Below are 60,948 nucleotides of genomic sequence, written 5' to 3'. Positions count from 1 at the left end.
TAGCACAACAAGCTAGCGAAGCTCTGTAAACCGAACTGCATTCTTGCATAGTGGCCTTACATGGAAATACTCTCTAGAGACTGAAAACGTGATTTGTCGACAATTAGAAAATTACAGAAAATCACCGGCCATGTCCTTAAAGTCAGATATTCAGTCTTTTTTTTGGCTTGTTAGTCCACCAACTTCCAAGAAAAATATCTTTTGCTGTTAGATTTTTTTACTCTCTTCACCAGCTGGTCACTAATGCGTCTGTCTGCTGGGTTTGTGCTGGGCTGGTAGCATTTTGCTGAACTTAGCTGCTGCTGGAAACAAGGCTGATGAGAGCAGTGAAAATGAACCGAACAGTAACTTTGCCTTAAAACCAAAACAATTAGCTAAGAGAGGGTGAAAGAACTGCAGAGTTGGGTGATGATTCTCTGTGGCTTTGTCACTGTGAGTGACCCCCTTTCAAATTGTTTGTCATTGGTTTCCGCTGTTATTATAAAACATACTAGTTGATGCTGCTTTAAACATCACTTAAAAGCACAATCTGCAATTGGTGCTCAATACGTTTTCTTCTTTCAGTCACATTTCAGCCAATGCGGTGTACATACTGGACCTTGTATTGAAACGGGGGCACTAAATGAGGATTGGGCCTTTAATTACAGCCCTCAAATTAAAAAGTACCTTGTTCCTTTACACCTACCAGAGAGGATGAAACCGTTGTTCTCATTTAGGGTTTCAGGATCCATAAACGTTGCCTACAGAAAGCTGTGAGTCTTATCTACCAAGTTAATATCTGATTCTATGGGAATCTGTTTGAATTTATATCCATGATCTAGATGATTGATCTTGATTTGGAACATATCTCAGCGTGCTTTGGGAGCTCTATCATATTATCCTTGGTCAAGAAAACAGTTACTTCAATAAGTTCAACAAGTCCCGATTGAACTCAAATATTATTATTAGATTTTCGCCATCTGCTTTATCTGCTCCATCTGCGTCAGCATTTAAAAGTATGGAGTACTGAGTTCAGAGTAGACTTTTTGTTTTTCCTACAAATTGTTCTCATGTTCCATTTTCCATGTGAGTGGCTTGCATGAGCGAGCGTGCAGTAGAAGGGCAACAATGAAACAGTAGAGTCAAATCTACAGTACGTGGGCCAGGATGTGCGTGGAGTGGCGAAGCCCACACGCCTCTTCCACCACCTCTCAGCCTTTACCAAAGAGAGTTACAGAGCGAGATAAAAATGGTATCACAACAACAAAAACCCAGTTAAATACACTGTTAAGTAATGAATGCAGGAATATTCACCTTTCCTGTACATTTTGTTTACCTCATCCTCTCACTGTTAAATGCTTTGATTTATTCTTCTCAATAACAGGGCTCCAGTCTAAACAGCATTTAGATGTAACCTCTTCCTGTGCGTGTTTTCTTTCTTTCCCAACATATACTGTAGATGAATATCAGTTAGTTGTTAGTCTGAAAGTTTTCCGGCTAAAGGCCTTGGTTTTAACATTTAGAATTGATGTGCTCAAACACTGTGTGAAGGTAAATGTTGGCTGGGAAATTCAAATGTCTTTGCTGACGCAGAACATATCTCCTGGATCAGCCATTGTAAGCCTGCTATTGTGTATCTGAGAGTGACTGACTAAGTCAGTGGCATATGTGCAGTGCATGCTTGTCTCAGTGTGTGTACATAGTAAATCAATGTGTGTATATGAGCGCACACGTTGCACATTTTGCATGTCAGCAGCCTATATATGTGTCTACAAGTGCATATATGTATGCATGCTCTGTCTGCTGATGTGTTCCTGCAACTGTACTCTGTAGTGTGTGTGTGCGTGTGTGTGTGTGTGCATGTATAGGTGTGTGTGTGTGTCCCTTTCTCTCTGTTTGTGTGTATGCTCATGGTACATATGTGTACGTGTTTGCGGCTGCCACAATGGCATCATCACCCGCCCCTGACGCTTTGATTGTTTTCTCCGCCGCAGCAGAAATGCACCAATTAATATGCAGAGAGTGAGTGAGACAGAGACACACACACACACACACACACACACACACAAAACACAAAAAACAACAACAAAAAAAACAGCCGTGAGGGAGGGAGACGAAGAGGGAGGTGTGATGGAGAGAGGGAAAGAATAGGGGGAGATGAAATGAATGATGAGGGGAAAGTGTGTGTATGTGTGTGTGTGTGAGAGAGAGAGAAAGAAGGAGATGGAGTGAGATAAGGGGCGAGGGTGGAGGGGGGTGGGGGGGGCATAGATGGAGGGGATGAAATTTGATACATGTTTGAGTAAAAACAAGAGAAGGAGAGAAAGAGAAAGGAGTGAGGGATGAGGCGGGGTGAGGAGGAGGAGATCAATATGTACATATTCAGTGAGATATGGTGGGAAATCAATTGAAAGGAGGGGAGGAGGAATTGATTCGGGGGGAGGAGGTGGAGGAGGTGGGAGGGAGGAGGAGGGGGGGGTCACAAGGAGGAAAGGGGGGGGGGGGAGGAAGGAGACGAAGGAGGAGGAGGAGGAGTGCAGAGGTGGAGTGATATGTGGCTACGGCTGCTGTCCTTTTTGTCGCAGTGTCAGGGTATTGATACTGTAATACACTCCCCCTCCACCCCACACACACACACACACACACACACACCATCACCCTCACCCTCACCCACCACCCCCCCCACCCCCCCCTCACAATGCTGCCGTGACAACGGCTGTCGCGGCGACGCCTACTGGCACAATGCAGCCACAATACTGAGGGCACTGAAGCATCACACACACACTCAGAGAGAGAGAGACAGAGAGAGCATAGCAGGCCAGAGAGACAGAGAAAGAGGAAGGAGGGAATGAAAAAAAGAAGAAGGGGGAAAAAAAAGGAGGAGGAGAGATTAAGAGGGAGGGAGGAAGATGGATGGATAGAGAGAGAGAGAGAAAGAGAGAAAAGGATGGAGATGGGGATGGAGATGGAGGGAGAGGAAGGGGACGTGGATTGATGGAGAGACAGGAGCGAGGGGAGGAAGGAAGGAAGGAAGAAGGGGAGGTGGAGGAGAGATATGGCGGGATAATATTACATGTGTAAAAACGCCGGAGGGTGTGTGCCCATAGAAACATGTTTAATGGCTTTTATGATTGCAGGGAAGGTTGTGTGAGGTGCGTTTTTTTTTTTTTTTTTGAGTTATGTATGCACTGCATGTGTGCAAACAACAAGGTGTTTATGGTGTAATGTGAGTCCATGTTGGACGACAAATACAGCTTATAAACCTCATATGTTTATATTTATACATACCTGTGTCTAGACTTTGCGTATGAATATGTATACATGTGCCACCACGTATGTATACTGTATATACTATTATTCGGCTGGAATTTTTGAATAAATTATTGATCACGCTCACTCGCTCCTTATAATAGTATATTTGAGCAATTTTACATTATCCTTGTGATCACATCTGCTGTGTTGACACTTGATTACTCTCTTTATGAATCATATATGACAGTACATTATAAGCCTGCTGCTATTTTGGCCAAGTCACTCCTGTAAAAGAGATTTTTAATCTCAGGTCGGCACTTTCGTGGTTGAATAAAACGGGGGAAAAAAGCTCACGGATGAAGCTGATACAGTACTGTAACAATGCAAATAACGCTGCAACGGTTAGTCGATGGACAGAAAATGAATCGCCAACTGTTTTGATAATCAAGCCATCATTTCTGAGTCGTTTTTAAAAGATGAAATACAGAAATTCTCTGGTTGCGGCTTCTGAAATGTGGCTGTTTTCTGGTTTCTTTGGTCTTCAGTGACACTAAACTGAATATCTTTGCGCTGTGGACTGTTGGTCCGAGACATTTTAGGTTCCACCGTGAGATTTGGGGAAAGGTGATCGACATTTTTCACTATTTTCTGACATTTTATAAACCAAAACGACTAATCGATTTATCAAGGAGCCTTAAATGCGAAACAAAAGTGGCGCTTTAAATCTGAAATCAGCATTCAAAGGTTTTTTTTTAAGTGTTCATTGTGGTGGCGGTTTGTGTCATTGGTGTCAAACTTGTACTCAAAGCAGAAAAAAATAAAATAAAATAAAAAAAAACACACATCACTGCCTGCTTTGACCTCCCTTTGCCAAAATGTCTGCGCCGGCATATTACTGTATCTCCCCCCAACATGCACTCTCATTTACAAAAGAAACGCTTGGCTGGCTGCCTATAAGTCAGTTTATCCGCGTGAGATGACCAACGTCCCTCTTTTTCTTTCCCTTTTTTTCTCTCTCTCTCTCTCTCACTATCTCATACAGTGTGTGTGTGTGTGTGTATGATCTATAGTTCCCTCCCTCCATCACCCCCCCTTCATTCCTCCCTCCCTCCCTCACCCTAACCCTTCTTAATATGATGTAAAAAGCTAATCGCATGCAAATGTCTGTTGTCCCGGTAACCGGGCCTGAAAAATCCCTTTGATGTTTCCCCCGACTCATTCTCTTCACGTTCTCTTTGTTCGCCACAGTCTCGCTGCTTTGTCAACATCCCCCCTTTTACCCCGCTCTCTCTCTCTCCTTCATCCATTCTGCAGCTCTCTCGGCCCTCTCCTAGTTCTCTCCATTAGAAAAAAAAAAAAAAAAAAAAAAGTTCTAACTCTACTTTGTGTCTCCCTCTTTCTATAAGCCCCCCTCTCTATTCTTCCTCTCTCTTTTTTCCCCCTGCCTCCTCTCCCCCTCGTGCTCCTGCTCTCCCCTTGACTGTGCCTCTCTGTCTGTCTGCCCCTTCGCCCTCGCTCATTTCCCATCATTCCCACCTACTGTCTCCTGTCCTCCTCTGTCGCTCCCTTTCTCTCTCTCCCTCAGTTCTGCCCCTTCCTGTTGCTCCCCCCCCCCTCTCCCCCCTTCTCTCTCCCCCCCCATTTGCCCACCCTTTATCTCTCATTCCTCTCTCTATGTCCCTCACACTCGCATGCACAGATGGACACACACACTCTCAGACATGCCCTCCCTCCTTTCGAGAATTTGATCCCTGGAACTATTTGATATGGCGCTGCACTGTAGTTATCTAATCATTCTGGTTTTTGTGAGGCCCGGTGGAAGCAGCAGCACAGCTGGCTTTCAGAGACCACTCATTACAGCGAGTTTGGGGTTACAAGGCTACAGGCCTCATTTTGAGGTTAGACCTGCAACAAGGTTCAAGCACAACCTCCAACCCTCCCACCCACTTAAATCCCCTCCGGGAGGTTTGGAACTTCCATCCAGTTTTAATTCAACACAGAAATGTAAAAAAAACAGTCAATTTTCATCAAGTAAGCATAACATGCATTTCCAACATTCCTTCCAAAAAAAAAATGTAAACATCAGGCAAAAGTGTGTTGTAGAAAAGAGCAAGAGAAAAGTTTCCATACATTAATACTGCCTCGCAATGGCATACAAATGTGAGGGATTCTGAATATGACAATCTATACTGCAGCGAGAATGAAAGATGGTGTTCATTACGTTGCTTCCAATATAATGCAATGTACCAAACAGCTAAAGGCTATGAAGTGTACGGGCTTCTCCAAGCCAACAAATTACATATTGATTCAGAACACGGCTCAATAGCCATTTGCAATTTTTGAATTTGGATGCAGATATGAAACGTGCTAAATCTGATAACTGCTGCTGCCGTCTGCAGACACAAGCTTGACCTCCCGCTGCTGCTAGCTTTCGCTACCTGATGGTTTCATATTGTACCTTAACCGTGATATTGTTTGATACACACACTATCCAATCAAACTGGTGAGTGGATGTTGATTGCTTTTACTGACTGTATGCTTACGGTCATAAAATATGAACCACATCATCGACAAAATATTCAAACCTAGAGGATGCCTTTTTTTTTGTGGTTGCATTGGATGAAAAGTTCCAGATATCTTGTACATCATTTTCTACATGTTTCTTTATAATTCAGTATTAATACAATGTACAGTATATGGGAAGAGTCTGAATAAAACTCAGCAGTGTAACATGTATGTCTATTACTGGACCCACTAGTGAATCTTGTGGTGTAGCAGAGGTTAAACTGCTGTTCTGCAGAAGTGAAAGTTATTTTTATCTTTTGTTCCACTTGCTTTGAGACATGGCATCTCAATATTTAGGATAAAGCAATCCCCTGACATCTCAGTAGCACCATATCAAACATTTTAAGCAACTGAAACAAGACAGAGAGTCTACAGCAATGATAGTGGCTCTGTGCTTTAAGCTAAATGCTAGCATGCTCACAATGACAGTGCTAACATGCTTGATGTTTAGCAGATATAATGTTCACACCATCTTAGTTTAGCGTGTTAATATGCTAACATTTGCTAATTAGCACTGAACAAAAAGTACAGCTGAGGATGGGAATGTCAGTTTAGCATTTGGTCAAAACCAAAGTACAACAAACAAAAACTGCTAAATGAATGTCAGGGAATGACCAAAGTGATTACAGCTCAGTTTGACATGAACATATGAACCAAATTTCATGACAGTCCATCCAATAGTTTTTGGATGGCTGACATTTCACAAAAAACCCCCCCTCCAAATGTCAATCTCACGCTGGTGATAGAGGAAAAGTCACAAAAGTCAGTAGGGTTCATCTCCAGAGACCACGAATGTCTGTACAAAATTTCATGGCAATCCACCTGATAGCTGTTGAGATATTTCAGTCTAGACCAAAGCGGTGAACCAAACGCTAGCATGGCTGAAAAAAAATCTGATCCAAACAAGCTGAAAATAAGTATTAAGGGAAGTCTAGGTTCTTTGGGGGAAACCACTTTAAAGTCAGGTTTGATTAAGTTACCTCTTTAAGAATGATCAGATGTAGTTCATGTCTCCTGGCTGCAAGCACAAAACCAATAAAACCAGAATAAAGCATTTTTAACAGAACCTCCTTTCTCCATTTTATGGAGAGAGCATTTCAATCAGGAAAGCTTAGACTAAATGTTAAGACAATACCTCTTTGTACACATATCAACATTGCACAGACACCCATTTTATACATTTGGTATACAGAATATGGCATCTTATATCAAAAGGTATAGTATTAAATTCATTACCAGTACTTACAAGTATACCAAAGAACATTTTAAGGCACCAATAAGCTCATGTTGCTGACATAAGTTACACTTTAAAGAAGACTAAATACCATTTGCCCTTAAAAACAATACTATTAGCTTAAACATACACAGTAACAGAATGTATAGCAGTCAGATATGATTGGACGTCCTTTTCATCATCAAGGCAATGTTTACTGTACGTGTTCAGATGTAACCTTGCCTGTCGTTGATTTAGCCACTGTACCAGGCTCGAAAATGGCCACAGTGTGTGTGTGTGTGTGAGTGTGAGCATGTGAATGTGAACAGTGCTCCACTGTCTTATAACAATAAGAATGACTGCATGTGTTGAGCGACACTGTGTGTGCGAATGTTTGTGTGTGTGTGTCTGTGTGTGTGTGTGTGTGTGTGTGTGTGTGCATGCTCACACCACCCCTGCTTCATTTACATAGATGCTATCACACCTAGCCTATATCACGCATTTTTACACAGGCTGTGGGGAAAAAAAAAGCCTACAGTACTCCATTCAGCGTTATGAAAATGACAAAGTACACAATACATTCTAAATCTGCAATCCTACGGTGGATTTACGCCCCGCATATTACTTCCTGTTTATTATCAGATGCTGGGGCATGTGATGTGTACAGTCAGCCAGCCAGGCAGTCAGTGGTTCAGACCAAGTGGTTTGGCCTAGTGGGGAGCCGCGGGGCAGACAATGGCCGCACTGTGTGGCTGAAGTGCCTTTGGTGTCAATGACTCTGCCAGCAACTGAGACTGGCAGATCCAAAATGGCGGAGCGCAGAGAGCCCTGCTGGTGCTTGTCATGGTTTAAACAGGGCAGTGTTGATCCTTTTTGGATGCAGCTTTTTTTATTTTTTTTTTCCCGGGGATTCATATCAGATCTGCTGGCATGTTAGTTGTTTTAAGGAGATGAAGAGGGCAAGAGGAAGAGGGAAATCGGAGCAAACATGAAGGAGAAGTTCAGATAAAGTCCGAGGGTCTCCTCATGCTCCTTTAAGTCCAGTTTGACTCCCCCAGAGGTGAAATAGAGATGTTCCACGGTCCAGTTTCTGAGAGAAGAAGAAACCAAAAAATTCAAATATTCAATTCTTCTACATCTTGAATTTCATGTTCTTTACATAAGCATTTTCCAGAGTGCATATGTGATTTCTGTCATTAGAAAAAGAGTCGGTAAAAGGTGAAAAAAATCTCAAAGCGAGCAATGCAGGGATGCGGTGACATGAGCAGCGCATGTAAAGAGAGCAATAACAGAAGGAAGGGGGAAAAAAAGATGAAAGAAACATGTGATGAACACAGTAACTTACTCTTATTGAGATGACAGTTACACGGCTGTAGAGGGAGACTGACTCTGGAGAGAGAGAGAGAGAGAGAGAAAAAAACAGTCACAGTTTTTATTCTGGGCTAAAATGTGCGTTCATACCACAGCGTGCGTTTGTGCGGGCACAGGCGTCAATCCACCCTCTGTTGTTGAATATGTGCATATCGCTGTCTGTGTGTTTGCCCTATCTGTTTGGGCTGCGTGTGTCCGTCTGTCTGTCAATCTGTTCCCAGCGCAGTCTGTTTGCCAATCTGTCATATTCTGTTTGCTAGATAAGGAGACTGAGAGAATGTGTGTTTGTGTTTGTGTGTGTGTGTGTGTGTGTGTGTGTGTGTGTGTGTGTGTGCACAGAGCAAATTCATTTAAAAACTACCATCGAGATGGCTGGAAGGTATTGCTGTTTCTTACGGCTAAGCAGATGCATGCACATTGCCGACAGTTTACTGACATATAGAAAGCTTTGCTGTTTAAAAGGACACTTTTCATATAATTCACCACACTGAAACTGTATCATTCCTACTGTAGTGCGGCTCTAGTAGGTACAAAACCATTTTCATCCGGGGGACTCCCTACATTTTTGGTACATGTGGGCCTTTTTTGACCAAATAGTCCTGGGAACCATGGAGCCTCAGGAACTAAATTGATTTCTTTGTGAAATACTGTTTGCAGCTCCACAGCAGCTGGATGACAATCAAGATTTTTTTAGTACAAAATAAACACTTTATAAGATGTAACACATGAGAGAAAAAAACAAACAATCTTGTGCTGAAAAACCTATAAACCCAAATGGGCTTATGAATGCAGCTCAGCCAAAACATAATCATGCATGTTAGGCAAACTAACTGGGAACTTTTGTTGCCTGTCTTCCCTTCCCTTTCTCTCCCCTAATTTCTTGTCACCACCAACTCTATGTGCACGGGAGATTTCAAGTTTCCACGGCACACTTGTATAAGCTGCACAGTCGTGTCCAAACTAGTTGTGATGTCACAAATCCTGCTCATAGGTACACGCCTTTAACTTAAAGTGAGCTCAGAGAAGCTCGCCACTTTCAGCACGCGAATGCGAAAGCAGCCTTTAAGTGTCAAATTCTGCACATACATCATTCTGCACAATAAGCAAAACCCATTTTTGAGCGGAAGGGGACTTTTAAAGTAGAGCTTTAAAGTTGCTTGTTTTTCAGAAAAGTCAGCAAGCCGACTGTACAAAACTTGGTTTACACTTCATTAACATTACAAGAAACTCTCATCCCTTGTTCTAATATTGATACTCGTGACAGCGAGTTGCAATTTAAATGAATGTTGTACTCTCCATGGAGCAGTCTCAAGGCTGCTGGGCCATTTATATTTTCCTAAAAAACCCTCTGTGATGGACAAGCACCCATGGTTCCAACGGGAAAGAAAACCCCCCCCTTAACCTTCTGTTGTCACTTCACATTCCACACTTTTCAAATCTATTTTTAACCATGGTAAAGTTTTGAGTAATCTGTGCCAATAAAAAGAGTCTTTATCCACTTTTTGGGATCACTAGATTGTGTGTGTGTGTGTCCCTACGCTGTGAACCCACCTGTGAGTAACTTGTTGATCCAGAGTTTCTCTTGGGGTCCCTCCCAGACGCTGGGGATCCCCCCTCCTTCTGACTGCCGACAGAGGAGGAGTCTGAGCAGCTACTGTGGACTGAGATAGCAAATAGCATTAAAATACATCCAGTAGGTGTTGGACACATTTAAAATATGTATTTCTCTCACTGCAGTGCAGGTAATGGAAATTCAAATAATGATGCCATTCTATATTTAGACATCATTTGCATGAACTGGATGCTTGCCGCTCACATTTGCATTGTGTTTATGCACTTTTACAATGTAAAATATCAGTGTACTGTATCACAATGTTTTCTTGAAGTGAAAAAACTGAGGGACCCAGCACGGAAGAGACAAAGAGAGAGGAGTCAGAGTGAGAAGGCATTTTCTCATCCTGTTCAATGAATTTCTAACACCGTGTTCTGTCCCAGAGGACAATTCATGCATTGAAATCCTGAGCTGCTGCACTCAATGAGACACCTGGTGAGCAGTATGTGCATTACACCAAGCTATGAATGGGAAATGACTTTGGCTCTAGGGCAACTGCGGCCTTTAGAGACTGGATGGTGGGTCTGGAATCTGAGGAATTACAGTATATTTCAGATTGGGTGTTTTATTTTCTTTTTTTCTGTTTTTACCATGTGGATGGAACGCTCTTCTTAAAGGGAAACAAGATTTTATAGCATCAATCTGTAGTGTGTGTTCCAGGAATAATTTTTGTGACAAACAACTTTTTTTTTTTTTTTTTTTTTTTTTTAATCTGCCTGTCCTGGTTCTATTTAGCTATATTTTCCAGGTAGGATTAAGGCTATATTTCAGCACGGAAACTGTTGCGAACCTGTGAAACAGTATGTGTGGGTGGAGAAAGCCCTAATGTTAGTGATAGCATTAAGTATTATAGTAACACCAAGGATTTTTCAGTGACTTTAACTAAAAAATGTTATTGGCTGTATTTTTTTATGGATTTCAAAGTAAGTTTCTTTCAATTTTTATCACGGCCTGAACATTGACCAGATATTTACACTGTGATTTTAGGAACAGGTATAGACAATATGGTTAAAATCCTTATTAAAGCAGCACAAATCAATGTTCTTATATTAACAACAGATTAAATGACTGTGTTTATTGTGAAAGGTGTTGGTCATAGTGGCAAACCCACAGATAATTTTCACACAACTCTGCAGTTCCCTTCAGCTTTACTGTGCGTTTTAGCATCTTTTAGCTCATTGTTTTGGTTTTACTGTCTGTTTTGGTTCACTGCTCTCATCAATCTTGTCTCCAAAGACAGCGGGAAGCTCTTTTCAGCGAAAAAGCTCTAAAAAAAGCTACTGTATGCTACCTGCTCAGCACCAAAGAGCAGACAGACAAAGTTAGCAACTAGCTAGTGAACGAAGTCGAGCATTTAGCTGCTTAAGAGACAGAAATGTCCCTCAGGAGTTGGTGGAGACAAAAGTGCTATATGAAGAGTGAATATTGGACCTATATTTGTTAGGTGGACACAAACATGACTCAGAATCAATGCTAATGTTGCTTTGTGTCTGCGTTTTAGTATGGTAACATGTTAGCTGTATCTGCTTTATATAATGACAGTTGCTTCATATCATCATGCAATGATTCTGCTAAAAGTCAGTAGAGGAATCAGAAATATACAAGAAATGCAAGATAAATCGGCAATAGCTGTCTCTAGGATGGATGTTTCCTTTAATATTCTCTGTTTATGGATACAGTACAGGAAGCGGGATGAAGACACAGTGTGAATGTTGTGATGGGGTTTGATCATAGCAGAAGTAAAATGTCTTTCCAGAGCTGCATATTCTCTCCCGTCATGTCACAGCTCTTCAAAATTTCTCAGTGTGAGACAAATATCAAAAATTCATAGAGTAGCCTGGGGGCGCAAGATTGAAAACCACCCCCCCCCCCCCCCCACCCCCCAAAAAAAAAAACATGTACTGCGTTATTACCTTGTCACATGAGGAGATACACCCAAGAACCGTTTTGTTTCCTGTCTGTAATCTCAGGGCCAAATCACTTTCAGTTCAGAGAGCACATCTGAACAATCCAGTAATCCAATCTGATCACAACCAACTTCCCAAAGCCACAGTTCAGACTGAAACATGTTTTTTTTTTTAACGGGAAAATTTGTTTTCCCCAAAAAACTTTGATGCAAATACTTTCTTCCTGTGCAGTTCCCCTACGAACACAGCGCCTTTAGTATCTGCAGCATCCCACACATAGTGTCAAAGTGTTAAAGATGTAATCCTTCTTGAGAATACAATACCTCTGTCACTGAGACTGCAGATGGAGTCCAGCTCTGACGCTTGAGTTCCTGTTGCATCTAGCAGCAGCTTACTGGAAACTCCCATACAGAGTGACTCCTTCAGACACAACTCTGGGACAGCAGAGAGAAGAAATCATTGAATGAAAATGAAGAAAATGAACTTTATCATCTGAACTAACTGCCTAAAAATGTGTTAGTCCCTTTTTTATATACCAGCTGCAGTGCATCTTATCCTGTGTGATACCGTAATCTGAACCAACTACAGGAAGCGATCCTGAAATGCGAGGTTTTATGGATACGAGGAGATGGATGGGTGGTGACATTCGATAGCCAACATTACCCCGTGTTTGGAAAGCTGGGCTTAAACAAATGGACGACAATCAAATAACAGAGTTGACTGATGCTGATATTTCTTGTTTTGTCTTGTTTTGGCTCTTCTCTATCTCTAATCAGGCCACAGGGCACGCAACTTTTGAGTTAGTGGGGTTTTTTTTTCCCCAGTTTATTTTTTTTACAAGATAAATTTCAATAAAAAGATCAAGTGCACTGTCACTTTTCTTTACAAGATGAATTTTCTGTCTAAACTCAAAAAATAAACTACTGACTAAAAACTGTCACCACTGAGGTTCGGAGCAGATTTTCACACTTACTTTCCACATCACAACAACAACTTCAGCATACTACCATGCTCACAGTGATAATACAAACATGCTGATGTTTACCAGATATAATGTTCACGTTCATAAGATGTTTACCGTCTTAGCTTTAGTGTGTTAGCATGCTAACTTTTGCCAACAACAAAAACTACAACTGAGGCTGATGGCAAATTCTGGACAATTTGAACATTTGACCTGATAATGTGGTACATGAAAAGTCAGGAGATCACCAAAGTGACAATTACAATTAAATTTCAGGGGGACATGAGCGTCTGTAGCAAATTTCAACCGCATGGTGGCGCTAGAGGGAAAAAAAATCAGGGATCATCAAAAGTCATTAGGATTCATCCTTTGGGGACCATAAATGTTTGGTCAATCCATCCAGTAGTTGTTGAGATATTTCAGTCTATAACAAAGACTCTACAGAGCGACTGACAGACCGACAACACCGTCCTTAGAGCCACGCCACATGTGTGGCTAAAAAAATGGCAAAGTGACCCTACAATGAACTGTTCACCTGTCAGTGGTGTTGTCCTGCTTTATAAGGAGCGTATGGTGGGATCATGTGCATAAAATGAATGATACAAGATCAACAATATGGGAAAATTTCTTGACAATGCCGAACTTTGGACTTCATTCCAGTTTTGTGTGGATTATAGATTGATGAGGGTTTTCTAAAAGTGTCAGACAGAGTTTAAAGTTGAGGCCTCTGGGGTCAAAGGTCATACTGTACCTGTGTTGTTGATGGCGTGTGTCCATAGCAGATGGGCAATGTCTTGAGCCCAGGTCTTCCTGGATTCCCTGTCCTGAGCTTGCAGTGTGATGAAGTCTCTGGTCCTAGAAGCCTGTCGGACCCAGACTTCAAACTTCAGTCCCTCCTCGCCCACACTCTGAGTCAGACCCATCTCACCCGTCTGCGGGGAAAAGAGGATAGATTTGTTAAAATAAAGAAGAGGACTGAGGAAAAACTAAAGGAAATGTGAGAAAATAGTGAAGTCCAACTGAAAGTAAAATAAAGAAAAGTAAAAAAATCAGAAAAGTAAGCAGCTCAGACTCAGTTTGTCTTATTCTGCTTTCAATTTAATCAATACAGAAAGTGAATTTTCCTCTTCAAACACTGAACGTTTGGCAGAGAGCGAGATAATGAAAAGTGAAGAAGAAGAAGTGTGTGTGAAACAGAGAGAGGTAGAAGAGAAAAGACTGTGTGTGTGTGTGAGCTCTGTACCTTGATGCTGTGTTTGTAGCTGTAGGCGGTGCGTCCCGGGCCGGTGCTCTTCTGTTTGGTGAAGACGACGACATGCTGGTAGAGGAAAACGTTCCTCACGCCCGCCCGCTTCCTCCGAGCTCCCCCGCACACCGTCAGCTCGCCCTGCCTCACCAGCTCGCCGCGCTCTGCCACCGGGATCTAAAAATCACACATTACACACACGCATCACACATTAGGATGCGCTTATCTTGGCTTGAGGCCCGAGCCCAAGGCCTTACTCCGCAAGATACTATCTTAATTTTTTAATCTTAAGAGGCCATTTAGTCTTGAATCATGTTTTCTTTGCCAGAGGGTTGAAATAACTTCACTTGTTTCCAATCCACTTTCGTTTGGTTAATTAATTATCTTAAAACAAGTAACGTTATCTTGAAAAAATAGGCAGATTACTGCGCTGGAGAATCCATAACACACCAAAAAAAAAAAAAAAGGAAAAAAAAGGGCCAATCAGTACAATTTTTGCTGAAGAACAGTTATAAATTTGAGGGTTTTCATGGGGTTGTTGACACACTTACTACCTGACAGGAGCTGAGATGTGTTTTGTTTTGTTTTCGGAGCAAAAATCTCAAACCGTCCCCTCCTTCACCAACTCAAGTTGTCAGTTTCCAGGCGACTTGCGAGACATTGCAGCTACAAAGCTTTATTCTCAAGTCAATAAAAGAAAAAGTACAAAGCAGTATTATTACTACAGTGCCTCGCATGGTGACATATTCCCATCTTCACAAGACACTTCTTTCTATTGGATCTTTGCTCTAATTGGCCAGCTGACTCATGTCTTTTGTACAACTGTGACTTTATTGTTCATGTCAATTACAGGGTTGAGACTTCGCCATGCTGTCGCAGCTCCTACCAGAGACAGAAAGAGGTTGATAAAAATCAAATGTTATGTAATGCTCCTTTAGGATTCACTATTAGACTAGCTTACTTTCTATAGTCGCAAACAAACTCAAGCTTTAAAAAAAAAAACAAAAAAAAAAAACGCCACACCACGCTCTGACAATAAAATTTAAAAGGACTGGTAATCCAGCAGCGAGTGGTGACACAGAACTTTATTTTTAAACCTCTAGAGATGTGTCGGTCATGATATAAGTGATGCTTCATATGATTATGAAACATCCACATCCACACCCACCTAAACACACACACACACACACACACCTGCACTTACAGTAATTTCACCTGGAGAGCTTTTGCAGCGCGATTTGAAGTAGCTCAATGGGAGTGTTTGTGCTGCCGTAATGTCTCCCTTCGCTCAGGAGGGGGAGGAGAGGAGGTGTGTGTGTGTGTGTGTGTGTGTGTGTGTGTGTGTGTGGGAGTTAAACATTTGTCACAACCAGCTCTCATGGTTAACCTAAAGTGTATTTGCACTTTTCTATACTGCAAATAGACACTAATAAATTCATCTTTTTTTCAGAAGAATTAAAAAAAATGTAAGTAATGAGCCTTAGATAAAAGATACAAAAGTGATAACAACTCTGTGACCTCCACAAGATGAGTTCATGTCCCTCTAAGAAAAGAAAGTGGGACTTGATTCACAGTCGCACAGAGTCGTAAACTGGGACAGGCGTTCTCACCGGACATCCGACGATGAGGTCACTGGCCCGGAGGTCCTCGCCGTGGCGCTGGGCGTGTCTCAGGATGGAGAGTGCGGAGTCGGAGGCAGGGTTGATACCCCCGAGCTCCTCCAGGGCCTCGCAGTACTGCTCCAGTCTCTGAGTGGGAGCCTGAAGGCAGTGAGGGAAGGATAGAGGGGAGAGGGGGGATGCCGCAGGGAGTTTGGACTGGAGGAGAAAGGAGAGGGGGGGGGGGGGAGAAGAGATGTTAGACCTGGTGGACTCCTCTGGTGTCCCCATGTCACATCGAGCCTTATGAAGAAGTCAACTGTAAATCAAACCAGGGCTCTGTCTGAAATCATTCATTATATAGTACATTATAAAGTGTGTGTGTTGTCTGTTTAGTGAATATTATCATACTTTGTACAGTACTACACTACTGTATATGGATCAATATATAAAATTCCCTATATAGTGAGTAGTAAATAGTGAACAAATGACTTGTTTCAGATACAGCCTAGATGTACGTATGTTTTGAACAGGTATCAGTATTCAACTTCCAACATAAGAAGGTAATTTTCCGGGTGAAAGTGAGGAAATTGAGTGTGTTTCTATCATGTGACATCATGTCATTTTTCCATGTCAAATACATATTGTATTGTGTAATAGTGAAATTGTGAAAAATTGTGAAAAGTACTTTTTACTAGTTTCATGTATGTAAGTTCGACATGCAAAACCAAAATTAATCAGAAATATAAAAAATATAAGGAAACAAACATTCAAAATCACACTTTTTCATTACATATTATTATTATTATTATTATTATTATTATTATTATTATTATTATTATTATTATTATTATAATAACACCAGTTACAGATGCATAGCTTGTTAATTCACAACATAAATTATAACAATCACACATTACAATACATAAAATCCAAAAAAACATAAACCAAACAGTGGCACCAAACCAAAAACAAAACATCTGAACAACATGATATCAGAGAAAAACCTGTGAATTCACACGTATCTCTGTGAGGGGACTTGATTATTACTATTATTATTTTTACTGTGTATATTCGTGAGTGTTTTAAACAAATATTTGTTGAATATTCATGTTAAATTATCAAACCTTTTTAGATTAAGCTTATTATGGTCTCTTCAGAGATACTATAAACATGAACAAATAAATTATTTGATTATTCAATGACTACTACATGTGTATGTTGTTGCTTTTCAAAAATCTATTTCAGCTGAAGAGCTCTTTTGGTGAACTACAATTACTGCACCACTTGAAACGTATTTAATCAGGAAAATGATTGTTTTAGTCATTATTCTTCAAATTCACAGGGAGCCAAGCTTGATTTTACAGGCATTATTGGTTTAAAAAAAAAGTCTCAAACTCTATTTTTCATTTCCACTGATCACAGAAACCACGTGAAAGTAGCCGCCGCATGATCTCTTCATCACAATAACACTCATCGCCAAAATGATCACCATAATCATTTAGCCTCAACACCAGCTTCCCATCCATCACCATCACAATAACCATAAACCTTCTTGTAGCCCTGATCCTCAATGTGTTCAAGCTGTGTTTTTTATAGTTTATTTGATAGGAAAAGACACAATGTACAAAGACAAACTGAGAACAAGCTATGCAAGTATCACAGTGTTTATACCAGATGCTACAGACACTATGATATGCTAATGGATGCTAATTTAAAGCTACTGCAAGACGTGACATGAGCTCACGCTGCCTCCCTGTGGTGGTTTGGTAGAAATGCTCCTTTATGGGACACTTCACAACTTGAATGTAGCCTCAGAGATCTTAAGCGCTGTGATCTCTCCTTGTAAAGTCATCTTAGTAATCTCATGATGCTGTAGATGTATTAGTTTTAGTTAATTGTAGCTTGCGAGCTCAAATTACTTTCCCTATAATCCGCCTTTAATTGTCTTTTCTAGTGTACATTAAACATGTAATTAGCTTTACTGTATACAGCTCATTTTTAATTGCTGCCACAGTTGGATAAAGCAACTTTAATTGGTTTGTGCTTGTGATGTGTTCCAAAATTACTTATAATGATCTTTCAACACTGTGATTTGAGGGATTTTCTGAAAAGAAAATATGCAAATAAAAAATCTTACGACCCTGACACCCGTATTATCTTTATAGATTCAGGAATGTGTGATCATCAAGAGAAAACTTGGCACTTTTCTCTTGATTGAGACTGTAATTATTTCTTCAGTGAAATGACAGCGGAAAAAGCAGGGAGACACAGTAGGTAATACTGGTCATACTCTTCAGATCAGATGTTTCTCCAATAACTCTCTGATGTTTAAGATTATGAAAGAGTTCAGTTTAATCTGAGAGAAGCAAGGAGAGAGTTCTTACCTTAAAGAAGTCAGCAGCCTGTGTTACCAGTGGAGAGTCCAGTTCTGGTTTAGTCCTGATGTAGTGGGAATACTGCAGAAACTGCTCCCGCTGCATGCAAGAACGAGACATGAAAAAAATAAATATGAATAAGAGAATTAAAAGTTGATGTTTCATAAATCTGATCATTTCCACAATAATTGAGTTAGAGAAAAAAACGATTATTTATTCTTTCCTTAATTTGTAACTACTGTTTTGAGTGTTAACTGAATACAATTTACTTATCTGATCTTTTATTTGTGCAATTTCAGTAAATCATAAATCTAAATCTGTAACATTTTTATATAAATAATGTCTGATACTGTACTCCATATTACACATTTATGTAACATAAAAATAACTCAACCAGTTCTAAATCATCTGATGCGCATGATGTGACTCATCAAAATTCTTCCCTGCTTTCTAAAGAAAGCATTGACTGCCAAATTAACATGAATTCTTGAGATATTTGACTCAAAACACATCTGTATCCTAGAGTCTCCAAACAAGTGTGAATAAACCTTTTCTAGCCCTGCAAGCTGTTGCACCAGCTATGTTTAAATTCAAACATAGTTTAGTAGGAACAGATTACACCCTATAGTTAAAATTTACACCTTTCCTAAAGTAAGTAAGTTATTCTTCATCAATTGTTGTCACAGAGGAAGGAAAAGATGGAAGAGACTAATGATAGAAGGCTAGAGGACTTTTTTTGTTGGTGACATATTACAATATTTTACAGTTATGATGACACTAACAGGCACTCTCGGTGTTGTGTAAAGTTACTGTTACTTGGATCATCTAATCTTTCATTACTTGCCTCCAAATGTCAGACAATTAAATTCTGTCATCAAAGATGTCTTCAATAAACTACAGTGACATTCACAAGGAGGTCTCTGGTAAATCTTTATGAATAAAAACATTATTTTTTTTAACAACTTAGGTCTCATTTTTGTGGTTTCAGTCCTCCTTCCAAGGTCATTTTTATGTACAGTCAAAAGTCAAGCAAAAGACGATCATAACATTTAAAAAACTCTATTTCCATTTCACAGTTTTGTGCATTTTTACTTTAACTCTAACAAGAATAAAGTTTAGTTCCTCCTGAACTTACATATTTACTGAAACAGTCCTGCTGCAACAAACTTTGCAAAAGAGCCCCCTCCATGGCAGGTAAGAGGTACTGCGAGTGAAAGGTGCTCAGGCTGGCCCAGATGGGGAAGAGGGTGTCAGCCTTCCCCCTGATGGAGGCCGGGGTGTCTGAGAGCTCCAGTAAGGGGAGGTAGGTCTCCTCCACCCCCTTCAGGACAGTCACGTACTGCCTTTCAGAACTCAGCATCCTACACCAGAGCAGGTACAGCTTACTGCAGGGCAGAGAGGGGGGGCAGGACACGTCAAGAGGAGCAAGAGAACCGATGAGAACATTTGCAAAAGAGGAACAAATGTGGGTGTAAGAGCAGAAGCGGGAGGGAAGAGGAAGTAAAGATAAGCAAGTAAGATAGCGGTAAGCAATGTAGAGAGATCAAACAGTTAGTGATGATAAAATTATCTGAGATTGGATGTTGACTGATAAAATAGCTCTGAAACAGACTTCAGCTGTACTTAAATTATCCCAAGAAGGATGAATCACGTCTCCCTTTCATCTCAGCCCGGCCTGCTACTAATGTAATTTATAATGTTGGTCTTGTTTTGGAACTCTCAGCCAACTCAGACCTTCTCTCGCTCATTTTCTCACACACACAAGCTCCCACGCAGACATTTCAACAAAAGTAAAGAAGGGAGAAAATAAGCTAAATGAAGGAAAAAATGACACAAACACACACCTCTGAGCAGTGGATCCCGCCCTGTCTTGCCCTGTTTCCCTCTCAGTCCTGCCCAGCAGCACGTGTTGCCGTGGTGACCCCGTGTGGTCCACCACCTCCTTGCTGCTGACCTCAACCCCTCGGATCAACACCCCTCCTCCTCCTCCTCCTCCAGTGCTCCCTCCAGTGCTCCCTCCAGTGCCCCATCCAGGGATGGCTGCAGCCATGCTGGTAGTGATGACCGGGTCAGCTATCGCTCGTCGCCCCAGCCAGGACATGGGGGAGTTACGGCTCACCCCGCTCACTGGGGACTCCGCAGGTTTGGGGCTGGCTGTGCCTCTGCGGGGGGCCAGGAGAGCCTGGAGGTCGAAACTTGGGTGTCGCTTCCTGGGCGGCTTGGGAGGGAGCGGCGCATCTGGGGACTGTGAAGTGACGGTTATAAGTATGACGTTAGCAATATGTTGCCTCTAGCCATGATATAATTTTGGAATTAAATTTATAAGACAAACAGACCAAAACTGGAATATTAAAAAGTCAACTCTTTTACACCAGACAAGGGCAGTTGCCAAAAAAGATATTAAAGTTCATAATAGTGGTTTTAGACCATTAACTTCACTATTTCTTGTATTAAGTTCTTCCAGGCAGTCTGCGGTTTCCTTTTATTTCAGTACATTATGAAAATCAACCTCCAGAAACCTGTTTGAGATAGTTGACAAAACAGTCTCAACTCCACTTACTCACTTGTTCCTGACCTTTTGATCATATTACATGGTGTTTGTCAGCAGATGGAGTTAGCTTGGCTGTCGGGGAACTGTAGATTTTCAAAGTTTCCATTATTCCGAGCATTTTCAGGACTTTCCTCTTCTTCTGCTGATGACGACCAGACTCCAGAACAAGTGAGTAAGTAGACTTTGAGTGTTTTGTCAACCTCTGTTTCCAAGGTAAAGAATGAGCTGTAATACTACACATTTTGGTACCTTTGTTTCTAACTATAGTTATGTGGTTATGTCAGGATAATGCAGATGTTAGCGAGGAGTGTTTTGAAAAAACTCTCCAAGTTGATGCATTCAAGGACACTCTGACATTTGATCGTAGGTTGCACGGCAAATGGAAAATATTGCTGATGGAAAAGTCTGAGATGGTACCAGACATCCTATCAAAAGGACAAGCTGACCTATGAGCCGGTAGCCAAATAAAGACTGAATACTCCTCTGCAACCCCCCTGAGACAATTTCTTTAATAGCCCCATGTTAATTTTAAACACTCTTTCATAAGATTTTCCACTGACTTCTGTCTTCTTTTTCTAATTCAATTGGTCAAATTTAAAACCACTGAATAACAACATGAAGTGTCAATTGGCAGCTACAGTCTGAAAGCAGTGGTACTGTACATGAGTCAAACCCTGCTGCAAATGTATTAAAAAGTCATTTCTTTTGGTAAAGGTCAAACATCCCTCTTTTTACAATGCTGTAAAATAAAATAGAACAGACAATATGGCAAGTAACACAGACATGATATATTCCATAGCAATGCGATGCACCAACTCACGCTCTTCTTTGCTGGATTCAGAAGGTTCTGCAGGAACTTCCCTCCTCCGGCTCCCCCTGCTCCTCCCCCTGCTCCTTCTTTCTTATTCCCTTTGTCCTCTCCTATCTTCAGTGTGGAGCAGGTCTGAGGTCTGAACAGTGATGCCAAGGATCCCCAAGACTGCAGACCCCCTTCTCCTCCTCCAGCTCCCAGCCCCCAGTCTCCCTCTCCCTCTGGGCCCATCAGGTCCCACAGGCTGCTGGCAGACGGCGTCTTGGGCTTCCCCTGGCCTTGATTCTGGGCCCGTTCCGTCTGGAGGAACCTGGGTTTCACTTGTGCTACGGTCCGCTGGTAGCGCTCTACCGTCTGGGTCCAGAGATCCAGGAGCGCCCCGCCGCCCAGCTCCATTGCTAACGACCGTGCATCCTGGAAACGGGACGGGGGAATGGGAGGGAGGGAGGCAAGGGGGCAGGTGGAAGAAGAGGAAGAGGGGGAGGAGGAGGTGGAGGACACTGCATCGCACCACTGGGTGGCCTGCACAGGAGATGGGAAAGAAAAAATGACTGTTGTTTGCCCTTAGGAACATTTTAAACTACTCATGTGTGTTCATAACTTCCTGCACACTTAACAGATGACTTCCTGTGCTGCAGTACCTCAGTCAGTGTGGACAGCAGCCTCTGTGTGTTGTCCAGGGTGGTCCAGCAGTCAGACAGACAGTGAGACATGTCCCTCAGCTTCTCCCTGACTGGAGGAAGTCGGATCTGGACATCGTTCAGGCCTGTCCAGTCCAGCTCGCACCAACCCTCCAAATCGCTGAGCACTGACAGAGTCTCACTGTGCAGCTCCTAAAAAATTCAGGAAGATCCACTGTGATGTCTTTGGCCAGAAAAACCCTGACATATGAACTGTACACGCTTGACAAGATATACTTGGGAAATCATGAATGGAATAAACATAACTGTTCTGCTGGGAAAACAGCACATTAGCCTGTATCCACAACAATAAAAGGAATATCCCACTGGACAGCAAAGTGGGTTTAAAATACATCTGTTTACATTTTAAGGTTTAGTTATTGACTCCTCAAGTCTTTCAGTGAGTAATTCAGAGTGACATGTGTACTAAAGGCTCTTGGAGGGCTAATATGATTCATAATCTTTGAGTTGAGATGACAAGAGACATATTGTTTTAGTGGAAGACATTTAGGCCTTTTCCATACACATGTGCTGGCTTGGCTTGACTCGGTTTGACTTGGCGCATCAGCCCAGCGCGGCAGGGATTTGCATCTCCATTATAACAGGGCTACCCGCTTGAAGGTGTGTCTTTAACTGATGACGCACTTATATTGAGTCAAAAGCAGCGGGTTGTATACATCACGGCTGTGACTGGTGGTCGGTCACGGCTGTAACGCGGTGCATAAACATTCATTTCCTATAAATTCTTTGCAATAAAAGCCTTCCGTTAAGTTTGTCAGCGGAAAGCTTTTAATATGAAGCAGCAGCGGCAGGAAATGTTTTTATCAGCAGTAACTTAACATGGCTTCGATACAGATGAAAGCGATCAGGAAACGGTTCAATAAAGCAGATATCTGAAAGTACAAACAGAAACACAGGAGAGAAACTAAACTTCAAACCACAGAGATTCAGTTAGACACAGAGACTTTTTAAAACAGCTTTCTCTTTGGTCTCCAGCACAGACATTAGTGCAGACTCGCAACACACACTTGTTTGAGGAGGAGAAGACGGGGGGAAGGGGGGTCGTCATGGGTCGGCTGCGGTCGGTGAGACGTCACCGCAACATGCTTAGAAGCAGGTTGGGTGCGCTTTGATGGTCCATCTTAGGCGTGACTTGACGCAGTAAAACTGGTAATGGAAACGCAAATCAATGCGGTATGGTATGAATTGGCGTGGCCAGCCTCCACTGTGGTTATGAGTGAGAATTATTGGATAATGGTAAATATATAAATGTAGTGTAACAGTGGCAGAAGAGTAAACAAGTCTGTGAATTGAAGCAGTAATTCACCAATATCTATCTAAAATTAGCTAACATTAGCTACCGTAAGCTACTGGTCATACCAGACCAAATAAGGATGTATAAGCAAAAGCCCTGAATGTACTGAACTGAGCAGTGGTACATTCGATTACTTTAAATTTTACTTTTCATTTGAAACAGGAAGAAGATGTTATTTTATATTTTGAAAGCTACATACTTTGACTTTAAAGACACTATGTGTAGGAATTGTGCAGTATGTGATTACAAAATCTCCAGATTTTAACCCTAAGTTTTTGTTAATAGAAAAAGTAGTCATTTCCGTTGATAATCATTCTTGATACTAACACTGGATGGCGCCAAAGTAAGGAATGTTCAATTTCCACACACGCTTTAATTTTAAGAATCCACCATGATAGTGAGTGCATTGAAATTGTATGTTTTAACATGAAAATAACACAAACAATATTAAAAAATTACAGCAAAGCAGCATTTTTCATGTATAGAAGCAATTCAATATGTGTAAAAAAAAAAGCCACGCATTAAAAACCGAGCACTCACATTAGCCGTTTCTCTGAACGTCTTGAACTTCTGTTGTTTGAGTGAGAGTCTGCTGAGAGAGAGAGGGGGTTCCTTGTAGTCATCCAGCTGTGACTGGACTTGCTCAATCTCCTTATCGCACTGGGAAATAAAAACAAGGAGAGAGAACGCGGGGTGAGAGGAGGACACAAGTCCGTATTTGACTGCATACTGTACTGCGACGGATGCTTGTTGCACTATGTGGACAAGTTGAGGGAGTAGAGTCATTATGATTCTAAAATGAAACATATTTTGCAGAAAACACATCATTCACAGAGGCAGCACTAAATAACAGCAAATCAGGGCGTTTCCATCTGGCGCCTGCTGGGAACAGAGAAGGGTGAGTCAGAGCAGTCAAAACTCCTTTTAGACAGTGCAATGCAGGACACCGACGTGTTGCCTAAAAACAGCCAGTCAATTAACATCCCTAAGGCTGTCTATGGTCTTACAGCTGGATAAACAGAGTGTCATGATCAGTAGGTTTGTCTTTGCTCAACAAATTTCCTCTGAAATTCGACAATATCTGAGGTGAAAAAAAAGCAATTACTTAACCTTTTATCTATCATGCATCAGCAGCTAGTTCATATGTTTGCGGTCAAGACTCAGGAAAGGCAGGAGAATGGAGAAATTCCAGCTGTGTGAAATCAGAATTAAATCACACCCGTCTTCTTCCTTCCTTACTCACCTTTTCCAGTTTGTCCACAAGCCTAGCTAGTCGTCCAAGTGCCTCCAGGTCGCGACCTCTCTGATTGGACACCCGGACGAGCCGGTGGAGGGCGTCGTCCACACTGTCGTAGAGTTTAGAGGTCGCAGTGAGAGCAGCCCTGAGGAGACAAAAGTCAATTAACCGTTGAACAGGTAATGACAGAAGAACAGGAGTGAGAAGCTGCTTTTTTCTGTTATTTTTTAAAATTCTCAGCCAAAAATCACCCATTTTGGCTTGTAGAAAAGATGTAATTATGAAAAACAAAAAGCCTCGCAGACCATCTGTCTAGTAAAAAAGGAAACACATCAGCCTATACTTGTATTTGGCCTCTTTCTCATATAGCCTGAGCCAAAACTCATTACTGGATAAGAGGAACAGCCACAAATACAACAATCTTTAGATCTATGCTGTAGTTGGGCACAAACAAACAAGCTGCATTGCTCTGTCCTCCATTTGATGTTACGTTCCCTTTCTCCTCCAGCTGGTTTTCATTTTTTGGGCTGAAAACAACTTTTTTAGGATGTGGAGTATTTTTAACCTGTAACTAACTCATCTTGACAAAATAATCCCACAATCATACATTATACAACACATGGGAAGGCTGAGGGCATGCAGATCCCTTCTTTCCCTTGGGACCAAGCTGCTTGTGTAAAGTGGTTTCTGCATGTGAGTATTTGCCCAATTAAAATTGTTGTGTATATCATGAGTTCTTTAAAATAGTCCAACTTCAATGGCCCTGACTGATTCAGATTTCTGCAGTGTGCAGTCTCATTAGCATCACAACAAGAGGAAGCCTATTATTATCCAAATATATGCAAATGCACAGTGCGACTCAACATAGCGAGTGAGATAGTTCTAAAAAAGCCTCTAGGATAATATTAATTAATATATCATACATAACAATACAGTGTATTATCTAAGAGTATTCCATCAATTTAGCATTGCACTCTAATAACAATGTTGGACTCACAATATACAGTTTAAAATCAATATATTGTTTTTTATTCCAAACATTCTTCTTCCTTGTCAAAACCTGGCGCCTACATTACCAACAACGCAACTCGACATGATTCGCACAAGTGTACAGATTCGGGTGTGTTATGCTAGTATCGGCTAACGTGGCCTCGAGCTGCTAGCCTTACGCAGAGATGAGGAGAGGGCTACGGAGGTCTCACTTCTTTCTGACTCTACAACCCCAGATTTTTTTCATTCTCAAACTTGTAGTCTTCAACCATAACCGACGCTGACTTATGTGACATCACTTGAGGCAATTTATCAGGCTTTGCGTGGCTCACGAGAGGCTTTATACAATTTTTTTCACATATGCAACAGTACTCCCCAAGACCTGTAAACAGAGTTTAATGTGTAAAAAAGAATGAAATTCCCCTTTAATACAATGGTGTGGGTATTTTAATAATAATAATACTGACCAATACCTTCCATGTACTGTTTAAACATTCATTGGTGGTAATTGTCAGTATTATGCTACATGAAGGAAGCTAATTCTGTGTGAAGTTAGCGGTGATGATGCATTCCTATGTTTGGTGCTATGTGGGAATTTATGATGTTGATTATCAGAAGAAAAAAGAATGAAATATGACAATAAAAGGGATCACAGGAACCCCAAACGTTCTAGCACAGCATAAAAATGAGGCCTGCGCTACCTGCAGTCCGGCGACTTCTGTGCCAGTCCAGTCGTGCTATTGGTTAACCCTGCCAGCCAGGCCCCACCCCTTTGCTGCAGCTCAGTTAAGCGTTGGTCGGCCAGGACGCTCGCCATGAGCTGTCTGTGTCTATCAATGCTCAGAGGAACAGCCTGAAGAAGAACAACATGCTTATTAATGTTTCTCTGGAGACATTTTAAAGCCAGCATACATAAATTACCAAACTGAACTTTGGCTTCCATCTGATACACTCATGACTGATACACTCACTCATCACTGATGCACTGATATAAAGAGGTTAAAATTCATATCTTCACCTTGATGTTGTCTGGCATTGGCTCAGTGTCCATTGACTGCAGTGTGTCTCCTAGGAGTGAGAGAGCACTCTCACAACGCTCTGTCAGACTCTCGAGGCTCTGGAGAGAAATAAATGGGGAGGTGGGGGAGGGAGTTGGAGAGGAATCAGTGATTTCGGGCTCGTCTTTCATCAAATTAATTCATAGTAACTAAAGAAAATTGCATGAAATCCTTTCTTTCTTATATGTTTTTCCAACATCCATGAGAGAGGTCAGAGAAAAGTCCGAGGACAGGAAAATGTTTTGATCTGTTTGGATAAAGTAATATAAACTGTCAGGGGAAAAAGCCATTAAGAGTCCTTGTTCTTGGACCATCTTTCCTTGATTTATCCTCCACACCCAGTTCATCATGAGTTTCTGAAATCACAGACCACCGCTGGACGACCGCTTATTCCGGCCAGCATCTTCTTATCTTTCCTCCCTTCTCTGTAAACTTCGCCTTCTCTCCAAACTCTCCTTCTTTCCTTTTTGTGGTTTACTGTTTACATCGAGGAACAACTAAATCCTCAATAAGAAACAAATCAAGAACTTACTGCTGATCTACCTGTTAGGCACCATGAACAGGAGTTGCTGTACTTTGCTGTGGTGTTATCTTTGTTGTGTTTACTCTGCACTCATTACACACTATTAGATTTAATTACCAAAACAAGAAATCAGTCATCATACTGAGAGACATGTGAAATTTCCTCCTTAACCTCAGCCTGTAATTAACATTTAGAATAAACTTTTGTCGATGTAAGTCAGTACAAGAACTACTAGTGCTACAGCTGAGAAATAAAACAGATGATGGATTTTCACACTGAAATTAATACTGGAATCAATTCTCCCGCTGTGACATATTGGTATCTACTCTTGAGACCGGTGTGTATATGCAATAACCAAACTGTTAACTCCTCTGTGAGAGAATGTAATTCATACAAGTGACATGAACCTGAATAATTCTGCAAAAAGCGTAGATATCACTTGATCTTAAATGCCTGAAGTGATCATTTCCTGCTCAATTTCCTCAAGACCAATCTAATTCACGCTTAGGTCAGGAAATCTGGCAACCTCAGTTCTGTAACTCTACCGCTGAATAGAAAATTTAGTTGGAATAAAAGAAAGAGGAAAAGAATGGAAAAAATGTTTATTTTCCAAAAAAAATACATGAGTTTCTCACCAGTCTAAAAGCCAGCCAGTCTGAATGACAGTGGGTGAAGTCTCCATCCATCTCTTTGGGCAGCTGTTGCTTGTCTACATACTGCTGAAGGACCACTGTTCCTCGCACCATGTGGACCTGGACAAGACAGGACAGGATTAAGGACACAATACGACAGAGTTAGGATCTATGTCAAAATGATGAGAGATTTTTAAAAAATAAGGCATAAACATAACATATGAAGAGTATAATGCCGTAGCCATGAGCATATTGTAGACTGTAGATACTGTAGACTTTAAAAAGTTAATAATATTTTGCAATGACAGCTACAAATATGAATTTTTGCTCCTTGACATATTTTTTTGAGGTCAAAAAAAAGCTAAAGCATGTCCTCCTATTAAACTCAGATCACCTACATTACTTAACTAATCAACAGGAATACAAACAGTTACTGTACTACTAAACTACAAAATGATCCCAAGAATGCAAGATGCAGAGCCAACAGCTGTTTTTTTTTCTGACAGTGTTAACATCTTTTGGGCGGGACTTCCCTTTAACATGGATGGTTTTAACACTGCCAGGTCGAAATACAAACCACATGGCAAGAAGAATTTTCTCATGCGCGTGTGAAAGAAAGAACTTGCTAATCAATGCAAAGCAATGAGCTGAATTACCAGAAAAATTGAGAGGTATTTGCAAACTCAAGATCAGCCAAATGCATGGAAATCAGACTTATTTATATTCAAGCACCGTGCAAATATGCACTACAGCTAAGAGCATCTGACATTCATCAAATTTCAGCAAGGAACAGAAACAAAGCATGGTTTATAAAATGTTATTTCCTCTTGTATTTCCTCATTTTGCATTTTATATATGAGAGCAGTCATCCCTGTTGTTATGATAATAGGAAAAAGGAGTTTCAGGGACTTTCATTTTGCTAATGTTTCCCCCCACAATTGGTTTGTGTTCCATGTAGGTTTTCTACCTGTGTTTTAACATTTACATTTGCAAATAAAAGACATAAAACTAATTGAACTAAAAGGAATAACTGAATGAAAAATGTTGTATGTGTTTTTGTTGGTCCATAAATTGTAAACATAATTTATGAGCTCACCTCTGCTCCTTCCAGATTATGAGAAGGGGGCTCCTGTTGCTCCTCCACCAAAACCAGAACAGATCCAAGACTGCCAGGAACCAGCACCTGGAACACACAAAAAAACGCACACATAAAAACACATGTGCTTGAGCTACTTGATCACATCTGCAGGCAAATTAAATCACACAAGCAAACATTTAGCACATTTGGCTAAACAACGCTTTATTTTTCTGTCTCACCTGGAACAATTTAAGTGCAGAGAGGCAGAGAGCGGAGGGTGGAGAGCGTCTGCTGTCCATTAACACCGTGAGACCTTTTTCTTTGGCTGCAGGCCTGATGAGGAGAGAAGTGGATGTAGGGTTAAAACAGGGGCAAACAGAAGTTAGAAGAGTTGTACTCTGAAATGAGACTTCTGTGATATGAAAAATAACTGTGTATGCCTACTCTTCCAAAATTATATATTTAGTTTAAAACCATTTATAGTACTTTTTAAAGGATGGTTACAGTAGTGTGTCTTCATATAATTTCTTCCCAAACCTGTTGTGGAAGTTTTGTTTTAACTTGCTGTGAGTGTGAGGTAAACTGGAAATCTTAGATATGTTTCTTAAGGTGACTTTGACTGAGTTTGTTATGGTTTTCTCAGCTTTTTGGCACATTTTCTGTTTGTGTAGCCCCACCTTTTGCTATATTTGGCAAAGTCAGCAAAAAGCAAGTCAAGTCAAATACAATAATGCAGCACGTTTGACTAAACAAGTTTCTAAAACAGCAGTGTAACGAGAAAAAAAAAAAGACTCAAGTCGAAGTAGACGTGCAGCTGAAAGGAGTGCATGAGCAGATGGTGAATCAAAGACAACAGGGATTTTATGTTATTAAAGGGGGTGGTGTGCAATGAAATATTATCCTAAAGCAATGACCAAAGCTATTAAAACCACTGAAATGTATCTCTGAATTAATTTTCTGACTGGAAGCAAATGCAGCCTTACCGAGTGATCCTGTAATAGCTGGCCAGGACCCGGGCCATCTCCTCCTCACAGAAACCTTCTTCTGATCCATCTGTCTCTGTTACAATCAGAGCACGTCCCAACCTGTCCACTGTACCTGGGGTCGGTAGGCATTAAGCATTGAGAGATAAGGCCAAGATAAAGTTGCTGCATGCTGAGACTGATTAGACATTACACTGGTTTATTTGTGTTTTATAATGGTATCATCCACTTTGATTTGGGATAGCAATTTTTAAAGCTTTGGAGCTACAAAAGGAGCATCTTTTTCCCTCATTTCTAAGAAGATTTATGGACATTTATCCACAATGGACATCAGATATATTGATATCTCTGGAGAATGTAAGTCACACTGAATCTAACAGTATGTGTACCATGTATGTGTGTTCAGATTTGACTGAGTTATGACTAAGACGATGAAGAAGAAAAAATGGGTGCGATTTTTGATTGGGTGCTAACGCCTGGGAAACAATGGATGCGTGAGCAGCGCCTGTGCACTGCAGAACCTCTTGCTTTTCATTTCGGCGCCCATGTTAACAGGTTAGAGCAGCCACACAGCCGTCTCACACGGGCTGCTATGTCGCGTCATCTAGAGATTTGAGGTCTTGCCTTTTTTCTCAGCGTGATGCGCACGGTTCTCAGCAGAAATAGACAGGGAACACGATAGAAAGATAGGGCTGCCAGTGGCAGAAGTGCCACAGCAGTTCAGTGACGCACATGCACTGCTGAGGTTCAGGCATCCAGTGTGTCCCAGGCGTAATGGTTAAAGCCCACATTAGCCCACTTATGTACATAGGTGTACAGGACAACAGCAACAAAGAGAACAACAAAGTCACACATCTACAAGACTAACTGCAAAGGCTCTCCATGTGCTGGATAGTTTTTATGCTGACTAGCATGACAAAAATACGTTAGACCTGTAAAATACTTGCCTGTCAACTTTAGCTTCCCTGACTGGAGAAGCTCGGTGTCCAGTTCCCTAAGCAGAGGAGGCTCTTTGGGTGTAACGCCATTTAGTTGGTCAGGACACGTCTCTGCTGTCCCTGCCTCCTCATTCGAGTGGTTAAATAAGGATGTGCCTGATTGACCATTACAGACAGGCAAAGATTCAGCTTTTGTCTCTGTCAAGAGATACAAAGGTTATAGAAAATATTCTAGTGGTATTTTAGAACCTAATGTTCATGCATTAAATTACAGTTTTCTTCACACCTGCACTGCTTTTCTTTGTGTTTTCTGTCCCCTCATCAGTTGATGTGCGCTCTCCATCGGGTTCGTGGGCCTGTTCTTTTGGCTCTGATTGGTTCTCTTCTGTGATTGGAAGTTGTGTTGAGGTAGAGCCAGTGGTGGGACTTGGTTGAGGAGTTTTACCCTGCAGTTTCGAGACCCTCTGGTGTGCACGGCCACCAGACCTAGCCCTCCCTTTGGCCCCCCTTCCCTTCCTCTTCCTCCTTAAGACAAAGCACAGGAAGGTTTTAATAAGGTACAAAAGAAAGTTAATAATTACATTGTTCAGACATAATGTTCTTCAGGATTTGTTTAAGATGTGTCTTTTGCATCATCGGCTTCAGGCCTATATGTGTGTAAGTTCGGACAACCTGTACCTTGTGCCCTGAGGTTTACACCTAAGTGTTTCTGATTTGTACTTTCATATGTAAGTGCGAAAAATCAAAACAAATAAGAAGAAAGAGCTTGGTGCCCCATAAGAGGTAAATCTGTACCTTGGAACTCTGAATCCTGCGGTTTTAACTTCCTTTCCTCTGGGACACACTCTGTTCTCATTTTTTCCGTCATCCCTTTCTTCTGTCACCTTTGCATTGGATGAACTCTTCATTTTAGTTCCACTGTTAGTGATCTCTCCGCCTGCTGAAACTCCAGTGAATGGTCTTTCTGGTGCATCTGATGTCGGGGTGGTGGCATCACTGTCTTCGCTCAGTGGTTTTTCTGTATCCTCAAAAACAGAGTCTGAATGAGATCCGTGATCTGAGTGGCCCTCTATAACATGCCCAACTTTGTGGTTCGTCATGTCAAGGATTTCATTTGTGACCAAACTATCGCCACTCTCAGAGTCTTTACTTCTATGGTCATCTCTGCTTGGCTGTGTGAGCCCATTAGTCTCTCTCTCCCTTCCCACGCCAGGCCTCCTCTCTTTGAACGGGCCATCAAAATAAAGCCGGTGGTTTTCCAGGCCCTCAGAGTCTCTACTTATTTTATCTCCTTCATCTGAGTCATGAACAGAAGAGGAGTAAGACCGCCTTCCTCTGCCTGGTTCAGTGACCCCTGTTGGAGGCCTAGGCGATAACACGTCACCTTTGGGGGTCACCCCATCTCTTTTGGCCCCAAAGGCAGCTCGAAAGCTGCCAAATCCTTCCATTCTCCCATAACCCCAAGCTTTTCCTTTCCGGAGTTTAATGGCCTTACCTCTCCTACACAGAGGCAAAGTCTTGGTCTTACAGATCCCGTGCATCTCCAGGTACCTCTGCCTTGGGTCAACCCCTCCGTCAGGACCACCTCTGGGCTCCAACAGCTCTACATAGTCCCCGTCAAGCTGAGGGTGTCTTGCTGTCCGCCCAAGCCCATCTTCACTGCGCCTTCGCCGGGGAGCAGCAGACTCGGAGTCCAAGCCATCTGGTAAATCATCATCTTCCTCCTCATCCCAGGACCAGGAGTCCAGTTCTCCAGAGGATGAGCCACCCCAGCCCCCAAGGGTGCTGCCCCCCTCACTGGGTAGGCGGTTGGATATGGAACCCTCGTGGTTGGACATCAGGCCCAGCTCCTCAGAGGGGTCGTGGATGAATTTCGGGTAGACAACCTCCTTCCATGGAAGGCGCACCACACCATCACATGTACTGACCAAGCAGGTGTCAAGACCCCCACCAACTGTGAAGCGACAAGAGAGGAGTAAGAGTAAATTAGAACATTGTGTGCTACTTAAGCCAAGTTTACCGTATGTCAAGTCACTCTACTTAAAATAAGAAGACACAAACATAAGCTGGGTGGAAAACAAATGTTTTCAGTTTTAAATTTTTGTTACGTCATTCTTTAGCTCTGTTGCTAGGTTTTTCTTACTGCCCACTGACACAATATATCACTCCTATCTCTTGTTGCCCTTCCAAATGCCATCCCTTGTTCGTAAATTTGTCTCCACTAGACATGCACACATCTGTTTTCCCTGTAGTCTTCTTCACAGTCAAAGCTGCAAAGGTTTAACTAATTTTCACCTAAAAACATGATAATAAACATAATCCTAGATTAGATTAACCTCATAGACTTTGTCCTGACTTTTAACCTTCTAAAAAAAGAAATCAGATCAGAAATTAATTTTAAAAAATATCTGTTTTATCCTGGTTGTTTGGGTAGAAATGCTTTCTCGTGTTTGATGTGAGAACAGAAAATTTAAACGTAAGTGAAGGGTATCCTTCCCTTACCTTCCCTCTTGTGGCCCCGTTCTTTGTTGACACTGTGTAGCCACTCAGTGGTGAACACAAGGGGGTGTTGGGACTCAGGTACCAAGATTTCCTGGACAGTGCGTCCCCCAGGGGCCAGACATTTTAGGGCCAGTCGAGGGCAGCGTGTAGAGAAGGGCACCACCTGCAGGTAGAAGTCATTACTGCGCAGGAGCCTCCAGTCTAATGTGGAGAGCTGGACGACCACTTTTTCACCCAGACACAGGGGCCAGCCAGAGTGAAGGAACAGGCAGCCCAGGTACTGAGACTGAAATGAAATGTAGAGAAATAGAAGAAGAAAAGGAGAGGCAGAATGTGTATTAGATGTATAATTAAAATTAGCAACTATCTGCATTAAAATTACATCTTACATGCATCTACAAGTCTTCTCTCTTTACCTCTTGTGTTGTGCAATCACTGCTCTTTTGAAATCTCATCTTTCAGAGCCCCCTCTTGCCAAAAATCGTATCTAATGCTCACACACAATCTGGCCCTACCATTCACAAAACACAACCCGCATGAGCCAGTTGGAGCCCTCCTGCATGTCTGTGTTTGGCTGAGGTACTCGGATGAGTCGAGTTTCTAGAACTGATACCACACCAGTCAACAGAATTCACAAGCTCAACTGGTCAAAAGCCAATTCCACATACAAATGTCCCGACATGTGACTCACACGGTGTTTTCTAAAGTGTAAAACTGCTTAGCTAGCATGACACAGTGAAAAGACTCTAAATAGCTGCCCAGAGTCAATGTGAGTCACACAGAAACATGCAGATAACCAGCTCTTCACAACAGCCAGCCACTGTTAAAGCAGTTCACTGTTTTATAAGCAGAAAACACATCAAGTAGCTCTGTAAAACTGAGAAAATCAATCTAAATCATGCACACTAAACAACATGGGTCTAAATATAGAAATTCCTACAAGGAATAGTAGAACTCATTTATTTAGGTAGAGGAGAGAAGGCCCCTAGTGTGAGCCTATGCACCATTAATCTACCGATCTATATAGAAAAATACACCTTCATCCAAATACTATTCCCACCTAAATCAATCTCGTGTCGTATCTAATATCCCCTCTCTCTCTCTCATAGTCTGATGTACAAAACTCACCCAGAACCTCTCTCTGCTGTTCCCAGTCACGTCTAATCGACTGACACAGGGCTGCTCCCTCCCCCTACATACCCTCCAGACTCACGAGACGTGATCGAATTATATTCCTGATTCGACCTCTCCTCCATCTTCTCTTTTCTCTCTCTCTGTCCCTTATTCAATTTCTTCCCTTATTGCCTCCCTCCTGTCTCTTTGCGTGTCTGTTCTCTTGCAAAGTGGTAAAGTTTCAGGGGAAACAAAATTGTGATATCTGTCAGGGTGGATATTTGCATTAAAAAGCATGTGTGACTTTTGCTCTTTTAAAAAGTTTGTCTGTTTTGAGTCAGTCCACATTCTGTAACTCTCTGTGTCTCCTCCAGTCCCCCCTCCCTCCTCCTCCTCCTACTTCTTCCTCAATGTACCCCAGTGTTTACTCCTTCTTCACCGCCTCCCATTTCTCAACCATTCCTCAATCAGCCTACTATAGTCTGCGACTTCCAGCATCTTCTCTTTTTTCGGACACACACACACACACGCGCACATGCAACCACGGTGAATGAAAGCCATGTTCATTCTCTCCTTCCACTCCCACCGCTTTTCTGTTACTCACTCTCGCTTTCTCTCACAGCAGTAACACACTCACATATGGAAGGAATTAACGTCATGACTCACAGTCTAACTCCCGTCCCAGGCAGCTCTACTCAGCGACAATGAAAACATAGTTTGCTCACAATGCATGTGCATGTGTGTGTGTAAGTCCAGGAAAACTGAAGAGGGAAATATGAGACAGTTCTCAGCCTGCCAGCTTGTGCTAAACAGTGTGTGCTGTTTATCTTTGCGTACGTGTGTATCGGAAAGTAAAATAAAAGGAACGCTGTTCAGTATAAACCTCCGAGCTTTGCTTTACGTACATGTTGCATCTTATTTGTTTGTGTGTGAGAAGCACAAAGTACGAGAGAGTTCACAATGTTTGCATAGTAGTGTATCCTGTGATACTATTTCCATACATTTGCTTTTGTGCTTAAGCTTAACAACCAGAAATCCTTTACTTATGCTTCATTTCACCATATTTCACGCGTCTCTGTCTATTCAGTAGAGCTTCCAAGGCAGGACACACCTACCTCTGCAGGTCACAGCGGCTGATAAATCTCAAATTTCACCAGCCACTTTAACTAATTTTCCTTCCAGCTAGTGTTTTAGAGCTGACTGGACCCTCCACAGTGTAGTTAGTAACCGGCGTAGGGTCACGCATGTGTCAAATTATGCATGCCTTGAACTCTCTCTTTGCACTGGGGTCTTCATGACACCAGATACTGTGACACTCATTAAATTCATAATGTGGTGCAGCACTGGAAAATGTTCAAATATAGTGTCATTTTAATGGTCAGCATTCATGGAAGTGAAGTCTTGTGACCTCACCTTTTCTTGTCCTTTAGGACTTGAGACTTGAATTATAACTTTGTTTCAACTGACTTGAGACTTGACAAGACTTGAGACTTGATTTGGAATTGCACTAAAACACTTGTGAAAATGTGAAACCTTAGTGAAGACTCATTAAGGTTTCTTACTTGTCCTGACTTGTCCTGACTTGTTCTGACTTGTTCTGACTTGTCCTTTGGAATTTGAGACTTGACTGAAGACTCTCAGTTGACTTGAAATCAAACCTCAGAATTGCTTTAACGACTCGTGAAATTTGGCTTGGACTTGTGAAGACATAAGACCTCACATGGCCTTGATGTTTAGGACTTGAGACTTCACTTTGACTTGTATCAATTGACTTGATCTTGCCCTAATAGGCTTAAAAATGTGAAGCCTTATAAAGACTTGTCCACCAGAACTAGAGGCTTGACTTAAGGCTTGTTTTGACTGACTTGGACTTGCCTCAAAAGGCTTAAAAACAAATTAAGCTTTAGGAAGACGTATTATGTGACTTTGACATGACTAAACACTTGCCTTGAATGTCTCAATTGACTCTGTCTTTCCCCAAAAGACTTAAAAACAAGAAAAACCTTATTAAGACTTGTAACTTTCCTTTAATCTCTTTTTGACTGACTTGAGACTTGACTTGGACTGCCACACAGACTTTCGTGCATTAATTTGAGTCAAAGAGCTAACAGCTGGTACATTTCTCACTCTACACTTCTCTCATTTGACAGATGATTGTGCTCTGATTATACAGCTTTGTGTGTGTTCTCATCTGCAGTGTTTGCAGTCTGGAACTCACACAGGCATGCTGCTGGAGTTTGTGCAGGAGGTGCTTGGCAGGAACGAAGTAGTCCAGGAGGTAGCGAAGACTGTCATGTTGATAGGTCGACTCCAGGACAGAGAAGACCTAGAAAAATATGTAGAAGGGGCAGATGATTAGCACAAAACAAAAAGCTGTAGACTTCACAAATCACTGCTTTCATTGTGAAATCCTTTCTTCTTCGAAACATCAACTTCTCATGAAGTAAGAACAGTCTTTGTTTCAGTTGCACTGCCATGCATTTGTGACTGTATCCAATGGATTTCGAAAGGGTTTCGTTTGCCCAAGAGTGGAAGAATTTCCTCGACTCAGACAGCATGTAATCAGAAATTCAAAACGTAAAAATCACAAAGGCTGCTTCACTTGATCCTTATTATTTCATCAGGCAGTTTTATTTTTCCATAGCAGCAAAGAATTATGAATGGGAGCTACATGGAAACTTGGAACAAACCAATTACAAAACTCTCATTATTTAACATACTGAGAATGGGTTGTTGCTGAAACAATGCTTGAAGGAAAATATGAGGATTACACATGACAACACATATGACTTTTGTGATGCTAAGCCGAAGATAAAAGAGCGTAAAGTTGCACCTGTAAGATATCGAATCACTTTTACCCAGCTGACCGCTCTTTCCTACAATGGAAGTTAAAACTTAAAATGAAAAGAGTTGAAGTGTTTGGCAGTACAGGTCATGTCAAGATCCTGGTTGGTGGAATAGAGTTTGACTATAATTGACCAGCTAGATAGATTTTGTTTGTGTTGGCTTCAAGCTGCAGTTTATATCCGGAGAAGGCCATTTTATCTGCACAGAACATCGCCTTCCCCACATACTCCAACACCCTTATCATTTAATTGAATCTGCATTATTTATATACCCATGTTTATTACTGCAAAGACTAGAATTAAGGTGTGTGTGCTTGTGAGATCTACCTGGGAGAGGAGGGGCGGCGCTGTGCTCTCAAAAGGAGGATAAAGAGACGAGAGCGCCCCCTGCACACAATCCTCCATTGCCTCCGAACCCTGAAAGAGAGAGAGAGACAAAGATGGTAAGAAAGGGTTAATCCATAAACGGACAGTGAGTCAACTCTAATGTCTGTGTTTGTGTTTAACAGCCGGCTTGTCTCGCCTTTTGTTGACACACATACACACACACACAGTGACAAATATACACACATACTCTACTTTCAACTTCCTGTTGTATGGTCTGGGGAGTGTCAAACATTTCCTTCGAGGCCCAGTGAATGTAAGTACCCCCAGAAACAAAAGAGTCAAACTACTCCCTAATACACACACACACACACACACACACACACATACACATAAGTACATACCGTACATGCATGTGCAGATGCATGTACATTAACATGCACACACACATACACGTGCACGCACACACACACACACACACATCATAACACTGGGCCGGCCAGTGAGGTGGAGGGTGACAGAGCAGAGCACGCAACACATACAGTGTTTATTTTTCTACATGGCCTGTTGGCATGGCAACCTGCAACTTTTTCTCTCTCTTTCCTAACCTCTCTCTTTCTCGCTCCCTCCCTCCACACTTCCTCTCAAACCTACCATCTGCTTCTCTTCTCAGTTTTTTTTTTATCCCCGTAGCTGCTCTTTCTTTCCTCATCTCTCTTTTTTTTTTTTATACCCAACTTTCTTTGTTTCACCTCCATCCGACTCTCTGAATATCATCTGACAACAATTATGTCGAGATTCTCTTCAACAGTCGGCATATTGTGCAGAATAACTACAACGACCGAGGGGATGGACAGAAAGCCATGGGAGAAAACCCAGAATGGGTAGAACAGAGTGTACGGAAAAAGAGAAGAGCGGCTAGCGAGGGAGGCCAGGAGGGAATGAGTTGGTGGTGGTGCGGGAGGTTTATGGAAGAAGATCTAGGTTCAACAGTATGTGAAAATTATTTTTGAGGTTTGTTTATATGTACAGAGGGGGTTTGGGGTTAGCCACAGAGAAGGATAGAATGAGTACCAAAAACAGGAAAGTATTTGTAGTTTTTCTGAGACTAACTTACGCAACTCAGTCTGAAATGTACTGGCAAAATTAATTAAAATGAAGGTTAAAACAAATGTCAAGAATTGTTATTTTACCAAAGCATGGAAGAAAGAAGGAGAAAATGGAAATTTAGGCTCTGAAGAGAACAAGCATTAAGGTGGAAAATGACTGGGGCCACTGGAGGTCAGTTTCTGAATGGAGGGTTGAGAACCAAAGAGGAAAGTCTGAGACTTATAAACAAGACAGAACACTTAAAAAACATCACATCCGACCTACAGTATAACTCTAGTTGGAGACCTGTTCTGCTGAGGTTGCTCAGGGTCATTCACAGGAGATGTTACGTCTTGTTTCCTTATCCACTCTCTTGGCTGCAGAGCAAATGTTTTCAACTGTGACTTCAGTCCTTATGGCATCAACAGCAGAGTGACACTGGGCTCAAAATCCTATTGATTTATTTTTACATAGTCACAGAAGAATTTTGGAAAACAAATGACAAATCTTGCATAAATGTTGCTGAACACGGCTCAGGTTTCCAGAAGCAGAGAAGCTCAAAGGTCATCTTAGTGTGCTGGGTTTCAGTGAACAAAACCACTAATTCTCCAGTAAGTTTTTTTTTTTGGCAGGCACACATACTGTAAAATGCTCATATTAAAAGGACATAAGAGTAATTATTTAATTCATCCTTTTTTATCTTAAAAAAGTAAAAAAATTCTGCCATTTCATAGAAGTTTCTGAGCAATTAACCTTTTTAGGAGTCATTACATTGAAACAAGGCAGAAAAAAAGCAGCGGTGCACTTCATTGCACCACTCCACACTGGAAACAAGTTAAATTAAGCCACCACATTTGAAGATATTCTCTTTCTTTACAAAAACAAGCAAGATTTTAAGACCAAGACTAGATTAAATAAGTTGTAAGAAGTAAAAACAGACAGTTAAAGCAGACATATGTTATTGTTTGATACTGTAATAGATTTGGAGATGTTTCTTACTCATGTATAAAAGTCTCCAACATTACCCTCTAACTTAAATGCAACACAAATCTTGCAATGTTTGAAAAAGGGGTTCAAGTTGGTTAAATTAAAGTCTGTGTAAAGACATACCGTACATCTTTTATACAGGAGAAGGTGTCTCAGTGTGTAGAAGATGGTAAACAACAGTCAGTCACAGAGCGTGCTGTAATAGGTGTAGTTGTAAAAGAGGTTCAAACTGCCTTCTGGCTCACTGACAGAACATATTTAGTCTAGTAAAAGCACAGCGGGGGGTTCAGGGGATTGCAAGGCAAGACAGCAGGAGCTTCCTCTTAGACTGAAACCTTTTTAAAGCATCCCACAAGACTTGAGTTAATTCAACATGATGGTGAATGAAAGTAAAAGCTAAAACATATTGCTGATCTGACAGTGGACACTTTCTGATGTCGTTTTAATGTCTGTTTTCTCAAATGCACGACACTTTTTTGTATGTGTCTACTGTAAGTATGTACTGTACTGTATTCTGCCTTTGCACAGCTTCCGTACATTCATCAGAATCAAGCTGAATGGGAACAACTGTAAAATTTGAGTTCATCTGGCTCAATAGAGCCTCTCAGTATCAAATATGAGGTTTGTGTTTGAGAGCAGCCGCACAACAATGTACCACTCATAGTGCTTCATTACTTAAGTGTTGGTACAAATGGGCCATTGAAGTTTGAAGAGCTTATCTAAAACCACTTTTTAAACTCATTAGCTACAATTTCATACCAACACTTTTGTTGATATTGTGACTGGCAGACAAGCTAAAATCAATGTAGCTTACTTAGTTTCAAGCTAGCTCGCCTGCAACAATATTTGGTTTGGATGTGTGATGAATAATTGTATGCCACCAGAGCCTTTTACACCATGTTCACTCAACATTGACTCTCTTTGTGTTTGCATGCCTGTATACACAGTTTTCGACAGGATACACCACTGATAATATCCAAAGAATGGAATTTCAGTCTGGCAGCACAATACAGACTGCTGTCTAATAGAGAAGAAAAGAGTGATGCTGCTTTTCTATCAACTCACAAAATCCTGTAAAATTAATACTGCTTATTTAATGTATTAGCAACACAGCTATGTCATATGTTTGGTCTGGGTAACAGGTCAAGATGATTTATTCAGCTATACTTCACTCCTGTTTAACCTAGCTTACAGTGCATCTGATGCAATTAGTTAGTCTTCCTTTCGTTCACAGAACCGTGCATACACATGAAACAAAGCCCTGATTAAATTTGTAAAATAGGTTACTTTTCAGAGTCCAAGACAGAAGGAAACTTTCATGAAAAACCTGGCGCCTCTTGAAGGGACTAAAGGTGTAATCCACTTACTCTTCAGTCGGATACTTGATGCTAATGCACTCACATGTCTTACTGTAAGTAAGTCACTTTGGACAAAAGCATCTGGAAATCGAGGCTTTGCATCTATCAGACATGTCCTTGCAAATGCTACCAGCATCATTTGCATTCTTTTTGAGAACTAGCTGTACACACATGCATTTCCAAAGACGACCAAACTAGAAAGACGATGAGGAACAAGTCTCAGCTAGGAGCTTGACAGGAAACATGTCGGATTATTTTAGAATTAAAGCCTCGACCACAGAAGTGCATGTGACTATTCATACTTAATAAACAGACTTGTTTCTAAGCAATGCCTTCCTAGTAAATGTCTTTCAAACACATGTCATCAGTCTGGAACAAATTGTGCAGCGGGGAAAGTACTGCTCAGACTCAATTGTATTCGCTAAATGTGTTAAGTGTAGTTAAAATAGTACAAACAAAATATTAGGGGTAATACGGAGAGTCATTGCAGTTTTTATAAAGTTTTTAATGAATTTACCAAATACATGGTAAAATTATGTATACATGTATTTTGTAAAGATACCCTCCATTGATGTATTAAGACATAAAAATCCTCTGTTTGGAATAATAAATTGTGTTTGATCTGAGTTTTATTCACAAAAAACTTCAATTACATTGTTAAATATCCTTTAAATTACTTCCACTTTCTCCCTGAAAAATCCTGAATCTATGAATATGCAAATATGTTCTATTTCAAAAGTTTACTTGATGACTCCTACTTAACTAAAAAGTCCATTGTCAGTGTATGTGCACTGGAGGCTTCAAGTTTCCACACCACATATGTATAAGTTGCATACTGGACCACTAATGGCTCCCAAACTAGTTGTGATGTCACAAATCATACCTCTGAGTACACGCCTTAAACTCAGATTTTTGGTGAGCGAAATGTTCCACTTGCAGCAGATGAATGTGAAAACAATCTTCTGGTGCCAAACTCATTCTGCACAATGAAGCTTAAACATCCAAATGAAGGAAGAAGAAGACAAACAGATATTTGGGTGGAGGGGAACTTGTTAAAAGTAATTGTGAAACTGGAATTCCATATTTCAGTTGCATGGTGACAGCTGAGAAAACTCCATCCACTGAGAAAAACTGTGAGATGTGGTTGAAAGTGCTGGTCAAAAAGTATTAAGTGAACCATGTTTTTCTTTCTTTTGTCAGGCTGTATGAATAATATAACAACTGACTCAGAGCTCCCATGAGACTCTGGGTTGTATCATGTTGTTTTTGCTTACTAATTTACAGATTGACAAACCGTCAGGATCAGTTTTTATCTGCTTACTGCTCTGGCACCAAAAAATATCAACATGGGTGGCATTTGCAAACGTCACACTCACTTTGTCCACTGTTATTTACGGTCAAAAGTGTGTGTGTATGTGTGGAAAAGTGTGTTCATGTAGCACCTGGTGTGTCAGTGAAGACAGCGTGCATGAGTGTGCATCCTCCTATTTGTGTGTTGAATACAGACACACTGTACGGAATCGGGGTTTGTCATTTTTGCGTCAGACTTCCTGTCTTTCTCCCATGTACGCAAGCTGAAACGGAAGAGGCAGCCATAGTCATCCAAACAGATGCTTGATGCAGAGAGAAAAATAGGAGAAGGACAAAGCAAGAAAGTGAAAACTCAAGTGGCTTTGTAATGTACTGTATATAACACTTGAAACGTCCTTCAAGCTGGTTTAACTTATTGATGCATGAGTGAATAGAGAAACTGATTGAAAGGGAGACAAAGTGACAGAGAGACATTGAGAGAACTATAGAGAGAGAGGGTTCAGACAGAAAGAGGAAAAGAGAAAAGACGGAGGAGGAGGAGGAGGAGGAGGCTGACCAGTGGGAGAGATCGATGGGAAACAAGAGCAGCACCAACTATGATAGAAACCAGATGTAGACCCCTACAGTACACGAAGGACAGAGAAAGAGAGGAAGGGAGATAGAGCAGAAAGGAGCTGGGAGAAAGGGGGGCTGACAGAAGATGACATGATTTGTATAAAAAAAAAAAATAGAAAGAATGCAACAGAGAAAGAGGGATCAGAAAAGTAGAAGAGGGGAGGCGTAGAGAGGAGACGGGGATAAAGAGGCAGACAGACAAAGGGAAAAAAAGAGGATGAGGAAAGAGGAGAGCCCCTGAAACTGATTTCCTTTCTTAAATCTTCCTGTATAATCTAACCTGACATACAGTAGGTCAAACAGCTTGCCGAGATCTTTTACGGATTTAAGTGCCACAGTCTGTTGCTGAGGCAAGTTTCACACAAGATGAGATTTCACACAACCCTTCATCCATTCATTGTCTCATATTCGAATAGTGCGTAAGGTACAAGTAGTGTATCATGAGAGATGAGAGATCGTGGCAGTTTGATACATTTGGTGGTGTTATTGGTCTTTTTGGCGGCTGAAATTTCCCAATATAACCTACAAAGTAGCTTTAAAGCAGCTATAGTCAATATTTATATGTTAACAATGGATCACAGTTATGAACTCGACTTTGAAAACTCTCCCCTCAGCTCTAGCTTAGTAGCATCTTTCAGCTGCCTGCCTGCAGCTTTACTGTTTTGGTTCACTTGCGTGGCTCTCATCAGCATTGTTTTCAGCCTCAGTAGGCAGCTGTTTTCAGCAATGAAGCTCTAAAAACTGACTTTACACTATATACCCAACACTAAACAGCAAACAGGCAAAGTTAGCGACTCGCTGGTGAACACAGTGGAGCATTTAGCAGCTTAAGAACCAGATATTTCCCTCAGGAGTTGGTGGAGACCAAAACAGAGCTAAAAGGAGAGTCAATATTGGACTTAAACACAACTTGAAATGCAGTGGTCAAATGACAATCAAATGACAAAAGGCAAGATCAAAGAGATCAAAACTACTTTATTTGGAAGTAAAACTGAAAGTAAGCACACCTGAATTGTCAGTAATAATCCTTCCCTGCACAGAAAAACTATGTGCGCACAACTACTGTAAGTTTAGTGGCTGAAAATTGAAAATCAGTAAGAGCCATAATATTGAATAATTCTACGCCATTCATGTATCTGGAGAGCCGACAGGAAGTCAACTGGCTCGATCAGATAAGGTTGGCATCTTTCCACATCTCAGCAATTAACTTGGTGAGTATGTTGTCCTTATTACTCATAGAAACAATGGCCAAAACTACAAAAATAAGTTAAACTGTAAAAAAAAAAAAAAAAAAAAAAAAAAAAAAAGCAAAAACTAGAATTATCCTTCAATTTCAAGATCACATTTTCTATGTATTCTGAATTTTTACAACAAAGTTAAGATGGAATTCATGCTGAAATGCAAATTAAAAATAAACAAACTGCTTGGATGTCCCATAAAGACACTGATTCGATGCCCACGAGCAACAGAGTTCAGCGTTGAAAAGTGACCATCCTTTTTCTGCCTGTACTGTATGTGTCAGAGAGTCTTGACAATCACAGGAAACTCAGTTAAAGATTCCTGTGATTGACAACATAGCTGACCCCGTCTGGAGAGTTTTAGTGCTGTTATCTCCACCCGCCTGGTACTCCAAGCAGATTAAAACAAACACAGAGAATCATTTGCTAACTTTCATCAGACTTTTTTTTTTTTTTTTTTTTTTAAATCTTGCCAAACTCCTCGAGGATTGTTACATCCCATTTGAGTTTCAAAATCAGAGCACGCCAGACAGAGGGAATGGAAATATCCTCTGTCACATATTCTTGGCAAAGGCGTTCAGTTTGTGTGTGTGACTGTATGACTTTGTGTGCGTGCATAGCTCCTTGCTGATGCATTTTAACACCTATGTGCATGTGTTAGCAGCCATGTTTGTCCCTGAGCGAGTATGTGTGATTGAATTCATTCCTCTTGCGGTGTTTTTATGTACTGGGCAAATGTTGTTTGGATGATTGGTCACTAAAACAGCTGATGCAGTCACTCCAATGAGCTCGGTGTAACAGAACAAGTATTTTCACTGATGATTTTGCTGTGATTTTGCTGTGTTTATGTGGTTTGTGTGTACATCTGTTGTTGTTTTCCATTCTAAACTTTCCCAATTGGCTACCGAGGGAGATGAAACTGTACAGCACATGTTCTTCCTGCCCTGAAGTCCATGCCATCCCTTGTTCCCCTTTCTCTCTCTTTTTTATTTCTCTCTCTCTCTCTCTCTCTCTCTCTCCCGCCCCCCCTCTTTTCTCCCAGGTCCAATGTGGAAAATGCGGCATCACTGAAACCACCGCTGCTGCCGTCCAAGTCTCCTAAAATAAAAAGTAACCCTACCCTCCTCTTTTATTCCACTCTTTCCCTCTCCAGCTCTCCCTTTCTCTCTGCTTTTTTCACTTCCTCTCTCTGCCAAACTGCTCCACCCTGCCCCGCACACAGAATCGGGGGAACATGATCTAAATTTTTTTTCTGTTAATTCCTTTCTTTCTTAATTTTATTTGCCTCCTTATATGTGTGCGTGTGTCTGCCTGCCTGCCTAACTCATCTCTCTGTCTCTGCGCCTCTGTATGTCACTGATCACACCATGTGTGGGTGGAGATGGTAAACAAAATCCCCAGAGATGCAACAGAGGGTTTATTCTCTTTCTTGGAGCCCCTTATTCCCTCTACAAGTCAACCACAAAAAAGACACCCAAAGTTAAATCATGTCATTAAAATTTGCTTGCCATTGGGATTTGACAACTTTGTACGCAATTAAATAAACTGCTGACTTATCCTCTAGCCAAAATCCAATGCGTGCCTCTCTGAGAAGTGATGAAAAGATACATAAAAGTAATGCTGTTTGAAGTTTTCAAAGCACATATGGATGCCTGGATGTTTGTTTAATGCTAAAGTATCCTAAATCTGACAATTTTAACTAAATTTAAGGGAGGCAAAACTTTAAAATGTCACGTTACCATAAGTTAAAAACAGAAAACCCTATAATAACAGCCTACAGGACTTAAAAAATGAAAATAATGGCACGTGCCCTATGTTTGGAAATATTTTGTGATACATGACTAAAGCTTGAACAGTAACAGTGTCTCTTCTTTTGCTAGGAAACTATTTTTTTTAGCATTTCCCGGACAGATCTGGACTCTCCATTTGCTTAAAAAAGTGGGGACTTACCATGACTTCAGTCGGGAATTCCTACATAGTCCTCAACTCCTTTCCTGGATTCGCTTCCTCTCCGCATTCTCCGCAAAAAACTTTCTCCCTTCACTTCTTATAAAAGTCTTATTAAACAGCCTCCATTACTTCCTTTGACTGATTTCAGCGCGTAAAGAAAAAAGTCTGCCTCTCTTCCCCGGCCTTCCACACTCTGCGCTGTATTTCCCAGCCCTGGGAATGTCCAAGCTGCATATCCCACCCCACCCCCTTCCCCCACCCCCTTCTCCGTCTGCCCGGCAGTCCCACGCACTCCCACCTCCCTCTCCTCCTCCCTCTTCTCCTCTCACCTAACAAGAGCCCCACAGTCCCTCTCAGCGCTCAAACTTTCCATTTTTTACCCCCAGAGTAACTTAAATGAATAGACAATTTAAAAAAAAGCCGTTACCCCACCCAGTGCGGTGTAATTGCAAAAAGAAACTTCTGATGTTTTATTGTTTGGCTGTTGGAGAAATTGCACGTTCTTTATACTCAGTGGGAGATAATTAGTCTCTTTGTAATTAAGCTTAATTTAATAAAAATGTGGCAGTCCTAGAAAATACTCAAATTATCAATGCTACAGTGTGTCTGTTTCTATTTTCTTACAATGGCTGCGAAAGAACCACAATGATAAAGAACAAACACTTTACACTTTTTTTTTTTTTTTTTAGCAGAATGGATTTTACTCCACATTGTTGAGGTTATAAGCGGTCTTAAAGATGGCTCTTTTGCCGCCCATCTGACATTAAAGAAGGGTTAAAGGAGTACTCCACCCATTTTGTATTGGACTTCCAAAGAAGCTTGGGAGACTTGCAGGAAAAAAAGAGAATGGTCAAAATCCATCTATCAGAGCTCAAAATATCCTGACTTTAAGATCCCATGGATCATGCTGCCATGATGTGTAGAAATGTCTCCTTGTGACATCATCAGGGTTATTTCCTCAAACTTTAGACAGCTTTGCAAAAGATAGCCAGCCCTGATGGGAATGTAAGGTTAACTCTTATGACTCTGATTTTAGTAAGGAAGTAAGTTATCTAAGGGATTAAATGGTGTGAGAGTAAGATTTACGCCATGCAGCGTCTAAATTAAAAGTTCAACTTGAGATGTAATGATACAGTGTTTGATTTCATGGGAATCATACAGTAACACAGACCTTTACCTAGAATTTACAGACTCAACTAAATCTGTTATCCTGCTGTCTGTTGAGAGCTCCTTAAACTTTCTATCATCCAATTTACGGGGGAAACCAACCCTAACGTCGCCTGCATAATATTTGGCTTTTTTTCAATCAAAAACTATAAAACTATCCTGAAAAAGGAACATAAGGTTTTTTTCTCTTGTCAAGTTTGTCCTTTCAACAAACATTCAATTTTCCGGTATATGTTTTACTGCACCATCTCTTCATGCCATATCCAGTAGATTTCCAGTACAGTGGACAAGTTTATAGCATGGTGAGAGCGGCTTACTTCTTATAAACATAAAGTCACATTTTAAGTTTGAGTTGCCATGACTCACAATTTCTTATGGCTCCTACTGCTTTATTGCCCATGTTAGTGTTAAAGTGGTTGCTATAGCACTGCTCTTTGTGTTTAGAGTGAAGTGAATGGAGTGAAAGAATGGAGTAAATTTTGTACATAATAGTTCAACAGCGCCTCCCAGTGTTCATAGGGGGTTATCACATTGATATAAAAATAGAAGGGAGAAAAGCTTCTGTAAAGAGGTGATCCACTGTTAGGAGACCTCGTCTTTAACTTATTATTTAATTTTGTTACTACATGAAATGCATAAAGAAATATCAATACAATAGATGGAGGCAATCACTTTCATTTTCAATCCCTCTAGCTGAAAGGATTGTGCCACACCTATAGCAGGATACTGTATCATTTAGAGAAGTATGCCAATGCTTGAATTGCTTCCTTTGTATAATTGTGCCTTTATATTATTCTGTTCTGGAGTTAAACTGACAGGGTTCAAAGAAGAGGGGGGTCGTGATGCAACTGTACGACCTGAGTGGGGAGATCATAAACTTAAAGGTCCAAAACTAGTTGCCAAATGTTTATTTCCATCATTATTCCTTCTTTTTCATTTGATTATTCATTATTAGCCGCTCAATTTGACAATCCAATCATTCAGCTTCATTAGCAAGACTTAAAAAGTGACTATTTTGCATATTTTAGCATGTTATGACTCACGAGCACAATATGGAAATCTATTCACTCTTTCTTACCTCAAGGTCAGTCAGACAATTACAGAATATGCAGCATTGTCTGTTGTTTTATGTTGATAATTCAGTTCTGCATTTCATATCTCCAAGGTCTTCCACACACATTTTTATCTTTATACCTCCTAAACCATCTGAAAGGAAAACTAAAAATATGTTACGTAGGAATGCAAGTACCTTCCCCTGTGAAGTTGTGAGTTTTGTTGTTGTTGTTGTTGATATTACAAGTATGAATTTCTATTTATTTTTAAATTAGTGGTGATTATGTGCAGTTATGCATGATTTCCAAAATTTGCAGATATGGTGAACCACAGCAGAATTGAAAAACAATCCAAGAAAAAAAAAACATTTAGATCAGATACTCTTACTGTTTGGTGGCAGGTATCTCACAGACACCTCCAACCGAAGTTTGTAGCAGAAGGGCAGAGACAAAAAGACATGAAACAGCTGCTTCAAGACTTTTACAGTCTTGATGTGCTTCTTTTTTTTGTGTAAGATTTTCCCCAGTCCTCTGTAAGCATGGTGAAATTGAGGTTTGGTTACATGAGGTTACAGTCAATGACCTTATCCCATGTATGAAGAGAACAATGTTCCATGTTTTATGCAGAAAAGTTGTATCTTGAGGAGCCATCCAAAAAGTAGCTTTTATGATCCAAGGTGTGCAGGCAATTCCTGTTTCAAACTTGAAATATATAGGTTCCAATACACACAGTATAGTATAGTTCACTATACTATGGATGTGCACTCCATCATCTGCACCTAGAGGGGCAGAAGGAGCTGGTGAAGGCATTGCAGCGATGTACTATATGGGCATGCATGCATTGCAGTATATGAAGTGTAAGCCCAACCTGATTGGCAGATAAAGTTGGAGAGCTCCTCTCCAGGCTGGTCTTCCCAGAGAAAGCGCTCTCTCTGCTGGCCGTTCCTCCATAAGGGTTGGAGTAGCGCTCAGGGGCAGACTCTTGTGGCTATTTGGTGAATTTCATGGAAATCCCAGGCGTCCAGAACCACCTGTCACCCATCATGTATCTGCCAAACAGATGTTTTAACAGATTTCCACTGACAAACTGTTGCTGTTTATGGACTGTACACTGTTTTTTTGGATGCTCTTCATAACCAGTCCAAAGCAACAGGTATCAGGTTCTACAGCAGAAATATTTTGATATTCTGAAACATTTTGGAACTCTTCTGGAGGGATGAACACCATTCTTCCAAAAAGATGTTACCTCATTTGGTGTTTTCATGATGGTGGTGGAGAGCGCTGTCTAACACATCAGTCCAAAATCTCCCGTACGTGTTCAATTTGGGTTGAGATCTGGTGACTGTGAAGGCCACAACATATGACTCACATCATTTTCATACTCATCAAACCATTCAGTGACCCCTTATGCCTTGTGAATTGGGGTATTGTCATCCTGGAAGAGACCACTCCCATCAGGATAGGAATGTTTCATCATAGGATAAAGGTGATGACTCAGAACAACTTTGTATAGATTAGCAGTGACCTTTCCCTCTAAGAGGACAAGTGGACCCAAACCATGCCAGGAAAATGCCCCCCTCAGCATAACAGAGCCACCAGATCCCTTTAATGTAGTTTTTCCTTTAATTTATCACCCATCTGTATATTGCTAATTTACTGTAACATGGGCAAACATGACATTCTGGTTGTTAGATCTAATTTTAAAAGTGTCTTAAATGCAGTGGTGGAAGAAGTATTCAGATCATTTACAGGCCAGGTGTGATTGTGGCAAAGGCTTGATCTTTCGCTCCGAGTGTGTTTCTTTGCTCAAAATAAATGATTGTGGCATTCACTGGAGAATGTGGAGATTTAAAAAGTTGAATGCACAAAATGAAATAAGTTATTAACTTAAATCTGTAACTTGACTTGGTTTTCTTTTCGAGTTTGTGCATTTTCTGCAAGCTGGTGTCTGTATTCAGCTGAAGATCATTTGCAAGGGAAGGGACTCCACTCTGTAACACTACTGTACAATCACAAGTGGACAAGCATTTTGTAGTTCTACAGAGTGATAAATGCAGTCTTGCTGATTGTGTCACATCAGTTTCAGGAGTCAAATCCTCCCAGTTAAAGTTTCATTTATATCATATCAACAAAGATGATAATTTTTAAACCAAAACCTCCAGTATTTGGATCAAGTATCTCGTGAAAGATAATGCGTGCTGAATTTAGTGAGCTTCACATGTTATTTCATGTGCTAGATACATATTTAATCAACGTTGCATATCTTCTGCTGCTGTGTTTATATTTATTGTTACCATTTTTTATTGTGCATACTGAGCATCTTTGGCACAATTTTTCTTTTAGGATAATTTTAGGTTTCTCTTATCTAATTTTCCATTTGTAGCTTGTGGGCATTGGGCAGCATTAACATAAATATATGTATGAAATCAGCCTTTGTATTGGTAAATACCCAATATTAAACGATTTGGATCAGAGCAAGGGCCAAAAATCTTGATCAGGACATCCCCAGTCTCCAACTTTATTTATATTAGATTTTCTCTATTTTTTCTACAGTTTGTCTATTAGCGATGTGCTGGTATCAAATTTTCAAGCTAGGATTATCATAGGTTAAAAAAAATCTCAATAAATGGTATTATCGTGATAATCACGTTTCTTGAAATCCGTCTATTGGTGGTAATCTATAGAATATAGATTGCCTTGGATTTTATTCACCGAACAGTGGTCTATATGTTCCAAATGTTATTTGATGGACTCTGCATAAGTAAGTATTAACAGCTAAATTAATTTTTAAAAAGGCAGAGAAATTTGTAAATGCACACAGGATGTAATAACAGTGATACTTAATATCAGCCCATGCATGAGGGCTTAATTTTAAGCACATTGTTGAATAATCAACAACATGTACATACTTTCTCTCTCATTCATTCAACATTCACACCACACAGAATAATATAAGATATAATGTTAAAAACACACGTCTGCTATTTGCTGGCATCATTATGAGTGACAGGAAAAGAAAAATATATTATTCATTGGCTTGCTTTGTGTGTGTAACTAGAAACATAACACATACATATTAATCTGCTGTGACACGCACAAAACAAAATAATTATGGTCCTTCATAAGGGCACATCTGCCTATTCTGAAAGTAAACAAAAGAATATAATGATTTTAAAATAGTTATTCATTCAGATTTGTGACAAAAAAGCCTACAATTTGACAACTTTGTACTTCTGCAATTTACCATAGGATATTTTTCTGGCATCACAATTCAATAATTTGACAGTTTCAGGCCTTACCGTGGATTTGCTGAGTCATGAGATATTTGCCTGACTGTAATAATGTGGGCTTAGAATGTAACCAGATCCTAACTCTCCTTGAAAAATGTATAAAGCCTGACATCTACAGGTGAAAGCCAGGTACTGCTTAACTTGATTTGGTTTTGAGGTTTGGTTACTTGTAATGGTTCTGATTGTAATAGTGCTTCTCATTTGTGCGTCATTCTAGCAATTTAATTATATATATTCTACATTGATTTGCATCAGCGGCATCTGCCTGCAATTATGTAGCTCATAAGACATAAATTCAGTCTTATGGTTACAAAACAAAGATAAAAGGATTACATATAACATTCAGTTAAAAACTCTTCAAAATTAATTGATTTCTTTGTTTCAAAGCTTATTGCAGATGTGACAGCAGTCCTTAAGGCTGCAGAAGAGTGACCTCCCTCCACTACTCCCTCTTCTTTACCTGCGATGAGCTGATACGACATAAGCATGATCCTAATAATTTGGGATATACTGTGTAGCTTTAACCTCCTGTGAGATGTTTTAAGTTCATATTAAGTTGCATGTGTATATAGACAGTCAAGTTTTCTTGTCTCGATTCACAGTGGTGTCAGTGTCCTCAAAGCATGGCCAGACCCAGCACACCCACAGTGACCAGGAGAGCTATAGTGAAGGATGGAAGAACAGGGAATTTTTTAAACATTGAATTATTAAAAAAGAAAAAGAAATATATATATATACATATATATATATATATATATATATATCAGTCATTCTACAAACAAATGTTATCTCCTAAGGAAGATGTTGTGTAGTCTTGGATATCTCATGAAAAACAACCCTATCTCTTGCTTGCTTACCTTGTGTCAGGGATTGCTGTAGTGTAATGGCGTGGCTAGTGGGGGAAGTGGTGGTGATGGTAGTGGTGGTGTTGTTGGCAAGTTCATTGATGACAGTGGCATTAGGATCTGCCAGGTTTACAACAGGGGTCCGTATTACTGTGGTGGGGGATCCCAGAGCACCAGAAGCTGAAGGTGCAAGAATAAGACAAAAAACATTACTGATATGCTTTAAGCACATGAGAAAATATTATCAGACTCTTTGACTGCTGGAATTGCTGATGATGTGTCTGTGAATTTGTATATTTGAAATGTTATCTTACTGGCGCTGAACGTTCCAGTGGCGACTGAGATTGAGCGACTTTGTGCTCTAGTAAGTTGGGCCGGTATGGTGGCAGCAAATGTACACTGGATTTTCTTTCCATCGACACGGCCCTTCACAGAATTCACATTCAGCTGCAGAGAAAAGACAGTTGAATGAGTTTTCAATGGTTTATTAATGTAAGCAATATTTATATACCAGCAGGTGATGATGGATTGAATTAATGTATGCCTCAATATTGTATGAGCAGCAGGTGATTGAACCATTAAATGTCTCTGTTCAGTATTTGATTTGTGGAACAAAAGAAGATTACATGGAACAAGCCTTATATAAGCAAGGAGAGACATTCATATCATAGAATGGATCCTTATATCTGTCTCTGTCTCAAAACATAGAAATCAGGTTCATAACTAAACTCAATCAGCTGTAACTATCATTGTCCATGTACATTTTTTTAAACACATTTGTATATCATAGTACTATATATTAGATTTTTTCTTATGCAGGAAAAACAACAATAGAATAAAAGGTATGCCAGACCGCCATGAAATAGAGGTGTGCTCGAATACAAATACATTATTCGGCAAAGCACAAATAGTGGGTTTCATACAAATATTTTAAAAATTATTTGTTGGGAGTGTTCCCCAGAGATTAAGCTGAGCTACTGACACATGCAAAGTGCTTCCAAGGGACTCTCAATAACCTGTTGTTCCACTTCTCCTTTCAACAAAGTTAGGTTGTAAAAAATAGGCAATAACTGAAAAGTGCAAAGCAATAATTGCCTTTGAAGTTTCTCCCTACATGTTATATGGTGTGCTGTCTCTGTGTTATGGGTGTTTACATAGGTAGACCTCCGTCTGCAATGAGGCAATAAGTAAACTTTTAGCTCAGTAGTCAGCGCAGTCCTCTATGATCTGGGAGACTCCAGTTCAAAACCTGGTGTGGGGACCTCCTTTGTAAGGTAGTTTATTCATTAACACTTATTGTTACACTTTAATTTTCTAAAATTAGAAGTGTAATAAAAACAGGACTTTTAAGCTTATTTCCACTTTTATTCGAATACAAATACAAATAATTTTACTGCCTCAACAAATACAGATACAAATACAAACACTGGGCCCTCTGCACATCCCTAACATGAAAGTGGGCTCCAACAGGCTAATATATATATTCTCACCCAGCTCTATCACCACCACTACACTGAGCCACGTAGAGCCACGTACTCACCTCTGTAAGAGTCAGCTTGTTATTGTCGAGGAAAGCACTAAAGAATTTTACAGCGCCATTGTTGTTTGCACAGATGTAACAGGTGTCATTACCTCCCTGTGGTGCAAAACCAGAGACAGTAATTAGTAGTTGTTGACACATATGACTTCAAACAAACTATATGATTGGCTCAGGCTTAGGCTTCATGTTACTTTCATCTGTGGGTGAGTGATAGAACTTGACGTACCACTGTGGCATCAAGAGACAGGCAGGCAGAAAGGTAACCATCAGACTCTCCCGAGAGGCCAAATTCAAAGTTTCGACTGCTGGTCGGCTTGGCAGAAATAAAGAAACATGATCCTGCTCGTGAGGGGTTGCAGCCAGAGGGCTCAGCTGCACAGAGCTGTTTGCGCCCACAATCTGCCCTGGAGACAGGTGTCTGCAAGGAGAGGAGAAAGACTTAAGAAGGTGCACTATGATGAGGTTAAACACCATCATTGGAAGTGAATTTTACTTTATTCAATTCTGTTCTATTTCATAGTCTTCTTTGAGTTTCGTTAGCATCACTCACCTCCAAAGGTTCTACTGTGGTGTTGGGCATCAGTGGGCCAGCAGTCATAGTGGTTGCTGCTGCTCTTGTGGTTCCCGTGATTGCTGCAGGGGTTGCTGCTCCTGTGATGTCGGCTGCTGTGGTTGCTGCTGCTGTTGTATAGGCTCGTGTGGTTGCTGCTGCTGTTCTGTGGGCTCCTGTGGTTGCTGCTGCTGCTGCTGTGTGGACTCCTGTGATTGCTGCTGCTGTTGTGTTGCCTACTGCTGCAGTGGTTGCTGTTGCTGTTGCGTGGGCTCGTGTGAGTGCTGCTGCTGTTATGTGGGCTCCTGTGATTGCTGCTATTGTTGTGTTGCCTACTACTGCAGTGGTTGCTGCTGCTGTTGTGGGGGCTCCTGCAGTTACTGCTGCTGTTTTGTTGCCAACTGCTGCAGTGGTTGCTGCTGCTGTTGTGGGGGTTGCTGTGGTTGCTGCAGGGGTTGCTGCTGCTCTTGTGTGGGCTGCTGTGGTTGCTGCTGCTGTTGTGTAGGCTTGTGTGGTTGCTGCTGTTGTTGTGTGGGCTGCTGTGGTTGCTGCTGCTGTTGTGTAGGCTTGTGTGGTTGCTGCTGCTGCTGTGTGGGCTCCTGTGATTGCTGCTGCTGTTGTGTTACCTACTGCTGCAGTGGTTGCTGTTGCGTGGGCTCGTGTGAGTGCTGCTGCTGTTATGTGGGCTCCTGTGATTGCTGCTATTGTTGTGTTGCCTACTACTGCAGTGGTTGCTGCTGCTGTTGTGGGGGCTCCTGCAGTTACTGCTGCTGTTTTGTTGCCAACTGCTGCAGTGGTTGCTGCTGCTGTTGTGGGGGTTGCTGTGGTCGCTGCAGGGGTTGCTGCTGCTCTTGTGTGGGCTGCTGTGGTTGCTGCTGTTGTTGTGTAGGCTTGTGTGGTTGCTGCTGTTGTTGTGTGGGCTGCTGTGGTTGCTGCTGCTGTTGTGTAGGCTTGTGTGGTTGCTGCTGCTGCTGTGTGGGCTCCTGTGATTGCTGCTGCTGTTGTGTTACCTACTGCTGCAGTGGTTGCTGCTGCTGTTGTGGGGGCTCCTGCAGTTACTGCTGCTGTTTTGTTGCCAACTGCTGCAGTGGTTGCTGCTGCTGTTGTGGGGGTTGCTGTGGTTGCTGCAGGGGTTGCTGCTGCTCTTGTGTGGGCTGCTGTAGTTGCTGCTGCTGTTGTGTAGGCTTGTGTGGTTGCTGCTGTTGTTGTGTGGGCTCCTGTGATTGCTGCTGCTGTTTTGTTGCCAACTGCTGCAGTGGTTGCTGCTGCTGTTGTGGGGGTTGCTGTGGTTGCTGCAGGGGTTGCTGCTGCTGTTATGTGGGTTCCTGTCGTTGCTGCTGATGTTGTGTGAGCTCCTGTGGTTGCCACAGGGGTTGCTGCTGCTATTGTGTGGGTGGCTGTGGTTGCTGCAGGGGTTGCTGCTGCTGTTGTATTTCCTACTGCTGCAGTGGTTGCTGCCACTGTTGTGGGGGCTCCTGCAGTTACTGCTGCTGTTTTGTTGCCAACTGCTGCAGTGGTTGCTGCTGCTGTTGTGAGGGTGGGGGTGGCTGTGGTTGCTGCAGGGGTTGCTGCTGCTGTTTTCAGGGCTCCTGTGGTTGCTGCTGGTGCTGTGGGGGCTCCTGTGGTTGCTGCTGCTGTTGTGGTACCACCTGATGCAGAGGTTGCTGCTGCTGTTGTGTTGCCTACTGCTGCAGTGGTTGCTGTTGCGTGGGCTCGTGTGAGTGCTGCTGCTGTTGTGTGGGCTCCTGTGATTGCTGCTGTTGCTGTGTTGCCTACTGCTGCAGTGGTTGCTGCTGCTGTTGTGGGGGTCGCTGTGGTTGCTGCACCGGATGCTGCTGCTGTTGTTTGGGCTACTGTAGTTGCTGCTGTTGTTGTGTTGCCTACTACAGCAGTGGTTGCTGCTGCTGTTGTGGGGGTTGCTGTGGTTGCTGCAGGGGTTGCTGCTGCTGTTGTGTGAGCTCCTGTGGTTGCCGCACGGGTTGCTGCTGCTATTGTGTGGGTGGCTGTGGTTCCTGCAGAGGTTGCTGCTGCTGTTGTCAGGGCTCCTGTGGTTGCTGCTGCTGCTGTGGGGGCTCCTGTGGTTGCTGCTGCTGTTGTGGTGGCTTCTGTAGTTGCTGCTGTTGTTGTGTTGCCTCCTGCTGCAGTGGTTGCTGCTGCTGCTTTGTTGGCTCCTGTGGTTGCTGCTGCTATTGTGGTACCACCTGATGCAGAGGTTGCTGCTGCTGTTGTGTTGCCTACTGCTGCAGTGGTTGCTGTTGCGTGGGCTCGTGTGAGTGCTGCTGTTGCTGTGTTGCCTACTGCTGCAGTGGTTGCTGCTGCTGTTGTGGGGGTTGCTGTGGTTGCTGCACCGGATGCTGCTGCTGTTGTTTGGGCTACTGTAGTTGCTGCTGTTGTTGTGTTGCCTACTACAGCAGTGGTTGCTGCTGCTGTTGTGGGGGTTGCTGTGGTTGCTGCAGGGGTTGCTGCTGCTGTTGTGTGAGCTCCTGTGGTTGCCGCACGGGTTGCTGCTGCTATTGTGTGGGTGGCTGTGGTTGCTGCAGAGGTTGCTGCTGCTGTTGTCAGGGCTCCTGTGGTTGCTGCTGCTGCTGTGGGGGCTCCTGTGGTTGCTGCTGCTGTTGTGGTGGCTTCTGTAGTTGCTGCTGTTGTTGTGTTGCCTCCTGCTGCAGTGGTTGCTGCTGCTGCTTTGTTGGCTCCTGTGGTTGCTGCTGCTATTGTGTGGGTTCCGGTGGTTGCTGCAGTGGTTGCTGCTGATGTTGGTTGGGCTTCTGTGGTTGTTGCTTCTGTTGTGGTACCTCCTGATGCAGAGGTTGCTGCTGCTGTTGTGTTGGCTCCTGTGGTTGCTGCTGCTGTTGTGTTGCCTCCTGCTGTAGTGGTTGCTGCTGCTGTTGTTTGGGTTATTGTAGTTGCTGCTGCTGTGGGGTTCACTAATACTGCAGTGGTTGATGCTGCTGATATGTGGCCTCCTATGGTTGCTGCTGTTGTATTGCCTACTGCTGCAGTGGTTGCTGCCACTGTCGTGGGGGCTCCTGCAGTTACTGCTGTTGTTGTGTTGCCTACTGCTGCAGTGGTTGCTGCTGCTGTTGTGTTGTCTCCTGTTGCAGTGGTTGGTGCTGCTGTTGTGAAGGTCCGTGTTGGTCCTGCTGCTGTCATGTGGGCTCCTGTGATTGCTGCAGGGGTTGCTGCTGCTGTTGTCTGGGCTCCTGTGATTGCTGCTGCTGTTGTGTTGCCTCCTGCTGCAGTGGTTGCTGCTGCTGTTGTTTGGGCTATTGTAGTTGCTGCTGCTGTGGGGTTGCCTTCTGCTGTAGTGGTTGCTGCTGCTGTTGTTTTGGCAATTGTAATTGCTGCTGCTGCTGTGGGGGCTCCTGCAGTTACTGCTGCTGTTTTGTTGCCAACTGCTGCAGTGGTTGCTGCTGCTGTTGTGGGGGTTCCTGTGGTTGCTGTAGTGGTTGCTGCTGATGTTGGTTGGGCTTCTGTGGTTGCTGCTTCTGTTGTGGTACCTCCTGATGCAGAGGTTGCTGCTGCTGTTGTGTTGCCTCCTGCTGCAGTGGTTGCTGCTGCAGTTGTTTGGGCTACAGTAGTTGCTGCTGCTGTGGGGTTGTCTAATACTGCAGTGGTTTCTGCTGCTGTTGTGTTGCCTCCTGATGTAGTGGTTGCTGCTGCTGTTGTGTTTCCTCCTGCTGCAGTGGTTGCTGCTGGTGTTGGGGAGGCTACTATGGTTGCTACTGTTGTTGTGTTGTCTACTGCTGCAATGGTCACTGATGCTGATATGTGGGCTCCTGCGGTTGCTGCTGCTGTTGTGTTGCCTCCCGCTGCAGTGGTTGCTGCTGCTATTATGTTGGTTTGTGTTGGTCCTGGTGCTGTCATGTGGGTTTCTGTGATTGCTGTAGGGGTTGCTGCTGCTGTTGTCTGGGCTCCTGTGATTGCTACTGCTGTTGTGTGAGCTCCTGTGGTTGCCGCAGGGGTTGCTGCTGCTGTTGTGTGGGTGGCTGTGGTTGCTGCAGGGGTTGCTGCTGCTGTTGTCAGGGCTCCTGCGGTTGCTGCTGCTGCTTTGGTGGCTCCTGTGTTTGCTGCTGCTGTTGTGTGGGTTCTTGTCATTGCTGCAAGGGTTGGTGTTGCTATTGTGTGGGTTCCTGTGGTTACTGCAGTGGTTGCTGCTGATGTTGGTTGGGCTTCTGTGGTTGCTGCTTCTGTTGTGGTACCTCCTGAAGCAGAGGTTGCTGCTGCTGTTGTGTTGCCTCCTGATGTAGTGGTTGCTGCTGTTGTTGTGTTGCCTCCTGCTGGAGTGGTTGCTGCTGCAGTTGTTTGGGCTACTGTAGTTGCTGCTGCTGTGGGGTTGTCTAATACTGCAGTGGTTGTTGCTGCTGATATATGGACTCCTGTGGTTGCTGCTGCTGTTGTGTTGCCTCCTGCTGCAGTGGTTGCTGCTGCAGTTGTTTGGGCTACTGTAGTTGCTCCTGCTGTGGGGTTGTCTAATACTGCAGTGGTTGCTGCTGCTGTTGTTTGGGCAATTGTAGTTGCAGCTGCTGCTGTGGGGGCTCCTGCAGTTACTGCTGCTGTTTTGTTGCCAACTGCTGCAGTGATTGCTGCTGCTGTTGTTTGGGCTATTGTAGTTGCTGCTGCTGTGGGGTTGCCTTCTGCTGTAATGGTTGCTGCTGCTGTTGTGTGGGTTCCTGTAGTTGCTGCTGCTGCTGTGGGGGCTCCTGCAGTTACTGCTGCTGTTTTGTTGCCAACTGCTGCAGTGGTGTCTGCTGCTGTTGTTTGGGCTATTGTAGTTGCTGCTGCTGTGGGGTTGCCTTCTGCTGTAGTGGTTGCTGCTGCTGTTGTGGGGGTTGCTGTGGTTGCTGCAGGGGTTGCTGCTGCTGTTGTGTGGGTTCCTGTAGTTGCTGCTGCTTTTGTGTGAGCGCCTGTCGTTGCCGCAGGGGTTGCTGCTGCTGTTGCCAGGGCTCCTGTGGTTGCTACTGCTGCTGTGTGAGCTCCTGTGTTTGCTGCTGCTGTTGTGAGGACTCCTGTGGTTGCTGCTGCTTTTGTGTTGCCTCCTGCTGCACCGGATGCTGCTGCTGTTGTTTGGGCTACTATAGTTGCTGCTGCTGTGTGCGCTCCTGTGTTTGCTGCTGCTGTTGTGAGGGCTCCTGTGGTTGCTGCTGCTGTTGTATTGCCTCCTGCTGCACCGGATGCTGCTGCTTTTGTTTGAGCTACTGTAGTTGCTGTTGTTGTTGTGTTGCTTACTACTGCAGTGGTTGCTGCTACTGTTGTGTTGCCTCCTGTTGCAGTGGTTGCTGCTGCTGTTGTGTGGGTTCCTGTAGTTCCTGCTGTTGTTGTGTGGGTTCCTGTCATTGCTGCTGGGGTTGCTGCTCCTATTGTGTGGGTTCCTGTGGCTTCTGCTGCTGTTGTGTTGCCTCCTGTTGCAGTGGTTGCTGCTGCTGTTGTGTGGGTTCCTGTGGTTGCTGCAGTGGTTGCTGCTGATGTTGGTTGGGCTTCTGTGGTTGCTGCTTCTGTTGTGGTACCTTCTGATGCAGAGGTTGCTGCTGCTGTTGTGTGGGTTCCTATGATTGCTGCTGCAAGGGTTGCTGCTTCTGTTGTGTGGGTTGCTGTAGAGATTGCTGCTGCTGTTGTGTGGGTTCTTATGGTTGCTGCTGCTATTGTGTTGCGTCCTGCTGCAGTGGTTCCTGCTGCTATTGTGTTTCTTCCTGATGCAGTGGTTGCTGCTGTTGTCGTGTTGCCTCCTGCTGCAGTGGTTCCTGCTGCTGTTCTGTTGCTTCCTGATACAGTGGTTGCTGCTGATGTCGTGTTGCCTCTTGTTGCAGTGGTTGCTGCTGCTGTTGGGGGGGCTACTATGGTTGCTGCTGTTGTTGTGTTGCCTACTGCTGCAGTGGTTGTTGATGCTGTTGTGTGGGCTCCTATCATTGCTCCTGCTGTTGTGTTGCCTCCTGCTGCAGTGGTTGCTGCTGTTGTTGTGTTGACTACCACTGCAGTGGTTGCTGATGCTGTTTTGTGGGCTGCTGTGGTTGCTGTAGCTAATGTGTTGCCTTCTGCTGCAGTGGTTGCTGATGCTGTTGTGTGGGTTCCTGTAGTTGCTGCTGCTGTTGTATGGGTTCCTGTCATTGCTGCAAGGGTTGCTGCTGCTGTTGTGTTGTCTCCTGCTGCAGTGGTATCTGCTGTTGTTGTGTGGGTTCCTGTGGTTGCTGCAGTTGTTGCTGCTGACGTTGGTTGGGCTCTTGTGGTTGCTGCTTCTCTTGTGGTACCTCCTGATCCAGAGGTTACTGCTGCTGTTGTGTGGTTTCCTGTGGTTGTTG

The 60,948-nt window shown here is 42.3% G+C and overlaps 2 protein-coding genes across 3 annotated transcripts in view; both read right to left on the bottom strand.

Annotated features, from left to right (window-relative positions):
• Window positions 1–6,261: 6,261 nt before the first annotated feature.
• On the bottom strand, window positions 6,262–46,431 carry arhgef40 (Rho guanine nucleotide exchange factor (GEF) 40). Of its 2 annotated transcripts, none has more exons than XM_042401497.1 (27): window positions 46,212–46,431; window positions 37,667–37,756; window positions 36,712–36,819; window positions 33,381–33,666; window positions 31,674–32,832; window positions 31,165–31,403; window positions 30,888–31,076; window positions 29,941–30,055; window positions 29,197–29,290; window positions 28,976–29,062; window positions 27,883–27,999; window positions 26,685–26,783; window positions 26,368–26,519; window positions 24,683–24,821; window positions 23,980–24,099; window positions 22,086–22,277; window positions 21,454–21,966; window positions 19,927–20,327; window positions 19,218–19,467; window positions 18,092–18,181; window positions 15,717–15,923; window positions 14,104–14,283; window positions 13,612–13,792; window positions 12,223–12,333; window positions 9,932–10,041; window positions 8,355–8,398; window positions 6,262–8,099 (listed from the first exon to the last, which is right to left on the bottom strand). In XM_042401497.1, exons 1-26 carry the CDS (start codon window positions 46,212–46,214, stop codon window positions 8,372–8,374), a joined length of 5,259 nt encoding a protein of 1,752 aa, XP_042257431.1. In that variant the 5' UTR covers window positions 46,215–46,431; the 3' UTR covers window positions 6,262–8,099; window positions 8,355–8,371. The 2 variants fall into 2 exon arrangements, with proteins under 2 accessions (XP_042257431.1, XP_042257432.1); XM_042401498.1 differs by having other exon boundaries at window positions 30,888–31,034.
• Window positions 46,432–55,661: 9,230 nt separating this feature from the next.
• Window positions 55,662–60,948, bottom strand: part of LOC121889949 (homeobox protein 2-like) — a 6,455-nt gene continuing 1,168 nt past the window's right edge. Inside the window, exons 2-6 of the mRNA XM_042402193.1 lie at window positions 59,824–60,948; window positions 58,855–59,691; window positions 57,514–58,698; window positions 56,788–57,138; window positions 55,662–56,667 (exon numbers count right to left, since the gene is read on the bottom strand). The exon at window positions 59,824–60,948 is cut by the window's right edge and continues 267 nt beyond it. Coding sequence (XP_042258127.1) covers window positions 55,662–56,667; window positions 56,788–57,138; window positions 57,514–58,698; window positions 58,855–59,691; window positions 59,824–60,948 — 4,504 coding nt within the window. The remainder of the gene's footprint in view (window positions 56,668–56,787; window positions 57,139–57,513; window positions 58,699–58,854; window positions 59,692–59,823) is intronic.

This window comes from Thunnus maccoyii, chromosome 22 (genome assembly GCF_910596095.1).
Source record: "Thunnus maccoyii chromosome 22, fThuMac1.1, whole genome shotgun sequence".
Taxonomy (NCBI): Eukaryota; Metazoa; Chordata; class Actinopteri; order Scombriformes; family Scombridae; genus Thunnus; species Thunnus maccoyii.
This window is presented reverse-complemented; position numbering and strand designations above follow the sequence as displayed.

What these genes read in the sequence shown, in the direction of transcription:
- arhgef40 (XM_042401497.1), bottom strand. An exon ending in CACAAAGAAAAGCAGTGCAG is followed by an intron (nt 31,077 to 31,164) that starts GTGTGAAGAAAA and finishes ATCTCTTGACAG; the next exon opens with AGACAAAAGCTGAATCTTTG. An exon ending in GCTACAAACACAGCATCAAG is followed by an intron (nt 13,793 to 14,103) that starts GTACAGAGCTCA and finishes TTTTCCCCGCAG; the next exon opens with ACGGGTGAGATGGGTCTGAC.